Source organism: Myotis lucifugus, unplaced genomic scaffold (assembly GCF_000147115.1).
Source record: "Myotis lucifugus unplaced genomic scaffold, Myoluc2.0 scaffold_34, whole genome shotgun sequence".
Lineage (NCBI taxonomy): Eukaryota > Metazoa > Chordata > Mammalia > Chiroptera > Vespertilionidae > Myotis > Myotis lucifugus.
Genome location: NW_005871082.1, coordinates 2,984,260 through 3,038,499, shown reverse-complemented (window position 1 = coordinate 3,038,499; position 54,240 = coordinate 2,984,260). Strand labels below are relative to the sequence as shown.

At 37.5% G+C, this 54,240-nt stretch overlaps 1 protein-coding gene across 2 annotated transcripts; it reads left to right on the top strand.

Annotated features, from left to right (window-relative positions):
- The first annotated feature begins 24,297 nt into the window (after nucleotides 1-24,297).
- DIO2 (iodothyronine deiodinase 2) lies at nucleotides 24,298-39,144 on the top strand. 2 transcript variants are annotated; one of them, XM_014454254.2, is made up of 2 exons: nucleotides 24,298-25,216; nucleotides 33,466-39,144. In XM_014454254.2, the coding sequence occupies exons 1-2, from the start codon at nucleotides 24,995-24,997 to the stop codon at nucleotides 34,051-34,053; spliced, it is 810 nt and encodes a 269-aa protein (XP_014309740.1). In that variant the 5' UTR covers nucleotides 24,298-24,994; the 3' UTR covers nucleotides 34,054-39,144. The 2 variants fall into 2 exon arrangements, with proteins under 2 accessions (XP_014309740.1, XP_006087031.2); XM_006086969.3 differs by having other exon boundaries at nucleotides 33,466-34,041.
- The last annotated feature ends 15,096 nt before the right edge of the window (nucleotides 39,145-54,240 follow it).

The window sequence follows — 54,240 nt, the reverse complement described above, 5'->3', positions numbered from 1 at the left end:
ACAAAGCACACCGTATTTCCGGAGGATGAGGTGCAGAAATCAGGATTTTAAAAAGATTCCCAGGTGATTCTAATGTGCAGCCAAGGTTGAGAACCACTGCTCTGAGGGAACAGACCCTTCCATAGCCAAGAGCTCCCTCCTCACTCTCGACCTGCAACCTCTGGAAGCTGGGTCAACCCCTCTCTGGACCTTGACCTTCCTGCCAGTCTCTAGGTGTTTTCTGTCCTTCTTCGATAGAAGTCTCCTCCTCAGCTGGACCTCAGTTTGTAATTTTGGGTGTATGTTCCCCACTTTAGTTTTATTTCCAGTCTGGCCCTGGGAGGAGGTCGCAAGAAAGGTCTGCCTATTTGGCCGCCATTTTCTTGACTCCAGCTACTGTTGAATTGTGTTAAATATTTCCTCTACATATATTGAGATAGTCATATAATTTTGCTTCTTCAGTCCATTAATGTGGAAAATTATACTGATAAGTTTTCAGTGATAAGCCTCACATTACTGAAATAAGCCAAACTGGTTATGATGTATTATCTTTTTGGTGTTTGTTTGCAAATAGTTTATTTAGATTTTGTTTTGTTTTACAGTTATGATGGTAAGAGAAATTAGGCTATAATTTTCCTTATAAGTTTTGATATCAAGTCTCAAAAAAAAGAGTTGAAAATCATTTCTTTTTTTTCTATTCTCTTGAAGGATTTGTATAAGATTGACATTATTGCTTTCCTAAATATTAGATATAATGTATCTGTGAAGTCAACCTGGCATGGAACTTTCTGAGTGGAAAATTTTTAATTGAATTAGATTATATTATAATTATAGAAACTTCTACTTTCCTTTAAGATATATGTAAGGCAGTGACAAGCCATTGTTTCTTCTATAACAACTAGAAAAGCCTGGATAAATTGAAAAAAATATATGTACAATTTATATCTATCTCTATATCTATAAAAGTCATCAGAAAATTGTGAATATGTACAGATATAGAGCAATAATTTCCAGGGATTTAAGAGACCTTCTGGATGAGCAGAGGTTGGCAACCATTTTCCTTTCTGGTGGCTTCTTACCAAGTCTAATCATAGGCTGAATTTTAATATAGATAGGCAGACATTGCTGAGGCAAAGAGATATCAGAGGAACTTTTACCAGAGAGATGGCATAGCCACTTGGAATCTGGAGGAGTCCTAAATGCATAGCTAATTTACTCCCACCATATTTCTCCACAGGACTTTTGTCTAGGGTTATGCAGAAGGGAGATTGGACTGAAATACTCAGTGTAACTACTTCTATGTCCCAACACTTAGAAGCAAAAGTTCTTGCCTGGCCAGTGTGCTCAGTGGTTGTGCATTGACCCATGCACTAAGAGATTGCTGGTTCAATGCCTGGTCAGGGTACATGCCCAGGTTGCAGGCTTGATCCCCAGTAGGGGGTGTGCAGGAGGCAGCCAATTGATGATGTTTCTCTCTCATCGATGTTTCTATCTCAAAACAAATAAACAAACAAACATTCTGCAAGATGGAGAAGTTTATAATGAACACAGAACAGCTCACACTGTTATGACTTATTCTAACTAAAAAAGTAACCCAGCTCAATTCCTAATTAGTTCAAAATAACAAGCCTGTCACCCTGTCTGCCTAAAAAAGGAAAAATCATGTTTTATGTTTACTCTGAGAAAATAACATTGACTCATCTCTATTCTTCCTGGCATACCCAAAACAATTATGTAATATATGAAGAAGATAAAAATGTGATCTACAATCACAGAGAAATACAGGGTGGGACAAAAGTAGGTTTACAGTTGGGAGTCCACAAAATTTTATTCCTGTATTATTATTTATTAATTATTGTATTTTTATATGAACAAATGTAAAGCTAATTTTGTCCCACCCTGTGTATCTTCAGAACCCCCATGATCTCAATGTTGGAATAGAGAACAAGGCTTTTTAAATGACAATTAAAATTTGTATAAAAAATAGAAAAATAATGGACAAACTTAATAAAAAGAAGATGGAGAATTTTGACAGATAAATGTAATATAAAATATTTTTTCCAAATGGATATTATGGTTCTGAAAAGAAAGACGGTATCTGAAATGAAGAACTTAACTGGGAGAGGCTTATTATTAGATTGTATAAACTAGATAAAATTAGTGAATTCAAAGGTAAGTCAATAGAAATCATTAGTGAATTAATAACAATTTAAGGTACTTGAAAGACTATATATATATATATATATATATATATATATATATATTCAGAAAGAGAATGAGACTTAAGCAATATTTGAAGATATAATGAGCAAGAATTTTCCAAAACAGATTAAAGAGACCACCCCAGATTTACTAAGTTCTGGAAACTTCAAGCAAGATAAATACAAAGAAAAGTGATGAACTTAACAAACTATGACATTTATTCTCAGCATTTTGTTTCTCTTCTTCATGTAGTCCAGAAGTTATGCTAGGCCTTCTTAATTTATCTCCTAAGTCTCTTCATTAATTTTATTCTTCATTTAAAAATATGTGTTTTATTCTGAACAGTCTATCTCCCAGTTTTCTTCAAATTCACTAATTCTTTTTCAACTGCAACTTGGCTATTCTTAAATTTATTCATTGAGTTTTTAATTTTGATTATTATATTTTTGCCTTCTAAATTTTTTATTTGATTCACTTCTGTTTTTCCTCTTTATTATTTTTTTCTCCCTCCTATACCCTCTTCCACATCTACCCACCTCCACCCTGGAATCACCACACTGTCTGTCAGCCATGTCTATGAGTTCTATTTTTTTCTTTTTTGCTCAATCCCTCCATCCCTAACATTCCCCCAACCCCAGAGCTTTCTGCCTGCTCTCCTACATTAGAAAAGCCCAGAAATAATCCCCCCAGTGCTTATTTGGCATATCAATGGTCATCTGGGACTCAGGACATTTTTATATTTATGTTCTATCAGACTTTCCATATGGTATCCATCGTCAAGTTTGTCACAAGGTCTGAGATGGCTGCCAGAATTCTAGCCACATGTCCTCATTAGAAACATAAATGGAAGAATGGGGGGGGGGACTTAGTCCTCATGGTATCTACTTTTAACAATTAATATAGTCATTCTAGTATTTGAAATGTCCCTGATAAAAGCTAAATAACTAACTTTCTTGCCAATCACTTTATAAGGGCTTGTGAAATACATAGGAGAGCCCTGGTTAGTTTGGCTCAGTGGATAGAGTGATGGCCTATGGACTGCAGGGTCCTGGGTTTGATTCCAGTCAAGGGCATATGCCTGGGTTGCAGGCTCCATCCCCAGTAGGGTGTGTGCAGTTGGCAGCTGATCAATGATTCTCTCTCATCATTGATGTTTCTATCTCTCTCTCTCCCTCTCCCTTCTTCTCTGAAATCAGTAAAAATACATGTTTTTTAAAAAGAAATATGTAGGGGAAAGTAAAGGAGAAACGGGGATGTGTAGACAGAGGATACAGGCTTTACAGTTTTCCCAAGACAGATTTGTGGTATGCTCATGACTCTCAGCTTCAGTCCCCTCACTTGCAATGTGTTCACATGGCATACACTTTTTTTTTTTGAAAAATTTACACAACTAAAGTATTTTTACCACAACTGGTTAAAACAACTGTCTCTTTAGATCCTGATTTTTTTTTTTATACTTCTTGTGTCTGGCAGTGGGAGAGCGGCAGTCATTTTTTTTCTTTTTTAGTAGAAATGCATTTAGTTGAGGTTTAATGGGATGTATTTATGTTATTTGCAGTCATCTGTGCACAGTTGAGCTACCAAGCTGTCCTGCTGTGGGATTGCTTCTAGGAATACTGCCCTCCATGACAAATCAACTGATATTGTAACAGCATGGTACAGGACCAGAGGACTGAGAAATGTGGTTGTGGAGGAAAAATAAAAGTTGGAAATGTACAAAATCAGAAATTCATTTCTGGAAAATACAGTCTTAAACTCTCATATGAAGAAAAATTTGACACCCCTCCTAAAATTTTACATTGGCTTAAATGGGTTGTAAAGCTGAAAGAAAATCCAAAAATTCAATAATCATAGAAATTGTATTCCTGTTAGTAGATTTATAAAAAAAACACCCCTATTATCTTTTTTATTCTCTCCATAGAAAATTGTATGGCAATATTATTTTATTATGAAGAGGTGATCAAAGACTGTAGGAAATATATCAGGTAGTTAATTAAAAATTTTTAATTTATTGTGTTGTCTTTTCTCTGAATAGCTGTTCACTTTTGTATTTAATTCTTGTATTTGTAACTACATATTCTTATTAGTAAAGAAGGTCCTCCCAAATTTTAGAAACTTGAGATTTTTTTAAAACCTGGTGGAGGACTGTCCTAATTTGCAAGCCAAAGTCCTTGGATCTGAAAAGTCAACAAACTAAAATCACATGAGACTTCTATTTTCAGGAACAGTTGTCCTCCTCTCTCTTTTGAGGCAGGATAGGAGTCTGGGGAGGGAGACCAGAATTTTGGCAGGTGAAACTGCTTACCTGAGCCTGACAACGACAGAGATTGCCAGCCTCTCAGGCTGGGACAGTCTCATCAATCAACCCGTGCTTGAACTATTAGCACTGTCAGCTTCCTGGTAAGAGATGACAGTTCAAGGGTAGCTTTCCTCACCCACTGCAACTCCCTCAGTCAAAAGAGCAAAACACTTACTCAGAAGGAGGGGCAAGAATGCATCTCTGGCAGCAAGAACTGGCCCATTTACTTTCAGTCTACTGAGCTTCATGTGCTCATTTTTGCATGACTGTGAAAGAGATCTTCAGCAGAAGCCCTTGGCTTGCTGGTACAAGAGTTGGGGTAGGGCTTGCATCCTTTGGCTTAAAAGGGAGTGGTTGTGATGCCAGGAACAAGAAGATTATAACAACTTTGCCTATATATTCTCACAAGTGATGTCTGATTAAAAAGAATAACAATAAACACATGCCAATATTTGTTTGTACATGCATTACCTGTGTGGGATGGGCAGACACAAATTGCTGGTTGAAGATATTAGAAATGAGAGACAGCCATTAAGCTTTGCCCTCACTTGGTAGTAGGAGGCAGAGTAATGAACTATTTTTCTTCAGGTTGTGAGGATTATTTAGAGCTGAAAGCAGACTTGGGATTTTTTGACCCAAAAGCAAATGGGATAGATATCTAAGGAATAGCACAGAACCCCTGGTATTAAAAATATCAAGTATTTACTTGATCTGAAGAGAAATCACAGTGCAAGTAAAAGCTTCTAAGAATTCTAACAGCTCAGATGGTTTCACTTTTATAAATATTCACAAAAGCCTATTCTATTGATGACTTTTAAAAATTGTGTCCTTATATATTTATTGTATTATTTTGAAAATAAATGGCTGAAAATTGTTTCATGAGTTTCTAATTCTCTTAAAAATCATGTTCTCACCATTGGGGGCCTCATATCACTTAGTTGTCATTTTTATCTGCTGTAGGAAGAACAGATATCTCCTTTAGGAGTGAAACAGGGGTAAGGCATCTCAGGTGGCCTTTTCATAAGTCTTTTCTTCCTTATCTCCACTCCTAAATCTCCAGGGATTTAAGATTATGCCTGTTGGCCACTTAAATTAATGAAACTGCTAATATTTAATGCAGGAACATCATCTCTGTATGCTCTAGATACATATATGAATAGAACTTCTGTGAATGCACACCTGTGCTGAATGTCAGTTTAATCCATGTAAAATAAGCATTGATTTTAAAATCCTCATTTCCAGAAAACTAAAGGAAAAACAGTTGAAAAGATATAGAACATGAAAAAGCTGTCCTTTACCCTGATTAAAGATGCATTCTCATCACCTCTTTAAAGAAGTTTATCTTTAGTGTTAAGGGAGGGTCTCTATTGGACTGCCTTATAACTTTATAATTTCCTTTAAAGCAAGACCATTTTTTTATTTTTAATCATTTTATATTTTTAATTACAGTTGAAATAAATCATTATATTAGTTTCAGGTGTACACTCCAGTGCCTAGACATTATATAACTTAATAAGTGTTCACGCCAATCAATCCAGCAGCCACCCAGCACCACACCTAGTTATTAGAATATTATTGACTGTATTCCCTATGCTGTACTTTATATCCATATGACTATTCTGTAACAACCAATTTGTACTTCTTAATCCCTTTAGTTTTATTGCCCATTTCCCAATTCTCCTCCCATCTGGCAACCAACAAAAAGTTCTCTGTATCTATGAGTCTGTTTCTGTCCTGCTTGTTCATTTTGTTTGTAGATTCAATTGTTGATAAATACGTATTTATTGCCATTTTATTTTTCATATTCTTTTTTTCTTCTTCTTCTCCTCCTCCTTCTCTTCCTCCTCCTCCTCCTCTTCCTCCTCCTTCTTTTTCTCCTTCAAGAAGACCCTTTAACATTTCATATAATACTAGAGGCCCAGTGCATGGATTTGTACACTGGTTGGGTCCCTCAGCCTAGCTTGGGGGATCAGGCTGAAACCAGCTCTCCGACTTCCCCCACGGGGTCCAGGATTGCGAGAGGGCAGTTCTCGGGTGACGCACCCTGGAACTGGGCTTCCTCCTCTCTGGTTCTGGGTACATCATCCAAGAACCGCAGCTTCCAAGTCACCGCAGCTTGGCAGCTCCTGCATTGAGCGTCTGCCCCCTGTTGGTCATTTCATGTCATAGCTACCGGCCAGTCGGCTGGTTGCTTAGGCTTTTATATACATAGATTGGTTTGGTGGTGATGAACTCCTTTAAGTTTTTCTTGTCTCAGAAGCTCTTTATATGTCCATCGATTGTAAATAATAGCTTTGTAGAATAATTTTAGTTATAGATCCTTGTTTTGGATAGTTCTTGCCTCTTCCTTCTGGCCTACAAAGTTTCTTTTGAGAAATCAGCTGACAGTCTATGGAAGCTTCCTTGTAGGTAACTGACTGCTTTTCTCTTGCTGCTTTTAAGATTCTCTGTTTGTCTTTAACCTTTTGCATTTTAATTATGATGTGTCTTGGTGTGGACCTCTTTGGGTTCATTTTCTTTGGTACCCTCTGAGCTTCCTAGACTTGTATATTTGTTTCCTTCACCAAGTTTGGGAAGGTTTCTGTCATTATTTTTTCAAATAGGTTTTCAATTTCTTGTTCTCTCTTATCCTTCCAGTACCTCCATGCTGTGAATGTTGGTATGCTTGAATTTGTCCCAGAAGCTACACTATACTTATTTTTTTTGTAATCTTTTTTCATTTTGCTGATCTGATTGGGTATTTTTGCTTCCTTAAATTCCCAATTAATGATCTGATTATTGGCTTCACCTACTCTACTGTTGATTCCCTGTAAATTATTCTTAATTTCAGTTAGAGTATCCTTCATTTCTGACTGGTTATTTTTTATGCTGTTGAGGTCCTCACTAAGCTCCTTGAGCATACTTTTAACAGTGTTTTGAACTCTGAATCTAGCAGACTACTTATTGCCATTTTGTTTAGTTCTTTTTTCTGAAGTTTTGTTCTCTTCTTTCATTTGGGTCATGTTTCTTTGTCTTCTCATTTTGGCCTCCCTGAGTTTGTTTCCATGTATTAAAGAGAGTTGCTATGTCTCCTAGGGTTGGTAGTATGGCCTAATGTGGAAAGCCTCCCTAATCAACCCAGCTGGGCACATGAGGTGTGCTCGCTCCCTGTGTGTGGTCTATACCCTTCAGTTGTAACTTAGTCTTGATTGCTATTGGCATGTCAATGGAAGGGATTTACCCAGGCTGATCAGTTGAAAGGATTGGCTATGACCACTGACCACTCACCTCCATCCACCCTGGAGGATCAGCTGTGTAGGGGCCCATCACACAGGGCAGGACTTATTTCAGCAAGGTTATGATCCCCACTGAGTCCACCTCTTAAATGTGCCCCTTGTGGAGGTGATTGAATGGTGATGTTTCAATATAGTCTGAAGCTGTCCACTGGGTTTGCTGGCTCTAGGGCTTCCCAGGAGGTGCAGGCCAAGGTCAGCCACCACCTGTGTTTTGTCCAGAGCTACTAGGCATAAGCTACAAAATGATCTGCAGATGGCTGCTTCTTGTGCTGTGCTTGGAAGTACCCAGGCAAGTCCAAGCTCTAAAGCAAGGGTGGCTGCTGCCAGTGCTGAGTCTTGGGCCACTTCATGAAAGGTATGGGGCGTGGTGAGGCCAGATGCTGCTTGTTTGAGAGATTTTAGGAAAATCTGGAGCATGAGCCAAAACAGGCCATTAATATGGTAAAGCCACTTGAAACAGCTTGGGTGGGCCCAAAAGTTGGGTGGGCAGGGTCTCAGGGCATCACCAGGATAGGGTAAACAGTGTGAGCCAGGTTGATGGAGTCTCAGACATGGCACCCATCTGCCAGATCTTTGGGGTTGAGGGCTCCTCAAAGGAACAGTGGCTTCTTCCAGCACTTTTGTCTGGGAGAAAGCTGCCCCTCCATATCTCGCCCTGATGACAACCAATTTAGTTTTCCCCTGTATGTCCCTGGTTCCTTGCAAGCTTCTGCCCCAGTGCTGGAGCTCAGAGGGAGTGAGTCTGAGTAAATCTGGGTACTGGCCCTTTAAGAAGAACTACCCAGGACTCCAGCAGCCTCAGCCTCCCTTAGCCTCAAACCCTGCTGGTTTTTATAGCCAAAAGTTATGGGCACTTCTCTTCCTGGCACTGGAACCCTGAGCTGGGGGACCTGGTATAAGACTGGGACTCTTGCTCTTCAGGGGGACCTCCACAGCTGAGATATCTCTTGATTGTTCATCTGACACATGTGGGTGTGGGACCAGCCCTTCTGAGTCTCTGCCCCTTCTACCAGTCTTGTTGTGGCTTCTTCTTTAATTTCATAGTTATAGAACTTCCATTCAGCTTGATTTCAGGTGGTTCTGAATGATAGTTGTTCTTAGTTTAGTTGTAATTTAGATGTGGTTTTGGGAGGATTTGTGTACCATGTTTACCTATGCTGCCATCTTGGATGTAAATCTCAAAGCAAGACCATTTTAAAAGAAGCATTACATCTGCTCTTTGTTTCTAAGTTATCCCATTTTAGCCAATTGGTTATATTAATTAGAATTTATGCTTGCTCTGAAACAGCAATTTTCACTTTTGGGTGATTCTGTTCCCCCCGGACATTTGATAACATCAGGAGACATTTTGATAGGGGGATTGGGCAAGGTGGTGCAATTGGCATCTAGTAGAAAGGAACTGGGGACCTGCTAAACATTCTACAATGCACAGGACAGCTTCCACAACAAATAATTATCTGGTCCAAAATCTCAACAGTGCTGAGTTTGAGAAACCATGGTCTAAAATAGTGCATGTAGGGTAGAAAGAGTGAGGTTGGTTTTGATGATGATGTGTTGAAAAAGTTTTACAGGCAATTGAAAATGCATCCTTCCTACCAGGAAATCCCCTCATGTCTCTTGTGTCATTCTTAATTACGGCTACATCTGCTGGCTCAAGTAAAGCAGGTTCTATTGCTGAACCCTAAATTCTATTTTCACTGAGAAGGGGAAATGTGTTGGGATGGACAGTGTCTCCTCTGTTGGCTATCCTTTTATGGAGTAATCTAATTTCTATTTCAGAGTAATCATCCAGGTTTGTGTAAAACCTGCCAGAGTTTAGGGTGAGTGAGTGTATCTGTAATTTTTATTATTTTCATAAACAGACTAGAGAATATTATGTCCCCTATAATTGTTGCTCTATAAAAATCTTATCTATCATCACTAAATAAATATTTGTTGTTTCAATTTGTTATACTCTATATAGATTAAATTCTAAGTATAAAAGTCATGATATTATTTAACAGTTTCTTGATAGTCTCTTTGGATGGCTAAAAGCAACTTTGTGGAGTTAATAGAAATGCCTATGGAAAAATATATTCATTGTTAATGTTAGCGGGATTGTGACTAGATTAATATAAGTGTTTTTAAGTTAAAAGTTACAATATTAACATTGAAAATCACATAACTACACTCACCTCATTCCATATACCTCTCCATTATACCTCGACCTTAAAAAAAGTTTATTTTAATTCTGGAACCATTTCTGAGTTTTGCAACTGTAGTGGGATATCAGAAGAAAAGTAGGAAATAATTGGAACATCAGAAATTGGTCCTGAAATAAAGAAACAAGATAAATGAGAATTATTCATCCTGTGAAATGTAAGAGTGATATGAAGTCACTTAGAGTATGGAGGGCTCTCATAAAGGACAAAAATAAGCTACTATCTGTTTCTGTAGGTGGAGAAAAGGAATCGGATGGTTTATAAATTAGAAGGGATGGTTGAATGACATGGTTGAATGTAGTGTTTACCGAAGGAAGAATTTAAAGTCTCTTCTTTGGAGGTTTTAAGAACAAAAAAATTTGCCCTGGCCATGTGGTCCAGTCAGTTGAGCATCATCCTGTGCACCAAATGGTTGCCAGGTTTGATTGGGTCAGGGCACATGCTCAGGTTGTGGGTTCGTCCCCCAGTTGGGTATATACGAGAGACAACCAATCATTGTTTCTCTCTCAATCTTTCTCTCTCTCCCTCCCCCTCTCTAAACTCAGAAGAAATATATAATAAAAAGTAAAACAAACAAACAAAAAAACCATTTAACTTTCCTCACTTTTTTTAAGTGCAGCCTGTATTAGTTTCCTGTGGCTTCTGTAACAGTTTACCACAAACTGGTTGGCTTTACCAATGGAAATTTTTTTCTCTCCCAGTTCTGGAGGCCAGAAATCTGAAATTAATATGACTAAGTCAAAGTCAAGGTGTTGGTAGTATTCTGCTCCCTCTGGAGGCTTTAGGGAAGAATTCTTTTCTTGCCTCTTCCAGGTGACACTTCAAATCTCTTTTTGCTTTGCCTTCTCATTGTTTTTTTGTTTTGTTTATTTGTTTGTTTTGTTGTGTGTGTGTGTGTGTGTGTGTGTGTGTGTGTGTGTGTGTGAAATCTCCCACTGCCTCTCTTTTAGAAGGATACATAAAATGGCATTTAGGACTCATCCAAATAATCCAGGATAATTTTCCCATCTCAATATCATTAACATCATCACACCTGCAAAGACCCTTTTTCCATATAAGGTAACATCACAGGCTCCAGAGATTAGGATTTAATATCTATTTAGGGGAAGGTTTGTTGTTGTTGTTTTTTTGCCTAGCACACAAATTGAGGGAGAAACTCATTAAGTTCTTTATGGGTACTTCCAGTGTTGGGATTTTGTGATTCAAGATCTTGACCTTGGCAATTTGCTTCACCCCTCCCTAAACCTTGGTTTTCTAGCTTGCAAAATAAGTGTAATAATGGCATTTATGCAATAAAATTGTTATGGAGATTAAATGATTAAATTAAAACACTTAGAGGTGTGGCTGGTACATAAGTCCTCAATATGTGTCAGTTACCATTACTTGGTGCTGTTTGCATTGATATTATCATTATCATTAGTATAAAAGAAAGATTATGTGAAAAGATAATTGGCCACTTGCTTAATGGTCTAAGATACAATCCACATTTCTTCACTGTTACTTTACTTTGTTTTGACAAATTTAGTGAAGGTGGATCACAGAAGGAATTGAAGTAGTGACTTGATGTCCAAAGAATGTACTTGATCTGCTTTCTGGAGTTTACTTAACTTTGTCTATAACAGGGACAGACTAAGCCAACCCCCAAATTGAGTAGGCAATTCAAAAACTGAGTTTTATAAAAGTTCCCATTAAGAATAACAGCCTCAGGAGTAGCAGAGATATACTATTAGCTTTATACTCTAAAAATGACTTAGTCACGTTTTCAACCTTTTATAAACAAGTAAAATCTCAAGTTTTAGATTTAACAGAAGTCTTTTTATGCTAAATTGAGTACCATCCTTATAGAACTTGACTTGTTTAATATGTCTCCTATACAGATTAGCCTTTTCACTTAAACATTAAATGTTTATTGGTAATAAGTCAATATATTGTCTATAAAATATATATTTTTAAAATATATTTTTATTGATTTCAGAGAGACAGAAAAGGGAGAGAGAAATAGAAACATCAATGATGAAAGAGAATCATTGGTCGTCTGCTTCCTGCATGCCCCACACTGGGGATCAACCCTGCAACCTGGCTATGTACCCTGACCAGAAATCGAACTGGGACCTCCTGGTTCATAGGTCGATGCTCAACCACTGATCTATGCTGGCCGGGCTATAAAACATTTTTTACTCAAAGTATTTACAGGGCTTTATAAATAATGACATTCTATATTTTTAGGTGTCATTTTAGGTGTCATCATTTTGAAGAAGCAACTACTCTGCCTATTGTACACATTAATTGGTAGGGTATGTAGTTTCTTCCAGGGGCTACATTAGGCCAATGATAGAGTCACTGACAAGCCAGACTAAAAGATAATATTAATTTGTTTTCATTATTAATCTGATGTGATTTTCAAACCATGACATTTCAGGTAATGCCATGGATGCACTAATGGAAATAGTACTTCCATTTTTCTCTGTACATTTCACCAAAAAATAACCATAGAAAGCCCAAGCGCAACGGCAATCTGTAGACCTTTTACTATTTAAAATACTACTAGTATTAGGCAAAATAATATGAAATTGCTGTTTTTTAGGTAAAAAAGAGACTGAATGTGGTGGTTTTCTATGGTACAATGTAGACAGTACCTCTGTGAAAAAGGAGTTCAGTTCTCCAGAACTATTAAATGAAAGTAGCTAGAGGAAACATTCAAGTATATAAAGAAAATTTTGCATTTTGAAGTTACTTATATTTACTCCAATAAATATAAACTGAGTCCAGTTTCACATCCTTTAATGTCAATGATAATGGGAACATACATTATTAAAAGAAGGAAAATGAGTGAAAGAAATTCATAGTGGGAAAGGCTGGGTAAATAGAAAACAATGAAAACTGCAGATTGTTACAAACTTTGTAATCATTTCTGTTTGACAATGTTTACCTCTTTAAATGTTTATCTTCTTACCCATTTTTATTTCATTTTTATGTGACTCATAAAGTTGGGTATCACTCAACGTTTAGCTCTTTGGTGCCTGAACATGGAAAGCAGATTGCCCTGGCATTTTTATATACTGTAGGAAAAGAAAGTCATTTTCATTTATTGAGATTTATTATTTGAATATGTTTTCCAATATAGCAAAGCACACCTAAAAAATTTTATGTACATGCATATTCAAGTACACTATTCTGAAGTAGCATCAGGTAAAATTTTATACTTTATTTTGGGGAAAATGCAGAGAACTAAATAGATGCATATACTTTCCCATTCCACTCTCCATTTTCTCTCCCTTAGTGATCAGTGATATTGGGAAAGGTATTATATTTTCCATAAAGCCTCTCAAACATCCATTTATCACTTCTTGGGCTGGGGATTGTTCTGGAGTGGTAAGTAGTTGAGCAGATGCCAGATTTCTAAGGGAGGGATTATTATTTTGGGGGAAATGTTTGATGACTCAAGGTAGTAGAATGACTTTAGTGAATAGACATAGAGGCCTATTATTATGGGTTTCACTAAGAAGTTAAGTTTTCTATTCATATGATATTTGTTTTTGTGGTAAATTTCATGATTTTCTTATACCAGTGAGGTTTCCCTATGAGAAATTTTACATGAAGAAACACATTTGCTTGTCATTGATCACCTCCATAAATTCTTACCAGCTTTTGTTCTATCAGAATTGTCAGATTCTTATGACCTAGTTGGTTATTTCATGTCATATCTTGAAGTACATTGCATCTGGGGATGGATGTAAATGAGTAAACTGAGACCACCTCATAATTTAAAAAGCAATCTCACTCTGAGTCATCATGTGTACTATATACCAGTAAAAACAAATGAAAGTAAGGAAATTACTGTGGTTCAGTAATTTATGGAAAATGTTACAGTTTTATGATCTATCCATGCATTTCTTTAAAACACCTTTGCCATAGCATAAGGTACTTAGATGAAAGATTGGATTCAAGCTCAGAAGTGATGGGGAGAAATGTCTATTTTATATTTCTTTCTTCATGGCTTGACAGATAAGTCAAAGACTGAGTAAAAAGGGAGATATAAGAGAATAAATAAATTAGCTAGCTAATTTATAGATGGTTTCTGTAGGCAAAAATCAATGTAGATGTTTTGGGGAATCAAAAACTTGACCAGAACTTTCTTCAAAATTACATGGGAAGTAGGGAAGTGGGTAGGGTGGTAGAGATAAAACAAGGTTGGTCTTGAGTTTATACTTGTTGAAGCTGGCTGATGGGTACATGGGCTTCTTATACTCATCACTCTACTTTTGCATATGTTTGAATGTTTCCATAGTAAACAGTTCTTTAAAATCCTAAGGTTTAACTATTTCCCAGTAGGAGTTTATACTCTAAATATGGAAACAATAATGTTCATTGTGCTCTTATACAACAGGCTCTGTATTTCATATAATATCCTATTTCCATAAAATCTTGATTTTCACATTTTTCTTGAGCAAACTCATGAAATTTCCTAATAAATAGACATCCTCAACATCTCTAACTCTGCTTCCTATACTGTCAGGTGATTTGTCATGATAAGAAAAAGGTAACGATAATCACAAATAAAGAAGCAAGAGTGATGCCCTGAGTTACAACTGAGAGAGAACAGGAGGAATGGAAATTTGGATTAAAGTCATGCTGAGTTACTAGACCCATGTTGTTTCCTATAGCAGTATAAAGATTCCAGAGGCTATAATACAGAGTGGGGCAAAAATAGGTTTACAGTTGTAAGTACATGAAACAGAGTTTATTCTTGTATTATTATTTATTAATTATTGTATTATTTTCCATACAAACAACGGTAAGCCTACTTTTGGCCATTCTGTAGTTAATAATTTGTATTCTCGACGTGTTTTACGATATAAGCTTACCTTGGTGAGGTACCCGGAGAACCCAAAAATGAAATGAATTGCTCAAAATCATACAAGTGTGGTCTTGAAGAACTAGAATGAATCTGGTCACTGCCATCCCTGCCAATGATGTATTCTTTAACTAGAAGTGAACAGCATTGCCAAGAAGTGCTTCCTTGCTTCCGTGGCTTATCTATAACATGAAGATGTTAAGATTGAATTTGTACCTACTAACTTTTTGTCAACTGATAAGAAGTAAATATATATACACATATACACACACACACACACACATATTCTCTGTCTCTTGCTGTTACTGGCAGCATATATCTAAACAAAGCTTGAAGTAATTTATTTTTCATTTTGTGTAACTGTAACAACTTTGTTTATTGAGGAAAGGTTATATGGTTATATATTCCTAAATAATTTATGTCCCAAAGACAAAAATACTATTTAAGTTCCTCTAACAGAGATTTATGATAAAATATTACAAACAAATTAATCAAGTACCACATTTCTAAATTTGATTTTGCAGGTCTGTAATTAATGGTACTTGTGTATTTTCTTTTTTTAAAAAATATATCTTTATTGATTTCAGAGAGGAAGGGTGAGGGAGAGATAAATAGAAACATCAGTGATGAGAGAGACTCATTGATTGGCTGCCTCCTGCATGCCCCACACTGGGGATCAAGCCTGCATCCTGGGCATGTGCCCTGACCCCAAGCGAACCATGACCTCCTGGTTCATAGGTTGATGGTCAACCACTGAGCCACACCATCTGGTCTTGTGTATTTCTTTATTGACCCTTTATTGACTCTTATTACACATAGAATTGGGTAATCCTTGCTTTATACTATACTGTATACTGAAATTCTGTTATAGCACCTATAACACCTTCTTTAGTTCACATGTCTGTCTCCCCCTACTGGACACTACATGTTTTTAATCCAGAGATTCTTTTCAATGTTCTCAGCACAATGACTAGCTCTTTGTAGGTTTTAATAAGTGTTTATTGTAAGTGAATGGCTAATTGAATAAATGTCTTATAATGGCTAATCCTTTGAGTGACTAATTTTATAATGTATGCAGGTGTCTTTGGCTTTTACCTACCCCATTTTCTAACATTTCTCATATCCTTTCAGTGGGGATACATATAGAAAATGAAAGTGTTTTACCTACTGACTTCCCATTCCATATTATTTCATTGAACTTACCTCTACATTCTTCATATTTCTCAGTTTTCCCATTGCTTAGCATATATTGTGATTGAAGTAATCAAATACCATTGATTGATACTGCACTATCCTCCCAACCCTGCCCCCAAATCCTTATTACATTCATTCTTCTAAATCCAGTTCTATCTTCAATCTTTTTTCCTTTTGCCCCATTGCCTGTTAACTCATCTGGAAAAGTCATTCTGTCACACAAGAAAATAAATAGCTTTGATAGCTCTTTTGAGACCCATAGTTCTGAGGTCCCAGGGTAGTAGGAAAATATTTCTGTGTAGGATGAATAAAACAATCTCTTAAAGAAGAGGCAAAGTAATATCACAAATATTGACAGGAACTGAATTTTGTTAAGGCTTCAATTTGTCAAGCACATTGTCCATTAAAATGTCAGTGGTTTTTCTCCTTTGTTATTGAATATTTTTCTATCCCATTCTGGTCGAGAAAAATTAAAACAATTGTTTTCTAGAACCAGGAATATTTGGGTAGCTTTTCTTGATATTCTCTCTAGAATCATGAAAGATGCAGAAGTATTATAGGGTGAATAGTTATAATTAAGAAACATGCTTTTCTAGAGAGCTCTCAAACAGGTTCAGTTCAGGGTTGAGTTTGGACAAAGATTCAGAGTAATTATTATGATTCTTTAGGCAAAATTTGCTCATCCTATCTATCCCCAATTACTGGTAATCTTGCCTGTTTCCCACTAAGTAACCAAAGTTTTATAAAAGTCATGTGGAGCAAGTTGGTAATTCAGGAACTTTTTTCCCAAAGAATGTTTTATTAGAGGAAATTTATGGGCTTGAACAGGTCCGAATAAACTTATTAGTGAAGCTTGCTTTTTATTTTGAGGAGTTTTAGATCAAGACCACGTTTCTTAAAAACATGACTACATTAGCCACAAAAATGAGGTAAATATGGGAAGACATTTTTAGCTCCATTTTACTGGTAGAAAAATTAAGTCAGAGGTTTGCTTCTGGCCATATGGACCTGTATGGCCCCAGAAATAGATTCTGTGTCTGATAACTGAAGTCTGTCAGGACAAGACATATCTTGATAAAAAATGTATGCCAATTTGCTGAGTGAGCTGGTATTATTTAATATTTGTCAGGAAGCAGTAGAGATATTTGCTCTGAAGAATTTGAGGTCTTAGACTTGTGTATAATTTAGCTCATTACTGATACAAAAATCAGTACTTTGGGAAGGTGGATTTTAAGTCTTTACAGCAAGATAGAAGACAAAATAAGACTATTCAGAAATGTATATACAACTATTTTATTTATTTATTTATTCTGTTGTTTTATTTTTTAAATTTTATTAAATTTATTGTAGTGAAATTGGTTAGTAAAATTATATGTTTCAAATATACAGTTCTAAAATGCATCACCTGTATATTGCATTGTGTGTTCACCCCCAAAAGTCAAGTCTCCTTTCCATCTAACTTATTTTGCTTAGCATATTCTCAAGATCCATCCATGTTGTCACAAATGCCAGTATTTAATCTTTTCTTATGGCTGGGTAGTATTCTACTGTATACAGTACTGGTGGGAATATAAACTGTTATAGCCACTGTGGAAAATATGTGGAGCTTCCTCAAAAAATTAAGAATAGAGTTATTATATGACCCAGCAATTCCTTCTCTATGTTTCTACCCCAAATATTTGGAAACATTTATTCATAAAAATATATATACCCTTATGTTAATTGCAGCATTATTTATGGTGGCCAAGATATGGAAATGACTGATGTGTCCTTCACTAGATGATTGAATAAAGAAAAAGTGATATATACTATCTAATAAAAGAGTAATATGCAAATTAACTATCACTCCACAACAAAGATGGCGGCACCCATAGCGGCCAGGGCAGGATGCTGGTGGTGTCGCCAGGGCAACACGAGCCCAGCAGGCAAGTGCAGCCCAAAGGCAGCACCCATCAGGGCCTGCTTGCACGTGGCCATGGTGTGGAGCAGGCAGGACCCACAGAGAGCAGAGAACCACAGGAAGCAAGCCTAAGCCGTCAGTAGGACAGCCCCTGAAGGCTCTCGGATTGGAGAGGGTGCAGTTCGGGTTGAGGGAACTCCCCCCCCCCAGTGCACAAATTTTGTGCACTGGGCCTCTAGTATATATATAATCATTTGGCTGACTGGTGGCTTGTTGATAGTGATAGAAGACTACCAGTGTCCATCTAATGGATAAGGCGCAATTTTAAAAATAGACTTGAATTTCATGCATTATATTTTGTCCTTGGAAGACATGCTAATCCTTTTCCTGTCTACTGCATGTTAGGGAAAGCATAAGGATATACTTAATAGCACAAAAGTTAGTCTTCAGAATTGAAATGGAAACAGAACAATAATTTGTGATTATGGTATTTTGCTATTAGCTCAGTTGGATGTTTTAATGTATGTGTTATATATTAACTTATGTTAAACTATTATTTTAAAAGCACCACAGGCTTTAAAAGGTTTTGAGAGATTATCTTATTAGCCTCCCTCCCTACCTTGAAAACAGTCCCACTAAAAACATAACCTCCCTTGGTAACTTATCTTATTGCACAATCATTCTCATTGCAGGTATCTAATCCCTGTATCAAATGTGGATTTTTTATTCTAGAGTTAATTCTATCAGCTTCACCATCTCCATGAGGTTGGAATAGAATATCTAGCTTACTTTCTCTGTGCATTAGTATCTGGATTCTTGAGAGAGGAAGTATGGCATCATTTGGTCTCAGTGGAAACAAACTATACTATTATAGTTTGATGGCATGAACCAGCATGCATCTTAATATATTTTGTCATGCTCTATGTTCATGTACTCAGCATATGAGTGAGGTGATATATAAGTGTGTGTGTTTTTAAGTGCCTGTAAAATGATTTATAAAGAATGACCTATTTTATTTTTAAAATATAGTATCATCTGATGTTTTCCTATGAGCTGTGGAATAAAATAGAGGAGAAATTTTTCCAAAGATGATGACTGTTTTGACCAATTTCCTTTGTTTCGTTTGGTTTGTTGCATTGGGTGAAAGATTTAGGAAGAATGAAGACATTGAGTCAAATTTTAGGAAAAAAAGAGGTTGAGTTCAATTAGTTTCTTCTGTGGAGTCTTTGTCCTGAAGGAATTCACCACATATAACTTTACAGTGTTTTTTTTTACCTCTATTCCCTCACCTCCTCCCATTCCCACCAACCTTGGGTGTCTCTAGAGGCTAATAAACTATTCTCAAAACTGAACAACACTCAGAGAGCCTCATGGCACCTGAAGAGGTGTGAGCAGATGGATGTGGGGCCTGACCATCAATTTAGATCTAGACCAGGTCACTAACATATGAAGGCTGTTGTCTCCTAACAGCTGTTCAGTGGCCTCTGTGAAATGAGGTGGTGGCTTCCATCCAGTTTCTGGACAGCTGTCTTCCTCACAAAAATCATTGCCACAATTGGCATTCATAGGCTCTCTTGCTGGCAGCCTCTTGTCATTTCTGCTTTCCTCCTCCTGTTCCTGTCTTTTTCCTTTTCCTTTCCTCCAGTAGGTGGCCTGAAGAAAGAGAGCAGCCACAGTTCCCGAGGGAAGAATGTGTTAACACCTCTGACTGTGCTCCCTGCCAGGGCTTGCAAAGGGACCTCAGACCAAGGCTATTGGGATAGAAGGCTCATACCTCCCACAGCGCCCGCCTTCATTGCCCCAGCCCAATGTTGCTTTGCCCAGGGTGTGTCAGAGTTTACTCTGGGGTTGTCAATTTTATCCATTCAGCCTCTCCTTTCATCACAAAGGCAAGGAACATGGCTGTGTTTGTATAGTGAATGGGCCCAAGGGGAATTTTGAGTGATTCAGTAGTTGTGCTATAAACTCTTCATTATAACTCCCTCTCAGGTACAACCAGGAGTTGCTCCAGACAGAGGTTGTCCAGGTTGAGATTCCCTTCTGTGACAAGAGCTGCTTACTTTGGGGTGCTATGTCTGACAATCATCTTTCCAAACCCCAAATCATCACACCTATCCTGACCAGACATTTTTTGGGGTTTAAAATCTATTTGGCAAGTTTTTAATAAAATAAAAATAAAACTCATTTTTTAATTAAATTGAACAAATCACTTGACTTAGGACTAAAATTCTACAAAACTAAGACTGCTTGAAAATCCATAGCATAAATTATTTTTATTATTTTTAAAATAAGCTTTATTGATTTTAGAGGGAAAGGAAGGGAGAAGGAGAAAGAGAAACATCAATGATATAGAACCATCAATTGGCTGCCTCCTGCATGCCCCCTACTGGGGATCGAGCCTGCAATCTGGGCATGTGCTCTGACCAAGAATCAAACCTCAACCTCCTGGTTCATGGGTCGATGCTCAACCACTGAACCACACTGGCTGGGCTAACTGAATTTTTTAAAATGTTCTTTGGATCCTTCAGAAAACAATAAGGAAATAGTAGTGGTAGCTTCCATCCTTGAAATGTCCAAGACTGCTTTCAAGTTATCCAACTTCATTTTCTCAGTCTCAATTTAAGAGTCAAAAAGTAGACTAAAGGAAGACTTTTCACTCAGCTCCACATTATTTGTCCAATCAGAAGGAGGCAATGGTAGGACATGATGCTCTCATACTATTGGAACGAGAAAAAAAATTAAACAATTTTGCAGTGATTCAGCACTTATTAAGAAGCCCAGAGTGCCATAGCCCATTTGGCTCAGTGGCTAGAGCTTCGGCCTGTGGACTGAAAGGTCCCAGGTTCAATTCTGGTCAAAAGCATATGTCCAGGTTGTGGGCTCCATCCCTAGTGGGGGGCGTGCAGGAGGCAGCCGATCAATGATTATCTTCACCATTGATATTTCTCTCTCTCTCTCTCCCTTTCCCCTCCTCTTTCTGAAATCAATAAAAAAAAAGAGAGAGAGAGAAAAGAAGAAGAAGAAGCCCAGAGCATTTTGCCCGGGCTGCCTCTGCCTCTCTTTGGAATTTAAAACCTGTGTACTACATTGTTGTGGAAATTCAACGAACACACCACACATCAGTTAGCATTTGACTCATTGCATTGTTGATTACTAAGAACACTTAACATGACCAACAAGATATCCAAGCCTTTCCAATGATCATATGAAATCTAAATGGGGAACTTGAATTGGGTCAATATTAAACAGATGTGAAATCCCAGATATCCTTGGCAGTTTAGAAGGTAAAATTACTTAGCACAACCACTTTGGGCAAACGCTTTGAGTCTCAGAGTAATGACCAGGACCCACGAAACAGTCATGTAGGGAAAAAGTGAGGTTTAGAGTTGGCGAAAATATCCAAGCACCAGCTCTGACTCTACAACCTTGATGATCTGCTTTCACTCATCTACATGATGGGACAAATTGTACTGTCACTTTATGGGTTATTTTTGTTACTTAATGAGTTTAGAGTTACTTGAAGATCAAAGTGCTAAATATTTCTATTAGTTAAAACAAGCAACTGTGAACCAAATGTAAAAAAAGAAACAGCTTTAGGGAAGTATAAATTCTAGAATGGTTGGATTGTTTTAATAGGTAAAAGAATGACTCTCAGTTTTGTGATTCACTTATTTATTCATTTAGTAAAAAATGATAGAAGAAATCTGAGAAATGACACAATCAGGTTGGCTATGTGCCTATTTGTTCTTCTATTTATTTTTTAAAAATATATATTTTATTGAATTTTAAGGAGAGAGAGGAAGAAAGAGGGACAGAGAGATTAAAACATCAATAAGAGAGAAACATCATGGATTGGCTGCCTCCTGCACACCCCCCCACAGGAGATAGAGCCTACAACTCAGGCATGTGCCCTGACTGGGAATCCAACTGGTGGTCTCTTGGTTCTGGCGGGATGCTCAACCACTGAGATATACCAGCTGGGCTGTTCTTCTATTTTTTTAATCCTCAAACACTTCTGACTTAAAAAAAAGGGGGGGGGGAATAAAAAGTAAAAAAGAAGAAAAATACCATTCTGATTTATAACACTTTGTAGTCTGGGTGTGCCTTGAACTTTGCATTGAAAAAGGAAATATTTTTCTGATTTTCTACCAATCCCCATCCTTAGCTTACCACTTCCAAAAATACCTCTCTTTGAAAGCAAACAATAAGTGAGGAAGAATCAGTTTATAGATGCTGAAGTCTCTCCCTCAAAGAAGCACTGGTTTAATTCAAACAGAACAACATGAATGTCTGAGAAGGGGTGAGACTTTAAGGCTTGGGCAGTAAGTGGAAGCATCAGTTCCTGAGTCTACACCTTCTCCTGTCATTGTTGGCTAGGACTCTGGTCTGTAGCTTTCCCATTTACACTGGTTAAAATACCATGTTGTTACTTCCCTCTCTTCATCTTTTGTTTTCTTCCATAAGGATAGTGGAAGATTAGAGTGTGAATGGAGTAAATGTATATTACATATATGAATAATATTCTTTTGCTAACATTGTATGCTAGTCAAAGGAAAAATATTTTTTCTGTGTGGTTTATATTCTTTTTTCTAAGCTCTGAAAGTCTTCTCTAAACATTTAGTCCATGGAATGCAAATTCAAAACTCATCACAGACTAAATTGGTGATAAAAATGAAAGAATCAGATTTTTTAGACATTGGGATGGTGAAGGTTGTGAGACTGGGGAGGGCCACACCCAAGTCCACTAGGGTATATATAATTCTGGGGCACGCCAGTCATATCATATTGTATGTGAATGGTGCCCCCTACTGTGGAACAATGCATGCACTACCCATTCATCCACTCAGTATATCCTCCTTGAACTTGCTATGTGCCAGGCATGGTTCTAACTACTGGGAGACAACAATGGACAAAGCAGACAGGAATACCTGGTCTCACAGAATCTAAAGGCATTCTCATTCAATTATTTTTTAAAGGCAAAAAGCACCATGCGAACCAAATAATGCATCTGCATGCAGAATTTGGCCCATGGGCCCACCAAATAATGACCCAGCTCCAGTCTTTTAAATTATTTCTGTGATCTTGCAAACGTTAGCCACAGGGATAAAACACAGAAATGTACTAACCGAAGGTTAGCACCCACTACTTAGCTCATGTTTAATGGGAGCTCTACGTACATAGACAAGTCAGCTAATTCATTTTCAATTAAAATTCTCTATCCCCACTCCAGGGTGTATACTTGCCACTCCTTTTTCCAAGAAAACGTAATTCCTAGAGGTGATCTGTTAGGTAAGTGAGGAAGGAAAACTAGAATGAGGTGGGGTCATGACATTCTGCCCAAGAATTGTCTGCCTAAATACCTGTCGGTGCTGGAGACTGATTGGGCAGGTGGGCCATTGAGGAGTGGTCAGCGTGGCTCTTGAACCAATTCAAAGTCTGCTCCTAAACACCCACAAATTAATTTAAAAGTGTTTTTCAAGCAAAAAGATAGATTCCCTAAAGTGTCAGGTCTCTTAGGAGTTGTGCTAACAGAAGCAGGGGAAGTGCAGAATGCAATGAGTTCTCTTATAAAGAATTTATTTCTCAACCTTATGGCATCTTAATGCCATTTGATGGAAAATTTTAATTTAATCTGCATATAATCAAAATGGAAGTAAAAAGAGGTCTGGTCACATAGCTTGCTTTCATCTACGGAATATTTTTTTTGGGGGGTGGGCATTAGAAACTGGCAAAACTGAAAAGAATACTTGTATTAATTTTCAGCAAGCAGCTTTAGAGAAATGCTGTGGTGGTACTCAAAGAGTTGAAAAGTTTTCCACCTCACAACTCACTCTGAATTTTGTTAAATAAAATCCTGATTCAAAAAATATTTAAGGAACCTAGGTCACAAATCTGATGAGAGTCATACTATATAAGTATAAAGACCAAGTGGAAGCATTCACATCTTCCAAGAAATAGAGCAAAGGTGACCATTTCTTCCTCTTCTCTGTCTTCCAGGATCCCTTCTTTCTAACCCCTCTCCTAAATGAATAATAATAACAGTAATAATAATAATCAGAGCAGAAAGTGTTAACTTATCAAATCTACACATTGTAGTAAATTACTTTCCCCAAGGTTTGAAAGCATTTCCTAAAAACCGTCAGAGGTATTAATTTTGTTCTCTCTCTCTCTTTAAATCACAAAGCAGAATTCCACTGTCCTTCTCCCCACCCCCACCCCCCCACTTCTAAAAAAAAAAAAGTTGTCGAGTTTTGCTTTTCTATTCACTGCAGTCCTGGCCAAAGTAAAGCCCTTTTTCTCAATGACGTCAAGATCTTTACCAAGATTAGGCTTTCATTTCTCTATTGCAGCAATTAGCCAGGGAATGTATAAAAGGCTTCAGGGAGACTCACTGGGCTGCAGAGAGCACTTTGCACCACAGATAGCAGAAGCAAAGCCAGAGGGAGTGAGGAGAGGAGAGGAGTCAGTCGCTCCAGGGGAAGGGAGAGAGTGAGACAGGCTGGGGGAAGGAGAACAGAAAGTGTGTGTAAAACGGAGTAAAGAAGGGGGGGGAGTAAAAAAAAAAAACCTACCCTTAAAGCACATTTTAAAAACTCTGGCAACTCAAGAAAGAAACTGGCTACGTATCTGAACATAGAGACAATGAAAAGCTACAGAAAATTTTGCTGTCTCTGCCACAGTCTCATAGGTGCTTGGAAATGAAAGTGGAACTGCCTGTCTTTAACCGACTCTGAGAGGGTAACTGGATTAGGGACCGGTACGCCAGTATTTTTTTTTTTAGGTGTGTTTTTTTTTTAACATCTTAAATCCTGAAAAAAAAAAATGCAAGCAGCTCCGAATTGAATGAATTGATGGGCACACTCCAACTGCTGGGCTGGAGAGACTGGACTTGGTCTTGCCACTTCTGCTTCTTTGAAAGAGGAGAGATCTTGGGCTTCCTTTTAATTTAGTTTTTCTCCTTCTCTCCCCCCCTCACCCTCCCTAACCTTCCCCTTTACCTCCCCCACCCCTCTATTGCCACCCCCTTTTAAGTAAGAGGGTGAAGGGGAGCCACAGCGCACACAGGAACTGACTTGGAAGGCAAGGAAGATGGGCATCCTCAGCGTAGACTTGCTGATCACATTGCAGATTCTGCCAGTTTTCTTCTCCAACTGCCTCTTCCTGGCGCTCTATGACTCGGTCATTCTCCTCAAGCACGTGGTGCTGCTCTTGAGCCGCTCCAAGTCCACTCGCGGGGAGTGGAGGCGCATGCTGACCTCAGAGGGGATGCGCTGCATCTGGAAGAGCTTCCTCCTGGATGCCTACAAACAGGTGAGCGGGCCAAGGGGGCTGCTTAGGTCAGCAGGGGCAGGGGCTGCACGCCGTGGGACTGGAGGCGGCTGGGAGCATTGGGGGGAGATTGTGAAGCCTGTGTGGGGGCCGAGGGGTTATGCTCAAGTGAGCTCCTGCCTTGACTTTCTACACCTGTCACAGGAGTCAGATTTGACAGGTAGTAAGCCACGCTGACTGTGTGACCTAATAAGGAGTCTTTGTAATAAGGGTCATTTAATGGCTTGCTGTGATTTCAGAGTAGAGGGTGTTTGTGCCGGCAGGAGAACTTTGGGAAAAGTATGAAGATGCTGGGAGAGGGCAAACTCCTGCATTTCCCATGCTCTTGTTATAAACTGGGGTTCCGATGTTTTGCTTGATGAGATGCTAGGTGAGCTGTGTTGGGAAAGACGTTCAATGGGTGAAAAGCAAGTGGTGGTGGTGGGGGAGTAGGGGGGGTGGTGAGAACATGCTACCAAAACTCCGGGAGGGGACAAGGCTGCAGGAATGATCACAGCAGGTGTGCTTTTGGAAACTATTGCTTAATGCGGGGAAAGGTAAAAGTTAAATGGAAGCGAGCCCGTGTTCAGCATCATCCTCTATATTGATTCCAATCTGAACCCTTTTCAAAGGGTTATCAGGCCCTGTGTCCCAAGTTACTAGGTAACAGTTTGAAAAAGGAAGATCTTAGCACTGGCTGTCAGACTTTGTAAAAGAAACCGCATTTGCTTTGTTTCTCAGAAGTGAAGTAAGTTGTCTTAGAAAGAGCAGATGCGTCTACGGTTCATTCAGTTTCAAAGCTGTTCTAAGGCATGCCTTGATCACTGGAGCAGCAACCTCACTTACCTGAGGAAGTCAGGTCCCAGGGGCTGCTCTCTCAAAGCCAGAGTTGAGACCTTTGTTTCTCAGTGAAGAATGCTGTCATTTTAGCCTTTTTTAATTTTTATTTTTTATGCTCAGAGGATCTTCAACTCATTTTAGGAACAAAGTGGAACAGTTTCTCATGAGTCAATTTGCCCCTTCTCCCCTGTGCCCATATAACTCCTGAAGGTCCCTGAGCAAGAAGAATAGACCTACTTGGCAAAAGTTGCTATCAAAGCAGTCTTGGTTTTCCCTCACAGTATTGGGGGATCTTGTCCAAGTTGCAAGGGAAGGGGAGTTTGGGAGGAATATGGAAGCCAATGAAGTGGTGCACCTTAAGCAGGCAGCACCCCAGAACCAGAATAAAATTCAAAATAAAAGAGGAGGAAGGGAATGAGACCTCCATAATAAGAACTAGAAAACTAAACCTATGCCCCCGGAAAGGAAAAGGAAGTAATTTCTAGTCACAAAGAATCCAGAGTAGGGTTGTTCCATTGAAAATCAAACAAGTGTTCAGGAAGAAAATATCCACTGTGCATTAGGGAAGTTTTACTATAACACATGCTTTTGATATTGAGAGAAACCTGCAGAAGGTTTTCATTTTTTCTAAAGACAGGAGAAAAGTTAGAACTCTTGTCAATCAGGAAAATTTCTTTTATAATTATATGAAATGATGCTCAAAGTTCTAACAGGAAAACTCATGTATATTGTGTATGTGGGGCCAATGGGAGATATGTTAAGTATGAGGGGATCATTTCATTTCCACAAGTGTATACATTGAATGTGAGATGTTTATGTTTTTGTATTTGTAGGTCTTAGGAGATAACATGGCAATGTCAGTGGTTTAATCTCAGCATATTAGATTCTTACTTTTTTGAAAGAGAATTGACTTTTGCCTAGAAAAGAAAAGTCACTGCCTGGAAGAATTTTACTAATATGAGTGTATACTTATGTAAACATCTCTCACATAAAATATAGGGACTGTGAGGTTGCCCACAAATATTAAGCGAGGTTGTTTTCCTATTAAGCAACTTATTAAAATTAAGAGAGAAAAACAAACAAATACCTCTGTAATAGACTTTATTATTTATTTTTTTCATTAATGTATAGTGTTCCATTGTGTTGCAATATTTTGTTATTCCTATTCCAGGAAATTGAGAAGGATGAGTGATTTGTTTTCTTTTTCTTTTTTCTTTTCTTTTTTTTTTGCCTATGGCTTGTGCATTCCTCTCCTGTATTGTTTCTGCCTACTGATTTGATTAGTGACCAAGTTCATGACTGATGTTATTAAGTTTGCTTTTAATGATTTATATAATAGCTAACACCATGAGAAGAAATAAACCAAGAACCCGCCTGTCCAGAGACAAGACTGGACTGGGTGTGTAATGAATGGAAACACGGCAAACCCAACTTGCACTGAACTTAGGTCTCCTTCTGCCACCCAGTAAGGCAGGGGTGGTGGTGCTGGTGGTGGCATTTGAAGTTCACTCAGAATCTCTTTCCTGAATACTGTTGTCTTCTGTGCCACCATCTCTGGGTGTAGCCATTTCTAGGGACACACTGGAGGAGGTACTGTTTGAGATAGCATCACAGTATTTCACAACCCTGACTTGCACTATTTTGAGACTGCCACCCCAGAAGCAGAGTTTTCCAGGATGAGTGTGTGCATATGAGATACGATGAAACATGTCATTTCTAATTCTCCCTGTTGTTGAATGTCAGATACATGGGGATATTTTAAGAGAAAGTGAAATGAAAGTGTTATCCTTGGGCTTGGCTGTTACACAAGGCAACACAGAAGTTAAAACAGAACAAAATAAAACAAATAAACAACAACAAAAGCCCCTTCTTCATGAACATGTTCAATGGGATTTGAAATTAACTTTGTAGGGAAGCTTGCAAAGATAATTTGGGTTTGGTTAGAGGGTGTTCCAGGCATTGCTTTTATGAAAAGGCAAGTCTACAAAAACTTATAGATTGAGGTGAATAACAGATATTTGTCATTTTAGTTTCCTTTGTTAGTATCATTGCTTTTAACACTGCATCCTTCTGCTGATGCTCAAAGGCTAAAAATGCAACCAATGAGCAAACTGCCCTGTCTGGGAGCTAGCCCCTACCTAAATGAAGTGTAAAAGTAAACATACAGTATAGATGCCGAGAAGCAGTTTAGCTTCCTCACGGTTAATATGGCAGTGGTACAGAAAACATATTCATTTGAACATATAATTTTGGTTTTGAAAAGGTCTCTTTAACATCTCCTCCTCCTCCTCATTCACCTCAAGCCTTTTGACAATAGTTTCTACCATGGAAAATGGCTCTTTGAAGAGAGAAACATTCTCCAAAGAACACGAAGAAGGCCACAGCCAGAGCTTGTTCATCACTTGGATAAAACAGTGGGAACTGATAAAGCTCAGAGCTGTGTTTCAAGGTAGGAATCCAAAAGAAAATGGCCAGAAGTGAACTGAATTCAGAGGAAAGAGTAGGTAGTTTATTCTCCGACTCTGATTTATTTGGCCAATTTGAATGTAAACGGTTAAACCGCTGCTTAATAATTGTTTGGCTATTTTCGTAAGGACATTGATGTAGCCTGGTCATTATGTCAAAGAATTGGAAATTTCCTGGTAGTGAATGAAGCCATTCCTGGACTTTGAACATCAAGAAGGATGTGGAAAAACTATTCTGCTACCCCCCCCCTTCCATATTTATCACTTGCTTTACTCTCTATCATGAAATTAGGTGATATTTTGTCCAGTGGAAAAGAAAAAAAAAGTTAGTAGTATATGCTCTGTTTCCAGCTTCTAATTGACGAATGGTCCTTTCTTTGTTCCTTTCACAGTCCACATGTTCAAGCAGCATCGCCCTCCTCCCCCTCCCCCTCCCCCGTGCACTGAACACTGTGAGTGAAAGGAACCCCGTCATCAAGGGAATCAGATTTATAAACATGCCATGCAGCTACACTCTTGCTCATATTTATAAACATGGCTCTCGCAACATTTGAGCTTGGCCCAGAGACGCTCCCTGTCATAAAAATGCAAACCCTTAATGTACCTCCAGTGTTGGTGATGTTGTGTTGACGTTGATTACAAAGACGTAAGAAAGGACCATTGTAATAGTGTAGATGAGAGAGATAAAAGTCAGTGATGACGATACTGCATTTTACGTACGTACGTCCTTTCTGATTGTTGCAAAATAAAGGGACCCTTTGGGAACATCGGAACTTCAAGACCAATTAGTGGAAATGATGCTTCTTGTGTTTGGGCATTAAATACTGGGCAGGGTTCTCTTTAGAGCCGCTAATGCTGGCAGGGAAAGAGGTACCGACCTAATTACTCTTCCGCAAGAGTAAAAAATGCCTTTTGAATGCCTCTTTGGCAAATATGTCTCATTAAGGACAAAAACCAAACACAAACCCTCTAAGAAGGAGAAATTAAGATGATAGGTAACTTGTGGCCAGGAGACTTTCTGTGCCACTGTGGGAAATTAAAACAAAGTTTGGGAGTATCAGGGATAACTTGTTTTTGTTGAGCTTCTTTCCTGCAGCCTAAATGTTATTATTATGGAACCAGCTTTATTTTCTTCATCATTTTGGCTCTTTGTCAAGGAATGCTTTGCTCCTGGGGAAAGCAAAGAATCTTCCACCATTGAAGACAGTGGTGATTCTCCCATTCCATCTCAGCAGGGTGCATAGCCAAGCAAACCAAGAAATTCTCCATTTGAAACTGGTCATAATAGGAATTTAATTTTCATGGTGACCAAATGGGAAAATGAGAAAGGAACAATAATGTCCTTGTAAAAGATTTTCTTTGCAGTTAAATGCAAACTTTATTATTTTAAATTTCTATTTTTTCTTTATTATTGCTAAATTATCCTCCATCAGTAGGTTTTTAGCCAATATGGACAAATTGTATGATTAGTATATGATACTTATAAAAGCAGACTACTGGTCTACTCACATTTGGACTTACAAATCATGGGTGTGTGTTTTCCCCTACTAGTATTAATAACATTGATCTCACCTATGCATTTCTCTTACCTGGTCATTCTCGTGAGCAGGATATCTGCTTATTACATGCTAATCTGCAATAGGGTCATAGATGCTCAACAAAATAAAGAGGATTGACTTTCATTTTATACAGTAACCAGCTGAGGTAATCCAGAACAGAGCAACAGCATTAGGTATTGATGATGGTGGTACTCTACAGTAGGTTTACATTTCTAAATTATCTATCTCAGTTAGCTCATTCATCACCCAACTATGGTTATATTGATTGCAGGTCAAGGTTATATTAAGTGTAAAATTCTTCACTGACCCCTACATAGGATTAGAACAACTATCATTCATTCAATAATTCATTAAAATATATATATATATATACACACACACACACACACACACACACACACACACACACACACACACATCCCGGCTTAACAAAATGCCAAATCCTCACACACAAAGAACATTATGTATTTGGTAACTTTCTTAACTTTTAATTTTAGAATGAAAGTGTTGTACTTGTTCTAAATTTTCTAAAGTAAATTAGTATGGCTGTATTTTGGAAAGAATTATGTGGCTGACTTATACTTTGTCACTAAAAAGGAAGAGAAAGTGCTTTAACTTTCCAAGAAAATTAACTACAGGTAATAAGAGAGGCACCTGTGACTGAAGCATCAGATTAGATTATTCAGTTGAATAGTCAGGAATAATGCAAGGATCAACAGTGCTGCTTGGATGAGAGCCATGGGCATTGGAAGCCCACTTAACAAGACCACACACTTGTTGGTTGGTCTTAAAAATGACTCCAAAAGGCAGATGGATATTTTCACCTACCAAGAACCTACAAGTCTATAGTCCAGATATGATTTTTTTCCTGTGTATGGATTGCTCAGTTAACATAAAGTACAAGAGCTAGTGGATTCAGACTGATTGAATGCATTCAGATCTTGGTTGTATAAGTATATTGAGGAACACAGCCCAACAATATGGTTAAAAGCAGCCATGCTAGAATTGTTACTGCTATCTTAAGTGGAACAGATCTAATGGTAAGGCAATGGTAATGCTACCTACCACCTAAATCTACAAAGAATTACAAAAAGAACTCATAGATCATAGGTTTGTAATATCTTTAAAATGTATATCTTTACCTTTTAAGTATATTTTAATACCTCAGAGACAAGTGTGGCTTATATAAAATAATAAACCAGTCATAGAAAGACAAGTAGCGTATGATTGTCTGATTTCACTCATATGTGGAATCTAATGAACAAGATAAACAAACAACATAGAAACAGACTCAGAAAACACTGACAGCTGTCAGCAGGGAGGGAGGTTTGAGGCTGGGTGAAAAAGGTGAGTGGATTAAGCAAAAAACAAACAAACAAAAAACCTCATAGACAAAGACAACAGTATAGTGGTTACCACAGCGAAAGGGGGGTTGAGGGGAGGTAGATGTGGGTAAAGAGGGGATAGATGGTGACAGAAAGAGATGACTTGGAGTGGTGGACATAATACAATGTACAGATGATGTATTATAGAATTGTACACCTGAAACTTATGTAATTTTATTAACCAATTTCACCTCAATAAATTTAATAGAAGAGTAAAACATAAAGAACAATAAGTAAATGAAATAATCCATCTAAGGGGATTATTTTCTTTATCTAGTGTCACTTGTAGATTAACCAAGAAGATTAATATAAATAATATAACATTTTCCCTGATAGTGATTGAAAAGCAAATATACCTGTTGAAATCATACCAACAGCTTGCTTTTTTAAGAAGCAGAGTATTATTTTAAGATTTCTTTTAGAAAAGTACCAGTACTTGTTTTAAACCTGCCCTGCTAAGATTTTTCAGAAGGGAGAGACGGGACTTCTTTAATTCTTTCCCTACGGTGAAAATGAGTTATGCATTAACATTAGATAGAAGCTTCTGAATAAAAGCCCTTGAGTGTTTTATATCAGTCTGGATTGTTGAATCTTTAACAATTCACTTCTAAATGACTTCAATTAACAGCAGTTTTGTATGTGGCTGTATTTATATGAGGAGAATAAGTCGATCTAGTTGGAAGTGTTCTGTAATATTAAGAATGGTGTATAAAATCAATTGTACTTTCATAAGTTGTCCCTGATGTTATTGGCTTTGATTAAACCATTCTAAGGGAAGATCCAATTGTGTTCATTCAAACTGAAGTAATTGGCTCTTTTATGTTGCCTGTTTTTTATTATCAATTTACAGACCCAAAGGCCAGCAAACTTTCTTTCAGTCTGTGTTCAACTATTTAAACCACATGCAAAGAGGGCACCTGGAACAATTTTCTTCTAGATCTCTTCTGCCTGTGTATTTTATAATTCAGAGGAGTTTGTTGATAAAATGGATGATAGACGAGTAAATGGTTTGTGACTTCCTAGATAAAAAGAGGGAAATAGACCAAAAAACAAAACAAAACACAAAAAAATGAGAAATTACAAGTAGAATTCTGGAATAGTTTAATGTTTTTGTCTGTACGTTTGTTTAATGAAAATAATGAGATTCTAGTCATAAGAGCCCAAAGTAGGCAGTAGCTATAGGAAGGATGTCGTGCTGATGAGAGCTCAAATTACTTCTGGGGGAAAAAATATTTTTAAACATAGAATTGCCTGGGAAAGGTGGCATTCTGTTTTACATATTTTGATGGCATCTAATAATGGCAGCCTATATCCACATAGTGAGTTATCATGTACAAAGAGCTATTTTCCTTATGTTATCCTTCTATAACCATATGAGGAAGACAAGCATCATTATCACCATTTTACAGGTGGGAATATTGAAGTGCTGAAGAGGCTAAGTGGGACTAGCTTCTTATTATAAATGGTGGACCCCACATTTTCTAGCTCTGGCCAAGAATAGAGCCCATTGGTATCATTGTCCATTGAATGAGAATAAATGACTTAGCATCATGCAAGAAAGTAAAGGTCTTTTTTTTGTACTTTAGAACTTAGAAGGGGGAATTCAGAAAGAGGTACTATGTTCCACGACTCTGATAATTTGTCTTAGAGTAGACCATTTAACTTTTTAAATGAAGTCAATTAATCATTTGTTATATAATGTGTGCTAAGCATTGACAGCAAAGTAAGAATAGTGAAGAATACCAGCCTCAACTTAATTATGAAGAGCGTTAACTGCAGTGCCTTCAATGATAAAAATAATTACCTTCAGTGATTACACAGAATGAAAAAGACTTTTATTCTCTGTGGGGCCATTCTTTACATTACCTGCCACGATGCCTCTTTACTCAAATCAATATATGTTCACCACATTTTATTAGAGCCACTTGTTTTCATATAGAGTGGATTGAAGTGACAATGTGTTTAATGTGGTATGCTCTTCCTCTTTCTTTTTTCACAACCAGGTGAAATTGGGTGAAGATGCCCCCAATTCCAGTGTGGTGCACGTCTCCAATCCTGAAGGAGGCGACGACAATGAAAATGGTGCCCAGGAGAAGATAATTGCTGGAGCCGAGTGCCACCTTCTTGACTTTGCCTGCCCTGAGCGCCCACTGGTGGTCAACTTCGGCTCAGCCACTTGACCTCCTTTTACTAACCAGCTGCCAGCCTTCAGCAAACTGATAGAGGAGTTCTCATCCGTGGCTGACTTCCTGTTGGTCTACATTGATGAGGCTCATCCTTCAGATGGTTGGGCGGTGCCTGGGGATTCTTCTTTGTCTTTTGAGGTGAAGAAGCACAGGAACCAGGAAGACAGATGCGCAGCTGCCCACCGGCTTCTGGAGCGTTTCTCCTTGCCGCCCCAGTGCCGAGTTGTGGCTGACCGCATGGACAATAATGCCAATGTAGCCTATGGGGTAGCCTTTGAACGTGTGTGTATTGTGCAGAGACAGAAAATTGCTTATCTGGGAGGAAAGGGTCCCTTCTTCTACAATCTCCAAGAAGTCCGGCATTGGCTGGAGAAGAATTTCAACAAGAGATGAAATCTAGATTAACTAGTTAAAGGTATGATTATAATGGAGTGAAGAACTGAATCCACTGGTGAAGAACTGAAAGGAAGTGAAGAACTGAATCCACTAGTTCAGCTGAATCTCATTGCCTCACTGAAAGACAGGAATTTACATCTCAGAAGAACATAAACCTCTATCATCTCATTGCTTCTTTCAACACCCAAAATAGCATTTGGCTAAATAGTAGTCCCATCACTTCTCTTTCTAAAAGAAACTTTAAAATTTTTCTGATTGTAAAGATCCCAAGATGGAGAGGAAGAAACCCTGTTTGCGACAGCTGATGCATGCTTTGGGACCTGAAGAAAAGACTCACCTGAATAATGACCATGTTAAGGACGAAGCTACCGTTCTTGTTTGTATAAGGGGTATTGCCTAGGCTTTATTCAGCATGGATAGAGCTCAACTAAAAAATTCTTAAATATTTATTTACAATGGTGCCTTGAACCCAGGCCAGGTGGTTAGGACCTTGGTGTTTAAATGTTAGTTTCTGATGTTCTAGTTTCTAGCCATGTAATGCTCTATACCAGTCTAAACATCCCAGAGCGCACAGGTGTTTTTGTAGATATCAGGAATGATTCCTACCTGGAGGGTTAGAATGATCATCTAAAACCTGAGAGTTACTTTCAAGGCAGGTGAGGAAAATCAAGTTGACTAGCTAGGAAAAGGAGGCAGAAGGATTAGGAAGCATCATAGAATTTCACCTTGAGAGTAATTTTTTTATCCACAGAAACATGAAAATATACACAAGACCAGAAAAAGAAGTAGCTCAACTAAAAGTAGCATAGAGAATATACGTAGGGAATCAATGTATTTATCATAGTATACCCCTAGATTAAGGGAGAAAAGGGAATTGAAAGGGAAAAACACACTCTAATATTTGCATTTCTGAGATTGTTTTTTAAAAAATAATTACTTTTTGAAATGTATTTGTGGTGCGTATATTTTCAGTGGGTGAATTGCACCCCACACCATTGAGAGGTAAAACCAATGGATCCAGGAGTACTGATCTGTCCCATTCCATCTCTACAATTGTGATATGGCCCTACTCATTCTTTGTTTTAAAATATTTATTGTTGAAAGTTTTGCATGTGTCCCCTTTTTTCCCCATTGACCCGTGCTAGCCTGGCCCCACCCCATACCCTCTGCCTGGCCCTATTTGTCTTGATCTCTATAGAAGTGTTTAATCAATGCTGAGCTTTTTGGCTCAAAATATGTATACACATTCATTCTCAGATGCTGTGGGAGGTAGGTGTCTTACCCATTCAACTACAGCACTGTTTTTCTTTCAAAGTAGGTGAGCTATAATGAATGACCAGTACAAACAAACATGGTTTCTTCAGTTGCAAAATAGAGGAAGAGAAAATTAGTTTGAGATAATTCCCATCAAAGGGAATTTGATGGCAATCCTCAGTAGTATGGAATTTGGTAAAATGGAATTCCCATTGACATTTAAATTTGGACTTGGATCTTCCTTTGTTTCTATTAGCTAAGGTCTAGTAATCTAAGGCCTTTATAGTACATTAATATAAAGTTATTTATGGTATATAAATCTCTTTAAAATGAAGACATGATAGTTTTATCTATAAGTAACATAAGTAATAGACCTACAAATTTTCTATCATAAATTTAAGGACACTATCAAACACAGTATATATTTTTATTTATATGTAAAATCAAAGGTTCTTATGACCATTCCATTAATAATTGAATCATAAAATAAAATTAATATAAAAAGATATCTAAAGTTGAAAATAACTTTCTGAACTAGTTTCCTGAAATGAAGAAGATGTGGGAACCGAGTTTGCAAAAACCAAAAATCTATTTTTATTTTTAGATTGGAGTAATATAGTAATCATATCACTGGTCAGTTTATTGTTTAGATATTAAAGGGCCATTTTAACTGACTCTTTATACAACAACATTTAAGCTTCTCGGTATTTTAAATTCTACAAAGTACACCTACAAAGAAACAAAGCAGATTTTGACAATGTGACACTAACAAATTTCTGAAAAATCACATTGAAAATGGATTATTTCAGAGTTAAATAGTTAAACTCTCTAACTCAAGGCTTATCAGTGGGCCCCATTGATTTTTATCTTCAAAATGGTGTTGAGATTTCTGTGGCACATAAAAGATCATTTGGTTGCAGCACACCCACCCTGTTTCCTTAAACTTTCCCCTTTGTTCTATATGTACAATAATGGAACAGGATGTTAGAGAAGCTGGTAAGGGGATGAGATTCAGTGAAGGCAGTTAGTGCTAGTTGTCTGGGGAAAGGGTGATAAAAAAATCACCCAGTTGTGATACATTTTTAAAGAAAGAGAAAGTTGTGTGCGTGCAATTCCTCTGGCTGAGGATCATCCAATGGAGAAATGAAGCAGTGGAAATAGACATACAAAGGCATAGGCTGAATATCAGGGAAAAAGATATGTTCGATAGAACATAGAAGAGTCACTGGAAGAAAGACTGTTGGGGGCCAATGGAGAAAATGAATTGACAAAGCTCAGGAATCCTACAATATATAGAATGGCTTGGTGTTATCAGAATTATGATAAGTCTTTAATTATGTAACCTATTTATCTCAACATAAACTTTTATGATTTCCTGTGATGTATCTTTTATGAACTTAACGAGAACTCATAGTTTGAGGTAGAGGGGAATCGATGCTTAGCTGACATGCTCAGAGAAATTATTAGATTGTCAATACCCACCCCACCAATCCTGTCTTTATAAAGTATGTTCCTTTGAAAAACTGTAGTTCTTATTTTCACAAGGCAAAACTTTTATATATTTAAAATTTTATATGTAAAACTTTGAGTTGTTCTTCTTAGCAACTAAGCATCTTTTCCCCCTGTGTTTACATGGAGCTATCAGTTTAGCCTCTTAAACTGAATTAGCTTGTCTGTTATTGAAATAGTTTCTGAGCAATTTTAGATATTGTCATAGCTTCTGGATTCTCTCAGACAGGTAGTGTTTGAAAGACTTATGTCTTGGAACTATTCAAAACTTACTTTTTTATTTTATATTTGAAAATATTAGTGGAATCAACAATGACTTTCTTAATTGGGCATGAATAAAATGCCTGCACAGTAAAGTAGACATGTTTGATACAGACATTAAAATGTAACTGACCTCCTTAGAAACAAATTAGAACCTCTGTTCTTGCTTTGTGTAGCTAAAGTGACTGTCATTTAACTTATCTGACTTTTTATATTTATGTTTTGTATCTCTGGTCCTATGTCTTCACCTTGTTTATAGAATGTACCCCTGATTTTTGGTAATATCAACTTCTAAATGGCATATTGATTTAGTTAAATCCTGCCACTAATCAGAAATGCCTATTCTATGACCATGGAGAAAAGAAAAGACTGCCTTTCATTTTGCTTGAGTGTATTTCACTAGTTGGGCTCTTGAATAAAAATTAGGAAATAAGGTGAGGTCATGCATGAGGACTGCCTGGCTACATAAAATACCAGAGAGGCAGGTGAAAGACAATATCTAGGCCTTTGGGAAAATTCCCAGATGGATGCAAGGTAGCCTCAGCATGTCCTATGGGCTATGTCCATAACGAGGAATGTACTGTTGTACAGGACTTCCCATTCTGTAAATCCTAAGAGGATCAAGTTGGGCATTTATTTCACCTGAACTCTGACTGATAGTTTGAAAAATAAGCTCAATTAGAATCACATGGCCATTGCAAAGAGAAAAATGTGAACACCGACGCCTGTCCTATTGAAGAGTTAATGAAAACCTTTTTACCAGCATTTAGAGCTTTTCAGAACATGCCTAATGTCCAATGTCGGATCTCTCAACAGTTGAGAATAGCAATGAGCCTTTTAATTCTAGGAGCTTTAAAAACAAACAAAAAAGATATTGCCAAAAATCAGAGCTAAGTGTTTTTTGTTATACTCAAATCTCCTCCTTACTTCCTCCTTTATTTTTAAAATAGAAGCTCAACCCAGTCTTGATATGCATTTCTAGAATGGAGCACAAGTACCAACCTCTGCTTGGTGATCAGCACTCTCTTGATAGTATCCTGAGGTCCTCTAGGAAAGAAGGGGGCAGGGCCTGGGAGAGTCAGGAAGTGGTTAGGGGGGAAGACCTTGGTCTACGTATTTGGGAAAATTCTAAAAGAAACTTCACACCTTTGGAGGAGGCCTGAGTGACTTTAGGATGAGCCAAAGGGCCATTTCCTAATGCCTTACATTCTGGATAGCACCAGAAGCAAGGCCTCAGTCTTAAGAGACCCAGTTCTATACCACAGTGAGTCTAAACCAAGAAAGCAAACATGTACAGATATCCAAACAAGACTGTTCATGCAAGTCAGGGCTTGCTGCCTGTATTGGGCAGCAGCACCAGAGCTCCAGGGAGTTTATTTAATATTTATTGAGGAGACTTTGAAGACCTAAGCAATGTTTAATGAAGTCATAATTTGGGCTCAAAACTCCTCCTACCCCCCTAAAAACACAAACAGGTAAACACATAAATGAAAGAAACCCACAGAAGGTGTTGGGAAATAAATAAAATTCTCTCAAGACTTCTCCAGACCATGTCACTGGTGGGTGTGGTTTTCATGTGTGTTAGAATTGGAGGATGTGGAAACTTGAGTATCTAGTATTATACAACCAAAGCCATGATAAGATATTGGGTAGGGAATGTTGGCCAGTTTTCTTTAGTTTTGCATCACATTATCACCAGACTCCATCACTAGCCCAAATAATCGGGCCCCCGAAGAGGGAGATTGGGATGTGTGGAGGCTACCAGTGTGCGAATGATAACTACTGACCAAAGAGTCATCGACTCAGTTAGTGGTTGGATGTAGTCACATTCGTTTGCTTCTGCCCATCTTTGTCTTCCCAGCAAGGAGAATATTCGGGGCATGATGCTATGAGTACTGGGTAAATGTGGTGAGAATGCATGTGTGTATCTCTGCTTCTTGGTTGCAGAAACAGAACTGCTTTGGAGACTATCAGTAGAAAGAGTGTTATTATATTGGTGCTGAGTGGTATGTGTGCTTCTACAATTTGTCCTTGTATTTTAATAAACTTTGAATAAAAGAATAAAGTTACTCTTTGGTTCTATTTGTTTATTTTTGAATTACTCTCTAGACCTTGCCCTTGGCTGGAACACATTCATGGTTGACAAGGGAAAGAGAATCCATCATTCTAATATTTATTCCTTGGTATTTGTGGGCAAAGTGGCCAGCAAGGCCAGGTTATTTTAATCTCATGCTGTGTGCCAGAGTCTTCAAGGAAATCAAGACAAGTTAAAAGAAAATCTTCAGATACTTTCCATATTCATGAACAAGTTGCACATAGAATTCATGGAAAGGGGCCTGTAAAAGAGACTGTGGAGCAAACTTCTACTTAGTTATATTTACACCCAGGTTTTCTAAATGCAATAAATAAACTTTTCAGGAAGGTGGTTAAAGCAATACACACACACACACACACAGAGTGTGTGTATGTATGTATGTGTGTGTATAAGTATATATACATATATATACATATATACACTTTGTTATACAATTGTCAGTACATTAACATGGAAAGAAAAAAATCAACATCTGAACACATTTATATTAAGCATTTTCCATTGTGAGAAGGTATAAAGCATTTGAATAATGGTTTACAGAGGTAATGGCCTGTTAATGACAAGGATATATTTGCAACCTGGTTAAATATGTGCATTTTGTTCCTGAAAACAGGTGACTTAACCAAAGTATTAGTATTTCTTGAGACTTTTGCTCATGATTTCATTCACATAATAATTTTATTAATACTTGTAGAGTCTTATATAATATTTCTGAATTTTAATAGAAACAAATACTTATTAGTTTGACAACTACTGATTGAGTTTCTATTCTTTGCAGGGTGCTAGGTGCAATGGGATGACCAAAAACAGTAAAACTAAACCCAGAAAGGTATGACTTCCTCAAGGGATCTATAATCGATTTGTCAAGACTGCAAGTGACAAACTCAAATTAGTCTACAACTTAACAAAACAAAAAGAACCCAAATTTATTGACTGATATAACCAAACCATGGGAATGTTTGGGAGGAAACTTGCTCAGGGACAACTGGATCCAGGGGCTTAGAAACTCTCAGGGCTTGCTAGGACTTTTGTCTTGTCTCTTTTTGGGGGAATCAGCTTTTTTGTTCAGACAGGTTTTTACTTATGTTGGGTGACCTGGCTGGACCAAGTCCTCACTTGCATTCTAACTATAAGATGGCTCAGATAGAATTTGACCCTACCTTCAGGGAAGGACTTGAGCTGGACTAACTTGTGTTATATGCCCACTCTGTTGCCTTGAGAGGAGGGTCTGTTCCCAGAAGAAGGAGAACAAGAAGCGCTGGGAATATACCGAGGTATCAGAAGTTAACTCCGTGGCCATTATTACTTTTGTTTTATTGAGGTAATATCGGTTAATAACATTATATAAATTCTAGGTGTACAACATTATAATTCAATATCTGTGTACTCTACTGCATGCTCACCACCAAAAGTTGTTTCCTTTTGTTAGCATACATTTGATCTGTTTTGTCCAGTCATCCTCCCCAAAACCCTTTCCTCTCTGCTAACCAGCATTCTGTTGTCTGTATCTATGTGGTTGGTTTTATTAGTTCATTTGCTACTTTTTTGTTTTATATTCTACATATAAGTGAAATCATGTTTTTTGTCCTTTTCCATCTGACTTATTTCACTTAGCATTATACCTTCGAGATCCATCCACATACTACAGTAGTTAGACATTTATAAAATTTCCAAACTGATCCCTTGATAAGTCAAGTACCCATACCTAGTTATTATAACATTATTAACTGTATTCCCTAATTATTTCATTTTGTATTTCTGTGTAGTCTCTCTCTCTCTCTCTCTTGCTGTATGCCACAGTTTCTTTTATGTTGATGGATACTTCGTTTTTTGCATATCTTGCTATTGTTAATAATGCTTCAATGAATATATATATATATATATATATATATATATATATTGAATTAGTGTTCTCATATATTTTTAAACTTGTTCTCATATTTTTTAATAAATTCCCAGAAGAAGAATTACTAGATCATTTGGTAGTTTTATATTTAATTTTTGAATGAACCTCCTTACTGTTTTTTCATAGTAGCTGTACCAATTTATAATTCCACCAACGGTATACAAGGGTTTCTCTTTTCCCACATCCTGTCCAACACTTGTTATTTATTGTCTTTTTTATCATAGCCATCCTAACAGATGTGAGGTGATATGTTATTGTGGTTTTGACTTGCATTTTCCTAATAATTAGTGGTATTTTACATATTTTCATATGCCTGTTGGCCATCTGTATGTCTTCCTTGGAAAAATGCCTATTCAGATCCTTTGAGTGACCAGTATTTTTAACTTCCCTAATAATAAAGGTTAAGTAAAGATACAAGGACACCTCATTAAGTGATATGACAGCAAATAAGAACAAGTTCAGAGAAAGAAGGGACTCTATAGATAGAGCTGTCAGGAGAGACTTTGTAGAGTTTAAAAAACTTGAGTGAGGAGGAGGGGCATAATTTAAATAAAAGAAGAAGATTTTCCAGTTAGTAAGTCAATATTAAGTGCCCAGGAGTTGCAATTCAAGAGACCAAATCAATAAAAATGATAAGACACTAAATATGTTCATCATCTTTAGAAAGGAAAATTCAATTCAGTAAAAGTTGAGAGAACTGAGGATGGAAGCTATGTTTTACATTTCTTTGTATTTTTCACTCTCTGGGGTGATCAGAGATTTAAAGTTCAATCACCAATGAATGTTTTTACCACCTATCTCTCTATATAAAAGCCTAAGTGACCATTACGACCAGACAACTGGCCAGTAGCTATGACGTGCACTAGCTACCAGGGGGCAGATGTTCAATGCAGCCAACCTCCTATGGCTGGACAACCTCCTATGGTCCCTCCCCCCAGCCAGCCAGCCCTGTTCACCCCGATCAATTGGGACTGGGCGAGATAGCCCTGATCGGCCCCAATCGCTGGCCAGGCTGAGGGACCCCACCTGTGCATGAATTCGTGCACTGGGCCTCTAGTTAAATCATAAAGAAAGCACTAGCCACCCAAACACTACAGTCAGTGGGTATATGGGTATATATACAAATGGTATAAGATATGGTTTTCCATACTATAAGTGTTTACACTCTAGTTGCAAAGTGAAAAATCTAATCACGATAATATCTAATGTACTAGATTTAATCTGCAAATGTACTGAGCCTTAAAACTTGAAGCTTTACCATTTAATTCCATCTAGACTGAACTTTAGAAGAAACTGGAGAAGAAAAAACAAAACAAAAACATAGACAAGAGTATTTTAAAAATAAGGGAGTTGCCCAGCCACAATGTCTTAGTGGTTGAGCATCGAGCTATAAACAAGGAAGACATGGTTCAATTCCTGGTCAGGGCACATACTCAGGTTGCAGGCTCAATCCCTAGGCAGCGAGGATGTTTGTGTGTGGGGGAGTGGGCATGTAGGAAGCAGCCAACCAATGATTCTCTCTCATCATTAATGTTTCTATCTCCCTCTCCCTTCCTCTCTAAAATCAATAAAAATATATATAAAAATAAGGGAGTCTTCTAGAGAGTGTTGAGCCCTTCAAGAATCCAGGAAAATTTGTAATAAAATTCTTAAGTATAATACATTGTACTGGGGCATTTTGCAAAAGCATTTAGAATGCTTTTCCAATTTTCACATAGGTTAAGATTCACTGTGGCTTAGTCATCTTAGTCAACTGTGATGTCCTAGATTTGTGCAATAGATAAAAGGAAGATATGCTAGCTCATGAGGCATAAAATAAATCCACAACATACACTAGTGCAAAAACTTGAAAACTTATTAAGGAAGATGCAAGGTCTGTTATTATGAAGTTAATGATATATCCTGGGCAAACTTGTACATCTTGCCATTGGGAATTCAAGGGGTCTACCTTCCGGAACCAAGGCTAGTTAGAGCTCTGCTACAGTTGGGCTCAATTTTACCTTGTAGCTTAAATATCCAAAGGGGGTGGCAATTATGGGTCTTACAGATGCCTAGGTCTTCTAGAGTACTGACAGAGATCCCAGGTACTTCTTGATAAATTGTTGTCATGTTAACTGGCCCAAACCAGGGAGCTTGGACCCAGAGAATGCTAGGGGTCCAGGAACCCACTCCTTCCCATTCCTGCTTCAGAAAAGGGACTTTAACTTCTGTTTCTTCTCCTGCTTTTGCCATCACTTTCATATTTTCCATCTCTCTTCAGAAAAGTTAACAACTTTAACCTGAATACAATGAGCATGAAAATGAGGTAGGGTGGAGTGGATTGTATACTTAATAAATTCCATGTAATTCCATCAAAAATCTCAATTTATGCATTTTAGATAAATTGTGAATTTATCTAAATTATGTGAGGCAAGTTAGGTAAATTATGGACCTAGGTGCAGACCACAGCGCTAGGAATCCTCAGAGGCCACTCCTATAGGAGGTGGCCTCTCTGCTTAGTGCTGCAGAAGGTTATTTGTTTGCATCCGTCACTAAATTTTCATTGCTTTTTGTTTATGCTCATCTATGCTTCATAGTTTACCTTCGTTATTTTAACTCTTTTAGGTTTAGGGACTCTACCAATTCTAGTGGGAGAACGAGTGCATTGCAAATGTTTGACATAGTAAGGTTTCTTTAAAGTAAAGGAAATCCTAAGGGAAGTTCTAGGAATTTCCACTCTGATGGTGCTAGGAGAATAGAATCCCGCATTTCTAGCTAAGATTTGGAAACAGCCTAAGTGCCTATCATCATTCTATGGAGACAAACCTCATTTGCTTTTGTAATGGCTGCATTTTCCTCCACCAAACCCAACACTATTTTTTTTCAATTCCACTACTGACTCTATCCATTTAAGTGTGCTCTCTATTATACATTAAGGATGCATAAGTATAGGCTAGTATATGTTGTAATGATAGAAATCCTTTACATTCATTCTTTACCACTATTCTTTATGGAAAAATTTCTTTTGGCATATGTATTTTCAGCTTCTGCCCATTTGTTGAAAGCACATCTCTTGGGTACATCAAGGAATGCCTAATCATATTTTGGAAAGTTCAAAGTTCTGGCCTGCATTTATTTCTTCCCTTGTTCTGGTGCTCAGGGCTCCCACACAGATTGGTGATTGATGTCAGGTTCATATTTCAGTTATACCTCTATATTTATCATTTTATAGTACTGGTCAACTTTTATATACACATCTATAAGTATATTACTAATAGTCATCTATGTAGTTCATCCCCTGGCATAAAACCCTAGAGGAAAAAAAGAATCCCCTTCATATAATTAAAGAGAGATATAGGTTGAACCCCAACTGAATTGAGTCTCCATCCTAGTGACCAGGTAGAAGACAATAAGCATGTTCCTACTGGGTGTGCCATGAAAAAGGCGTTAAGAAATTACTCAGGGTAAGGGCTATTTCTTTTTCCTAATGATTCAGGTACATCTAGTTACACCTGTAGCCCAGAAACACCCAACGTGTTTGTATGCTGGTTTTGTGTGGAGCTGGGAGGCCTCCAAGTAACACGCAAGTGGCAGTAATCCCTTGAGTGCTGAGTTGCTTCACAGGCTTCTTAGTCACTCTTTGGAAACAGTTCTTTAAAGTCACCAGTGACCTTCTAATCTAGACAAGTACAGAGGTAATTTTTTTCTGTCCTCGTTCTGTATTTCACAGCATTTGGCACTTCTAGCTCTTACAGCTTCTTCTTCTTTAGTGTTCCCTCATCCTATTTACTAGTAGTCTATTAGAAGTAGATGTTTCTAGCTAAGATTTGGAAACAGCCTAAGTGCCCATCAGCAGATAAATGGATTAAAAAACCATGGTACATCTACACAATGGAATACTATGCTGCGGTAAAAAAGAAGGAATTCTTACCATTTGCAACAGCATGGATGGAACTGGAGACCATTATGCTAAGTGAAATAAGCCAGTCAGAGAAAGATAACTATCACATGATCTCACTCATTTATGGAATATAATGAACAACATAAACTGGTGAACAAAAACAGATCCAGAGACAGAGAAGCATCGGTCACACCGTCAAACCTCAGAGGGAAGGTAGGGGAGGGTGGGGGTAAGGGTGAGAGATCAACCAAAGGACTTGTACGCATGCATATAAGCCTAACCAATGGACACAGACAACATGGGAGTGAGGGCATGAGTGGGGGAGCAGGGGAGCAATGGGGCAATAAAGATACATATGTAATACCTTAATCAATAAAAAAATAAAGAAGTAGATGTTTCTATAGGATTATTCCTATATATTCAGTTTTATCTCTTGTAGTCTTTATGAAATAGGAAGAGAGGAAATGTCATTGCAAATTGCACTAGTTATAGTGAGCATTAGGTTTGCCTGTGAGGAGCAGAGACCGAAATGAATAATGACTTAAATAAGACCGAAGCTTATTTTTCTTTCTCATGTGAAAGGCCTGAGGTAGGGAATTTGCAGCAGGTATGGAAGACTGGTTCCATGCAATCCTTAGAGATGTAGGCTTCTTCCAGTTTTCTGCTCCACCCTCATGGTATATACCCATACCCGAGGCAGAAGGGTAGAAAAAGAGACCCTCATCTTTTAAGAAGAGTCTTAGAAACTGTTTTATGGACATTTCTACTTATATCCCATTGGCCAGGATTTTTGTCACAAGATGATCCTACCTGCAAAGAAGTTTAGAAAATGTGCTCTTCATACTAAAAGCCATGTGCCTTTCTAAAAATTCTATTACAGTACAAGGGAAAAACATATTTGTAAAGACATTTGCCTATATTTTCTTCTAGCAGTTTTAATATTTCTTTTTCATAAGTATGTGTTTTATCTATCTGGAACTAATTTTGTTTATGACATTAGGTAAGAAATCTAAATTGGCTTTACTTTCCTATCAGATAATTAATTATTGCAGCATCTTTTCTCCCTCATCTCCCAATGATCTATAATGTCAGTTCTGACAAGTTTCCATACATGCATGGGTCTGTCCCTATGCTCTCTATTCTGGATTTTCTATTTGTGTTTCTCTAAATCAGTACTACACTATATCTTTATTATTGAACCATAAGAGGTTAGCAATGCTTGGTTTTGGCCTATAAAAATGTTATTTTCATATGTTTTGAAACTAATGCTATAGTTTCATAATAAGCTTTATAATTACAAATTCCTCCTCTTACTTTCATCACACATACTTTTCTTCCTAGGCAGCATCTTGGTAATTTTTTGGCACTTTTATTTTTCATATAAATTTTAGAATCAGTTTGCCAGGTTCCTAGAAAGAATATATTTTAACACTGTAATTGGAATTTTGTTGAACATAGATTATTTTATGGGATACTTGTCATCTACATGCTATTACATCTTCCTATTCATGAACATGGCATATCTTTCCATTTATTTAAATATTCTTTAGTGATTTTCAATAATGTTTTATGATTTTCTCAATAAATATCTCACACATTCTAATGTTATTTTTGTGCAACATTTTAGTTCTCTTTTTCAAATTGCTACCATTTTATACAGAGATATTGTTCATTTCTATATATTTACATATTGATCAATTTATTTGCTTACCAGTCCTTCTTGAATACCAGGCCTACCTCATAAGATGAATTTCTTTTTCCATAAAGTACATTCTTTAGTTTATCAGACTCTTGTTGCTAGGGCATTGTTTACTTGTGTTTTTGATAATTTTATATTACATTCTTCCTTTTGGATGATATTAATTTATAGAGATTCTGAGGAAACTAGGTTAAAGGGATTCTTTCTCTTGACAGGATCTGTGTTTTCTTCTGCCAGATGTCCTGGGCAAATAATAACCTGAAAGCCCTTAAAATTAATTTTGCTTGCAGTTTACTAGATTGCAAACATAAGTGTTCAAGTCCCTAACCCATGTGAGGGCAGGCTTTTAATTATAAATTTCCAGGAAAGGATCATTTTTCCTTTCTATGAAGACCCAAGGCAAACTGATTCCTCTACTATTCCCTTTCCCAGTGGATGAAATTTTTTTCTGCCTAATATTTTTATTGTGGGAATCCTCTCCAGTAACCCATCTCTCTTCTTACTTGACTTATTACTGTGATCCAAAGTAAATAACCATCTTATGTGGTCCTGACCATTAAAATCTAACCATCTAGATGCCTGCTGTCAGGAGATGCCCCTGGCCAGTTGTGATTTCAATAGTTGTTTATACTCAGTTTCAAGTTCTCTTCTCCTCCTTCTCCTCCTCCTCCCCCTTCTCCTCCTCCTCCTCCTTCTTCCTCCTCCACCTCCTCCTTCTCCTCCTCCTCCTTCTTCTTTTTCCTCTTCTACCTGTGATTTTCTCTTACATAATCTATGCATTTTACAGTCTATTTTGTCTTATATTATCCAGAATTTCTTAGAGTTTGGCATAGAAGATTTTTTGAAATATATCTAATTCTATTATTGAAAGCAGGACTTGCTGCTTTTCATTTCTATAGAATGTTATCCATTCTAATGATGATTATCATTAATTTTATGCTACTGACAGTGAATCCCAAATCTATATCTCCAGACCTACACTCTCATCTGCTTTCTATTTCCAATGGACATTTGTTAGTATGAACTAGCAACTTGAATATTTCATCAACTATTAAAGCTCAAGGTGTCCAAAGTAGAATTTATCTTTTCCCACAATTTGATTATCCTATCAAATGTTGCTATTTTAATGAGTCTAAATAGTTCCTAATTTTTAAACTATAAGCCTTAAAAGAACTAGAAATAATTACTATATCCATATTTGTATGCAATCTGTCACCATCTCTTCTTTTTGCCCAATATCTATATTATGAATTATCATTTTTAATCCTTACCTAGAATATAAGACCTTAACCATCTTACTTAAGATTGATTTGATATAATTTCAATGCATCTGGCACATATTGATCATTTGTTTTGTGAAAGGTAGTATGCAAGCTGTTACAGATAATACAAAATAGATTCTATTTGGCCTTTTCCTTAAAATTCTTGATTTCAAACAATTAATAAAAAGGGGTTATCTACTAAATTTACATATATTATTACTTAATTAAGTATTGACTAAGTATAATAATTGCCTAATAAACTGGATCAGGTAATGCATATTTGGGTGGGGACAGGAAAGAAGAGATTTCAGTGTTTGCTGGAGTTAGGGAATGAACATAAAGAAAAGCAGAGCTGGGAAAGGTGGCTTACTGATGACATCATCTTAGTACTTACAGCTAGCCATATAGTTTAGCTAAATAAGACAAGAAAGTTCCCTTCTCCCTTTTAAAAATTTTTCTTTAGCTGCTTCTTGCTAACCTCTTTTTCACCTTTTAAAAACAAAAACTAATATACTAGCCAGCCTCCATTTTTCTTTGGGGGTCTAGTTGGGGTTTAATTTCTAAAATAAAAAGAATTTGGTTATCCACCATCATTGTGGTTTCAATCTTGCAGTGCCCTGAGATTCCCTCCTCCTTCTTGACTCTGTAGTTACTACCTAATCCTCAAGACTCATTGTCCCCTTGAAATGTGCCTGGGATCCTCTAACTCATTTTTTTCTTCCAATTTTTGAATACCTTTTACATTTATTTTCTCTTTTTAAAAACAAAATTATAAAATAACATAATAAGCATTACCTATTTTCTATTTACCTCAATCTCCATCTCTAATGTTTAATATAAAAAAGTAAATATTGTAGAGTCATCTTTCTATCCTCCCATTGATAAATATAATGCCTGATTCATAGTTATTGCTCAATACATGTTTATTGAACTAAATCTTGTAGAGAGATGATTGTTCCCTGAGAAATAAAGAGAAAAATAGTTAATTCTTACTAATTCTGCACCAACTGCAGTGACATCTCTGATTCAACATGCATATTTAGAAGATAATTACTCTGTGACTTGATGAGTAGTTGGAAACATTTTTGTCTAATACATTCTTACATCATAGGTATACCTTAAAATTCAGCTTCAAACAAAGAATCAAAATTATTGGTTAGAAATATGATTATTAAAAGTTAATGTTTTTACCTAGTTCCAGATAACTTGTTTTGTCATTCAATCCATTAACTCGTTACCTTTATTTGAGTCTATGATTCTAATTTGCCACTAATAATACTGAGCTTTAAAAGTCATGGATTATGTGTGTTATATATATACTCTATTTATGAACTACTATAAATAAATTCTGGCTTTAAATTTAGAGAAACACATATTTAGATTATTAACTGTTAGAGATTCTGTTATAGATGGTACTGCTAATTTATAACTACGAAGGCAGAGATCTTATTTGCCTTGTTTATTCTGTTTATCCCCAGTGAATGCCCAATACAGTCCTTGAACATGGTAGATGCTCAATAAATATTTGTTGAATAAATGAACAAAATAATGTATATTTATAGTAAGGTTAATATAGGACCAACAGTTTTGTTTATACAAGCTGGACCTTGCACAGTATCCTATTTTCAGAGCTATGTTGACATATTGTCACTCAAATAAATTGGCATCCCTTTCTCAAAGGATTTATTTTTTCATTCAATAAGGCAATGTGCTAATGCAAATAAAGAAGAGGGAAGGGGTCAAGGGAGCATGGAAGCAACAGATAGGTGTTTTGAAATACACCTCACTTTTAAAGTACCAAATAATGTAATTTCATTAGAGGTCCTTATTGCATTATGAAGTTTGTCAATAAACAGGCTGGTGGCCTGAGTAGTCAGAATACCTAGCTGCTTGTTGTATGTAACCAGCTACAATAATAATCACCTTTCTGGTCTAGTTTTCTTATAAGTTTAGAAGCTGGCTGAATTTTGCTAAGATCCTTTGCAGCTCTAAATTCCTATATTTTTTATATTTACTCCACATGTGTTGTATATTCCAAACTCACTGGTCCACAGTTGGAGGCACTGGTTATCCATGCTGCTAGTCAGCCTGAGCAGATAGTTTTCATGCAGGAATGTGATTCTGGTGAGACAAGACCTTCATATTTTTTAAAAAGAAACCATAAATCTAGATTTTTATTTAAAAGTTCAAACTTTTATATATTGGCCACAAATTCCAATAGTTTTAAAACACTGTTAAATCCAAACTAAACACCAACAGCTGGTTGGGTTTGGCCCGTGGGCTGCCAGTTTATGCATTAAAGGATTTTTTTCCATGTCCTTACCATTTTCAATAACTACTTTTCTTGTCAGTGAACAACAGCTGCTGCATATTATTTTCCTGCTGCCTCCACAAACCATAGATCCAGTTTAGTAGTATTGGATCATTATATGTGTGGGTTTAGTTTTTAGGATGACATGGTACTTATGACATAGGGCAAAACTATATCTTGACCAAATTTCTCTTGATTTCCAAGGTGTGATATGACTATTATTTCATATTTGTCCTAAATAGATAATTGTCATATTTGGGAGAAGAAAAGAGAGGTCTTCCAGGGGTCTTTAGAAGTACTATACCCATCAATTTAGTAGTAACCTTGCAATCTACTTCCAATTTTTGAGCAAAGAAAGAGGATACAAAGTAGGCTTAGAGAGGGGGAGGTGCTGTTTCATAGCTAACCCAATTGTATTCCTTCTACAAGTTTTATGCCCATTGAGGTCATCTAAACTTAATTGAATCTGAATAGTGTGGCAGAAAAATCACATAGTCATTGGAGAGACTTGAGTGTGAACCTAATTTCAGTCACTAATTATATAACCTTAAAGTTATTAATCTTGTCTGTGTCTTAGATATCTATTCTACAAAAAAGGAAAATGATACTTAGCTCATGCTTGTGGTGTGAAATAGAAATGACGCATGTACTGATATAGAGTATCTATAGTAATAAAAAGGTAATATGCTAATTAGACCAGGTTGACTGAACATTTTCTGGACGTCCAACTTACTTCTGGACAGTTAGGGGGCTACCAGGCCAGTAGGGGGGCAGTTAGGGGGCAACCAGGCTGGCAGGGGACCAGTTAGGGGGTGACCATGACGGCAGGGGAGCAGTTAGAGGGTGATCAGGCCAGAAAGCAGAGGCAGTTAGGGGCGATCAGGCAGGCAGGTAGAGTGGTTAGGAGCAATTAGGCAGGCCAGCAGGGGAGCAATTAGGGGAGTGACTAGGCCAGCAGGGGGGCAGTTAGGGGGTGGCCAGGCAAGCAGAGGAGCAGTTAGGGGGCAGCCAGGCCAGCAGGGGGGCAGATTGGGGGCGACCAGGCTGGCAGGGAGGCAGTTAGGGGTCAACCAGGCTGGCAGGGGGGAACAGAGGCGGTGGCTGCCACAGCTGGCATTGCCACTTTCTGCATGCTTATATCAGAGGAAAATTTTTGTGGCTGATCATCCAACCATTTTTTTCATTCGACACAATCCCTCAACTAACATCCTGTTCTTAGGCAGATTCTCTTCCCCTTAGAGACTGTGGAAATCCAAGGCCAAGCCCAGAGCTTTATTACTGGCCCTTTCAATGGTGATAGTTTTCATATATCTTCTGCAATAAATCTACCATCCCCCCCAAAAAAAAAATCTATAAGTGTTTGGGTGAGGTAAAGATATGTTAGATTTTCAGGAGCTAGGAGAGTCATCACTGTGCCCTCATTTAAAAAAATTACTCGAACCCACATCCTGGGAAGACAATTGACAGTTAAAACGAAATAATGAACTCAAGAATAATAAGCTCAAGTCATAATTTAAAAAACAAAATTTGGTGTTGAGCAAAAAAACTATTTGAATATCAATAATTATATCTTGGTTGATAAAACATTTTGTTTGTCAAAAAATCATTAAAACAAAATATTCATGATAAGAAAAAATAATAATAATTTGTTATAAAAATTCAGATTACATACACAAAAATAGGGAAACTGATGAAGAAATAAAAAAGTAAAAAAATTATGTCCACATACACTGTAAAAATAAATGGATACTTTCATTGTTGATATTAATAACTAGAGAAAGTAGGTTATAATATTTTTGAAATAGAAGTTAATCTTTTTATCATTGCTAGGAAGAAAACATGATGTAACCTTCCAAATCCCTAGAGAAAAGATAATCTCAGCTAAATGTCATGATACAATAATGAAATAAAATAAGCAGTAACTATATATACTAAAATGTCCACAATGATTAGTTCTATGTTATCTAAGTATGAAATAACTTTACTTGTTTACTTATTTATGCTTGTCTTTATTTTACACACATTTTTTAAAAATATATTTTATTGATATTTTACAGAGAGGAAGGGAGAGGAATAGAGAGTTAGAAACATCGATGAGAGAGAAACATCGATCAGCTGCCTCCTGCACACCCCCTACTGGGGATGTGCCCGCAACCAAGGTACATGCCCTTGACTGGATTCGAACCTGGGACCCTTCAGTCCACAGGCCGTCGCTCTTTCCACTGAGCCAAACCGGTTAGGGCCACATTTTATAATAAATGCAGATTAATTACATAATAAGAACAGATCATTTATATTTTTGAGTCATTGCAGCAAATAGTATCCTATATAATAAAAGCCTAATATGCTAAGTGTCTGGTCGGCCAGTTAGCCATTCAACCAATCAAAGCGTAATATGCTAATGATATGCTAAGGCTGCTTAATTGCTCACTATGATGTGCACTGACCACCAGCAGGCAGGCACTCTAACCAGTAGGTTAGCTTGCTGCTGGGGTTTGGCTGATCGGGACTGAGCGAGATGGGCTGGACATGCCCTGGAGCCCTCCGGTGACCTCTCCCCAGCTGACCAACCTCCTGTGTCCCTCCCTGGCCCCGATTGTACACTAGTGGGGTCCCTCAGCCTGGCCTGCACTCTCTCACAATCTGGGACCTCTCCGGGGTTGTTGGAGAGCTGGTTTTGGCATGACCTTGCAGGCCAAGCCAAGGGACCCCACTGGTGCATAAATTCGTGCACTGGGCCTCTAGTTAAAAATAATTAAAAATTTTTTCAAGTAAGGAAAAATGCTACTGATATACTATCAAATGAAAAAAACAAAACAAAACACCATGTTTCCACTTTTGTAAATAAGGACATATGTAGATAGACCAAAATATCTTTGAATTGTGAAATTAAGATTGATTTATATCATTTTTCATATTTTTTTCACAGGTTTTCTACAGTTATCTGGAGTTATTTTTATAACAAAAGAAACAAACAAACAAATGTCATTGAGAGCTTGGCTGGGGCTGTGTTGTGGTAGATTTGAATAGTAGATTAAGGGGTTTAGATGCATTCTTGGTCAATGGGGAGCCATTGAAGCTTGCTTGCTTATTTATTTATTTATTTACTTATTTATTTATTTATTTATTGGGGTGGCATTGGTCAACATGAACATAGGTTTCAAGTGTGGGTTTCTATGTTACAAGATCTGTATATTGCATCATATGCCCACCACACAAAGTCAAATCTTCTCCTGTCACTAACTGAAGCTTTTTAAGAAGGGAAGTGATATGAATAGATTTGTATTTTGAGAAGATTAAGACAGAAGTATTGTTATTGTTTAAATTGGATTCAAGTGGAAAATTGACTGGAATTTATTGTAATGGTCTAGACAGGAAGTAATAGGGTCAGAACTACATCTCTGAACACAAATAGGGAAAAGAAGAGAAACTTGATATAATAGAGAGGAACAGCCCAGGGGACTTGGTGACAGCATTCAATGTTAGAGTTTGGGAAAGAGAGAAACCAAAGAAATATGGAGACAAAGTTATTGGGAGAACAATGATACTCTTAGCAGGGATAGGATAATGTAGGGAAGAAGGAAGAAGAAAAAGATATAGGAGAAAGTTTGATGAATTTGATTTCAAATATGATACATTTCTGTTGCTGCTGAGACAGCACATATTTGGGGTTTTATTAGATAACTAGAGGCCCGGTGCACAAAAATTTGTGCACTGGGGGGGGGGGTCCCCCAGCCCGGCCTGTGCCCTCTCACAGTCTGGGACCCCTTGGGAGATAATGACCTGCTGGCTTAGGCCTGCTCCCTGGTGGCAGAGGGCAGGCCTAATCCCTAAGTGCAGCCCCTGGTCAGGCTCAGAGCAGGGCCGAATGGGGAGTTGGGGTGCCGCCCCCTGTCATGCATAGAGCAGGGCGGATCGGGAGGTTGCGATGCCACCCTCAGTCACGCTCAGGGGAGGGCCGGTTGGGGGGTTGGGGCACTGCCCCCGGTCACACTCAAGGCAGGGTCGATGGGGAGATT